We start from the raw sequence: 60,352 nt of genomic DNA, 5'->3' as shown, positions 1-60,352 counted from the left end.
TTTTTTTATATTTTTCGAAGTATCATCAATATCATATTAGTTAGAATGGAAATTGATGTTCTATGTCCTTAAAATTTTAGAAGATAATAGATTCTCAATCAAGTGTGATATAGTACATATGACTATTATCTTTTAATTTATCTAATGTTTATAATTTTTTACTAAAATTATAATTAAGTTATACTCTTTCCGCTCCAATAGAATTGTCCACTTTACCTTTATCACACAGTTTAAGGAAAGTAATTATTGTCTATGAAATTTGTAAAAAAAATTTATTTTTCTTGTCATACTCCTACTTGATATAGGGCCCACTTTTAATTTATTCATTAATGAATTTTAAATAGAGATAATATAAAAAAAATTGAGTGTAAAAATCAATGTTTTTAAAACCGGACTGGAGAGCGAATCGACTTCATTGGGGGTTCACGGTTGGACCGGTTCAATCAGGTTCGATCGGATTTTTTAATTTTAATAATTAATAATTTTTAAATTATAATAATATTAATATATATAAAAAAACCAAATAGAAAATATAAAAATTAATTTTTATATTATAATTTCATGTATATATTTTTAATTTTGTACAAATACTATATCTTTTTAAAGTAACATAATATTGAAAATCATTTTTTTAATTAATTTTATGATATAATAGCTTATTTATTAATCAAATCTTATAAATTTATGAGGTTAATTCGTATTTTATTTAACAACTACTGATTTTTAAATTAAAATATAACAATTTCAAATAAAAAAATATATATATGTTTATTATTTAATTACCATGTATATATTTTTAATTCTGTACAAGTACTATTATTTTTCTAAAAGTAAAATAATACAAAGTCAAATTTTCATTAATTTCATAGTATATTAGTTATTATATTAATGAAGAGAGATTCTTAGGTAGACTCAGTCCACCACGTCATCCGTGAACTAGCCTATAACATAATGACACGTCATTAAAATAATGGCAATCTTGTAAATTCGTCTATTACTTATTTACATATTTGGATAGTAATATTACAAAATTGCTATCATTTTAATGACGTGTCATTATGTGATAGGGTTAGTCCACGAATGACGTGGTGGATTGAATCTACGTAAGAATTTCTCATTAATGAAATCCTACAAATTTATAATGTTAATTCAGATTAATTTTAATATTATTGGATTTCATACTATTAGAACATGTTTAATTTTATGTTTATTAATTTAACAAAACATTTGCAGGTAGTGTAAATTTTATTTTAGTTTATTATTTTCTGGTTTTTCATGAGAATAGTGGACCCACTAAGTGACATTTCTTTCATTTAATTGTCATAGTAAATTTCCAAAAGTAACGGCTAAAGTTGTCAAATCTCTTCTTTTCCCCCTTTTTAATCAAAAACTGGAGTTGTCCGTTTTCCATTATTAACCGGATTTCACCGGTTTCATCCGTTTTTTTCCGATTTTCCGACTTTTAAAATTTTAGCATCTAACCGGACTGGACGACTGACCGGTTCCCGATTAATCCGGTCCGACCGTCCGGTCTGATCCGCGTTTAATAACATTGGTAAAAATTAATTATTTTTTGAAAGTTGACAAGAGTTTTGGGACAAAAAAAAAATTTCAAAGTGGACAACTCTATTAAGACGGTGGGAGTATATTATATTTGCATTTACATAAAAAAATAGTTTGTATACTTAATTTACAATGAGTTGTTTTGTTTGTACTTAAAAACGTGAGATGTCATTCGCGGTTTGTCTTATAAATCTAAATATAAGAAGATCTTTTATTCTATTATGTTTAGTCGACACTTAATACATAATTTGATAAGAGTATAAACTTGCTGTAAATGTAATTTTTGCTTTTTATTTATTTTTTTGAATTAAAAGGATATCACCTTCATATATATATATATATATATATATATATATATATCTCCGTCTATATCATTAGTAAAAGAGTTCAAATTTGTACAATTTAGAAATTGATTCAGAAAACTGTTGAATTAATATTTACGTTAATGGCTAATTAATTAGGATAAAATGTTCAAATGTATATAAAATGTAAGTTTAATGCTTTAATTAGTGACAATTTTTGAGTCTGAAATAACAATTACTAAGGTTGAGGTGCATTTTTATGACAAACAATTAAAGTAGTTATACATTAATCTCACGGGAAATTGCTGTGCATAATTTTTTTTGTACGGATGATCCTCACATGGATGGAGGATTTCTTTCCATTTAGGAGCTTGATACTGTTCCTAAAATTCATGAATTAATGTTGGGCACTTGCAATTACTGAATGCCATACGACACGTTGATTCGGACGTAAATTAAATAGAAAATGAAAAGATGGGGAATTTTGTATATTTTAGGAGAGTTGTTAGAATTCTGACATAGGTTTTGGCCAACCATTCACTTAAGAAAAGGATAGTGAAAACGGTGTCCCCAGCTTAACAGACCACATCACTCTTTATCTGATCCATTTCATGTATTTTATACTTAATTAATTAAACACCCACTAAATAATTCTCACCTAAACAAATAATTTAAGCTTATATTCATGTAACTACAAACAAAAAATTAACATTAGTATTATTATGAACCTTACTCTTCAAAACCTAATGATTAAAAGAACACATATGTATGCAGTATGGCCAAGTTATGATGAATATTAGTTGTTACATAATTAATTCATCTAAAAAAATTAAGCCATTGTGAACAAACAAACATACAAATCGATCATATCTTGTGCTTAAATAGTTAAATAGAAATTAGCAATAAATGGTTACACTACAACAAAAATGATATATTGTGACATTGTTATAGTAACATATTTTTGAAACGTCATTTAAAATAATTAAAATATCTTTAAGTAACATTTATACAAATGACACTAAAAATAAATGTCAACTCTAACAATTTTATTATTGTTTGTAACAATTTATACAAATGTTACTTTAAAAAAAATAGGGTAGTTATTTAACCACAAAAATTTAGGGAATATTTTAGAAAATTTTTACGAAAATGTTTTTTTTGTATATAAATTATTTAAAATATTGGCGTTAAACTGAATTTTGTTTCCCACCTGATTCTAACTAGGAACTTCTTTTTGCTAAATTGTTAAACCTAGCATTACCAAAGATTCTCACGTTTTCTCTGCACTAACCTTGGCAGTTTCAAAACCTCCAAATAACACTACTACCACTTAGTGATGGATTTTCGAGAGGAAGAGAGAGATTTTGTCCAGTTCTGCTTTTCGACACTGTCGTGCTGCTCCTATCCCGCAACGCTTCTCCGCTTCTTCCGCTTCTCGGCCTCTGCTGCCGTGCTAGTTTTCTGGTACTCTCGGTCATTTTTTTAGTTTCCATTCATTATTGTGTTCATAAGAATTGTATGGGTAATTTTTACTACTCAATTGTTACTGAAATCAATTTTAAATAGTGTATACTAACGACAAAATAAGTTCATTCATCTGTGTGGTAAGGCTAGAAAGGAAAAACATGCGCTTAAGGGGAGTGTGATGCGATTTAATTTATTAACGTACATTTTGCAGGTATTGGAAAATTTTATTGAAAACAATTCATTATTTTTGCAATTTCCTTTATATTTTTTTATTTTTCTACTGAAGAACCAACTTAATTCCTTGCTAGACTATTTGTAATAATTTTTGTGTTACTTTTTTCAATTAGTAGATTGTTCCTCATATAATAGATGCCATTCAAGTTTGGATATAACGCGTTGCAATGATTCCAATAGATAGATTATCCGGCTTTGTTGATGTTCGTGTCGTTGAATTGGTTGCACTGTATAAAGGTACACATTTAAGAACAATATATTCTTGATGTTGATAATATGATATCTTGTCTAAATTTATGTTTAAGTTATAAGCAAACTATTCTGCTTGCAGGGACATTGATTGCCTTTTATCGAAGCTCGTAAATAGTTACTGTATCGTGTGGCTAAGAAAATTAGCTATATAGCTCCATAAAATGTTATTTAAGTGCTCTGAATTCTATATTATTTTTTGATCACATATATATTAGATATGTTGAACTTCAATAGCCTTCTTGAAACTTGAGGACATTTTGTTGTGGCAATAGATTTCTTCCTTGATCTACTTATGCATGCCGGTAAAATGTTAAGTTCAAGGAAACGTCACGGTGTATTTTCTCCTGAAAGGCAGGCCGGTAAAATGTTAAGTTCAAGGAAACGTCACAGTGTATTTTCTCCTGAAAGGCAGCTAGATTTAGGCAAAACTCTAGGCATGATCCAATGCAGGGTAAGTGCATTCTATATAATGCTAGCAATAATCTTTTGGATTATTCTACTAATTTATTTCTATAGAGTCATATAGAGTAGTTTAATTCTTACTCGCTCTATCTACACATTTTAGTGATAATATTAATAACTATTTACTACTGTTTGGCCAGCATTGATCTTTGATTGCACATCTCCATATCTTTTTTACAGATTTCTACATGTTGGATGCATAAAGCATTATTCGTGGTTCGGACTAACTAAATGTTTGTTTCATTTATAGATTTCAGTCCATAGACTAGTTAGATATATGACATTTACTTGTGCATATTAAATCTCAACTTTGCAGTGAGATATTGGAAACATTTAGAAATATATCTGGTTTCTAAGCTCAAACTATTAAGAATTATATTGTTTAATAAATTGTTGAACATCTTTATATGCTTTGGCTCTTCTTAGTTGCTGAAGATAAAATAATTCTGTAATGTTAACTCGATGTCAGTCTAAAATGAAGCTCATGCATTGTTGTTTTCCGAGATTTTGGCTATGAGATTAGGGTAAAATAATTTTATCTTTAATTGTACGCGTTAATTTATAGTTAGATAACGTTTCCATGCGATATACTTATATTATTTTTATTTTTATTTTATTGCAGGATATATTTACATATGACGAGATTCGTGCATCGATTTTGGCTCCATTGTTCAGTATATGTAATATTAAGGCAAAAACGTTATTTTTATGATTTAGATTCTCTTTAGTTCTTTATTGTAATTATTCTAAATTATATTTACATGACTATTTCGACTTGTTAAATACTAGTATGTATTTGGATTATTGGATCAATTAGTAAATGTATTTTTTTATCTTTGTGTATTTATTATTAATTAATATTGTTATTCCAAAATGACATCTTTGTAGAGTTAAAACAATATATAAAATGTTTCAATAACATTTACTAAATGTCATATTAGTGTATTACAGTAACATGTCATAAATATTGTAATAAGTTTATTCAATAATTAATTAGTAATTATTGTAACATTTTGTAAATATTAGTACACATAGTATTATAGTAATAATTAATAAATGTCACAATAAATTTTATAAAACGTTACTGAAAAAGGCTACAAACATTTGTTACAAATGTCACTTAAACACATAACGACACCGGCAAATGTAACATTTTAGTGATATTTATGAAAAATGTTGGTATAAATTTTAAATGACGTTTTTTTGACATTAAATAACATTTGTTCAATGTCACAATAGACCAATTTTGTTGTAGTGTTAGATAATGGTCTAATAATAATTTGTGGTGATTTGATAATTAAAAGCATCCTAGTAGTCAACAGTGACGGATTCATGGATGAGGGCGTGGCCGGAGGCCGCCTTCCGTACATGAGAGATGTCTAGTTCGAAATTTATACCAAAACTGTTATTTGAGCCGCCTCTTTCTCCATAAATGTGTTTTAGGTTTAGAGTGAGAAATTTTAGAATTTAATAACAAAAAAAGATGAATTTGCTTTTTGATATCCATAAATTTAAATGTAAAAGTAAGCTATATTTGGTAGTTTTGTTGTTAAAATATACTAAAAAGTCTTTTAATTATTTAACATACAACATTGATATGATTCTTAAAATTTAAAATAAAAGAAAAATAAATATATTATTTTTATATAACAATTTTTTTGATTCTTATTATTTATATGTTTTTCATAATAAAAAAAACTAATTATAATAGAGCACATGCACAATAAAAATAATTAATTATGATATGTTATTTTACCTAAAATGAATTAGAAAATAACTTTGACAAAAGAAATTAGAAAATAGCTGAACAATTTTCGTCTCAGATAAATTTTGGCCTTCCATAAATAATTCTTTTGATTCCGTCACTAATAGTTAGTAGTCGAGCTGTAACATAATTTTCACTATATTATAAGTAGTCTTATCATCTATTAGTTGTCCTAATGTAGATTCCATGTGCAACCCAATTTTGTTGTTCTGCTATTAGTTGGATTATCACGTTCCTTGGTAAAGAAATTGCAGAATTAGTTTAATTACACTATACAAGATTCATATTATTGGCCTACCATGCATGAAATTTAGCAGCTATATATAACCATATAAAATACATGCCTACTATGCCTACATAATATTAGATATTATGGAGTAATTGATATTTATCTATACTATATATAAAAACACGGATGGGGGACAGGCAAATTTACTGAATAATCCTTTTCAGTTTACTACTAAATAAAGATTTTATTGTCATTACCTAATTAGTTATTTTATTGATCACTATTATAATTAAAATCCTAATTAGAATAGGTAGTTAAATTATCTCCAATTTAGTTTTTAGTATGTAAAAATTAACTAAATTGTCTCCAAATTAGTAGAAATACATATCTTTTAGTTTGATTAAACTACAAAATTAAAATATTGTATTTGGTCAATATAATATTATTTAAATTTCTATCTTATTATTTTTAAAGATATTATTAATAAAATTAAGTTAATTATTTAATTATGGTTATTATAAAACCAAAAGAAGAACAATTCAGTATGGAAAAAAATATAACCGAATATATTGTATTTATTTTTATCAAAAAATTTACTAATATGTTCATTGACGAGTTACGTTACAAGTCACGTGCATAGCACGTAATGCGAAACTAGTTTCTAAAATGAAAAAGTCATATTCATATTATATTTATATTACAATAACCCAGACATCCAAGTATACACATTTATAAATTATTATTACAAGTCATATCTTATTTTTAGTACTTAGGAGAATAGCATATTAGTTCAGGGACTGAATGTGACAATTATCCTAAACTTAATGAATAAACGTTGAGAGTCGTTAAATCAAAAGACGACGAAGAAGAAGAATCTAGTTCTCGTACTTTAACCATATTTGCTGCGTATTACTGAATTAACTAGTCATAATCCGCGCATTTGCGCGGAACTAATAAATATTTAACTTAAAACAAAAAATGTAAGAGAGTCATAATTTAAAAATTAATAAAAAATCTATTATAATAATTCTAATAATTAAAAGTAATAAATATTTAATATTTATTTCTTGCATCTTATATTTTTATATTGACTTAAATGCAATAAAAATCACCAATTTTCGCATGTTTTTGATATTTAACATAATCTTTTAATTTTGATATATTTAAAATGAACTTTTAAATTTTTTGCAATTAAGATCACATGTGTTCTTTGAAAAATAGTATTATTTACATCTAAAACGGCGCTGTTTTAAGCTAAAACAATGTCGTTTTACATCCAAAATGGTGCCGGTGTCTTTAATTGCAAAATTTTAAAAGTCCATGTACTTTTTTTGCCAAAATTAAAAAATTATGTAAAATACCAAAAACACGCGAAAGTTGGTGATTTTTAGTGCATTTAAGCCTTTTATATTTTTATATTTTTTCTATTTTGGAAGTTGATCTTTTTTTCTTCTGATTTTTTTTGTATATTTGCATTTAGTTCTTCTTAATTTTGTATATCCATGTTAATTAAGAATCAAATTTTATAATAAAGTTTAATGATGTTAAATATTGTGTGCAACGTGAAAATAGATCTTTAAAAAAAATTTGAAGGCTTCATCATTTATTTTCATTTTATTCAATTCAGATAATCACATAAAATATAAAGTAAAACATGATTTACAATTTCTTTTCCATCTATTACAATTATCTAGCAGTAGCATGAATTTCGTTATCTAACATATTTTGTAGAAGAAATAGCAGTGGTGGTAGTAGTAAACACAATCACATTTTATATAAATTTTCTGTTATACACATTGTGTCTAGTCTTTTTTTTAGGAATGTGTCTAGTTGTTTTAAATATGATTTTTTTTTTACTTTTATGTTCCACACGGTTCACAGTTCCATATTATTTAAAATTATCTAATTTGGATTTTGGAAATCTCAACTGATGGAGAACTTTAACTTGTAGCTATTTAATTAAATTCAAAATAATCAAACCCCGATAGGGATTAAGGATTTGAATTTCAAAATATGATATACATCAAGAAGAACAAAAAAGGAGTGTGTCTGTATGGACACTTCAATAATAAAACTTCAAGTTTGGTTTACATGGAAAAAAAAGATCTAAGGGCCTATTTAGTTCAACTGTTTCTTATAGCTGATAGCTGATAGCTGTTGCTGATAGATTTTAGCTATTGGCTGGTAATTGATAGCTGATAGACCATATGTGTTTGGTGAGATTTGATTAGTTGTTGCTGTTTATATATAAAATGACCGTAAAGGGTATACTTTTTTATTTTTATTTATTAATTTATATATATTATATTATATAATATTCAATAAAAATATTAAAAATTATTTTTTTATAAGAAGGAACATTTAGTTTAAATTTATATAAATATTTTTTTTTTGATAAATTTATGATTTATTTTTAAAAATAATTAAGTTATAATTTTGTTAATATAAATAAATAATATTAGATATTTAAAAATGATTAGAGTATTTAAAAATAATTTAAATAACTATATATATATTAAAAAAACAATATATCCTAATAGGGGTAGTTTTGTCTAAATAATTAAAAATATTGAAAAAACTATCAGCTGTTGGCAAAAACTTCCAAAATGGAAATTTTCAAAAAACAGCTGTTGGAGGTTCAAAAAGCTCCAAAAAACTTTTAGAAAATTCTCACCAAACACTTTAGTGGATCTTTTTGAAAAATAAAAGCTAAAAACTCTACTAAAAAGCTGAACCAAACATCCACTAAGAGCAATTTAGATTTACGTATTTCTACTTTAAGAGTCTAATTTTTAAGTTAAAATTCACTAAGCATCTTCGGTAATAAATTTTGATTTCTATTTTTCACTATTTTAATTCACATAAACATGTAACATATCGTTTACTGTCAATCAAAATCATCAGTCCTAGCCACCACTTCCATTGCCACAGCCAATTCAACGCACCAACTTCTACCACTATATTTCACCACAATCAAACTAAAGAGAAACATTACTCAATAGATTTAAAAGTTTAATAACACTAAAAATAATAAATTGCATATAAATAAATAAAAACCATAAAATCAATTAAGTGAAGGAGATAAACAATATGTTCATTATCGTATGAACAGTTTGGATGCTAGAAAATAGATATTGTTAACTCTATCGTGTTAATAATTTCAGCGTGTGAAAAAATGCAGCCACAAGTAATAAGATGGTGAAGGACTTCAATCACAAAGAAACCATAATTGAGAAGAGAATAATATGGACATGTTTCCAACATCAATTCAGGTGACATTTAAAATTACGAATAACAATTGGGGCATGCTTTTGCATTCCTTTCTCTGTTTCTCTGGCTGTTAATTTAACCATATTTTCTAGTAGCACTTCAATTATTTTCTGATTTGTCCATTACTTTTGCGAGAGTAAGAGTTAGTATATGTGTTCCACGGTGATACAATTACCCGATTGAATTATTTTCCAGAGAAAACCGAATTAAACATGCCTAAAAATCATATGGGTGGAAACCGCACCGTAATCAATTGTGCTTGCATAGCAGGGATCATTAACTCCATCCTTATTATTGCAGCCTCTTGCTACTTGCATGCACGATCTACAGGTTGAGAAAATGGCAATTGAATTACAAATTTCAGAACCATGGTTGCGTGAATATCAGTTTTGGGTCTATTCATCGAAAAGCAGTCTTTTATCCTTTCAATGATCCCAGAAATGGGAATTTAGATGACATGAGGTTGTAGTTTTTATGGTTTGTTCAGATTTTGGTAATATTTAAATCAATGCAGGTTCTACCTTCGAGATCTCATCCATGCATGCAGATGAGTTCATTTGGAGGTTACATTCTGAGTGGGACAAGAATATTTAGCAGCTAGTTGCAGCTTTTTGAAATAAGAAATAATCCTTTGATCCTGCAAAGAAAAGCAATGGGACACCTTGTGTACACTAGCTGTTTGGGCTGCCACGTCAGTTCATCATGTAATTCTTTTGGACCCAAATTTTGGGCCATCATTTCATAATTTAAACCTTCTAATCAATTCTGTAGTTCTCAAGATTGGTGTTGCGACTTGCTTGTTGCTTATAGGCTAAGTAGCACGGACATGGAAACGGAAAACGGACACGACACGACACGGACACGGGGAAACGCCGATTTTAAAAAATGAAGGACACGAAACGTGGGGGAAACGCGTAATTATTAAAAATATAGGGGTATTTATATAATTAATAAATTTTCATTTATTTATATATAACTATAGTTATATAATTAATAAATTTTCATTTATTTATATATAACTATAGTTATATAATTACGTATGACGGGATCCGTGCTTGGAATTGGAATTAAAGTTTTAGTCTATGTAATTACTAAGGAAATTGTATAACGACTTATCTGCATCGAGTCGCTGCCGCCGTCTGTTTCTCCAACAAGTAAGTACCTTTAGTTTAATTTGTGAGATTATGTACTGAAAATCTACATTGTAATGAAATAACCTTAAAAAACCGTTTTTATTTTCTGTGAATAAACATAAACCGTTTCCATCCTTTTTGAAATTCAATTTAATGGCCATGAATCAATTTTAAATTGTGTTTGTTCCAATAAAACTCCATAAACTCCATAAACGATTTAACCATTTATACTTTTAAAATCATATGTTCAAGGTCATTATCATAATCACACAAATTTTATCACAAACTACTTTCCCTACAAATTTATTGGATCCTTCCAATAGAACTCCATAAACAATTTAAACTCTGATACTTTTTAAATCATTTGTATTGCACAAGTGAAATCGCAAAAACCATACCGTAAAATTATGTCTTTTAAATGCACTTCTTTATTCAAGTTGGGGATGATGATGACCTTTCATGCGGATGGGTTTCACTAAATTTCCTTTTGTTTTCTTTGGATTTAAATTTCCACGGTTTTTTTGAGTAAATTTTCACATTTAATTAGTTAATAAATAATGTTGAAAATTGAAGGTTTGAAAGAAACTTGAACTCAAAAAATTTATAATTTAGAGAGAGGGTGTATCTTCTTCGCTTTCCTACAATTTACTTGGCAGTAAGATTACTACATATTTAAGAAATTTTGATTCTATCCATTTAAACTTTCCAATCATTTTCCTTTTAATTTCCACTTTTCCATTGCAAATTCGTATTTCCCTTTATAATACTGTCGATTTGTGTTGTTTAGAATTAAATTTTTATTTTTGATCGAAATAATCAATAATCCTTTTCATAAAAGGTATCAAATTTTATATAAAGATAAATTTGGCGTGATTATATATCATTTATTGGCACTTTCTCTTTAAAACATCTTAAATGGTCTACTTTATTTTAAAGAGTATTTTAAAATAATTTAAAAGTAAAAATTATTTAATACTTCTTAAATTTAAATGATTGTAATTTTTACAATTTAAAATAAATAATTAAAAAAGAAATGATAAAAATAATATTTTGTGATTTTTTAGAAACAAATAGAAACTTATTTTAACCGTTTAAACTTGGAGAATTAAATTATTTTTTATTTTTTTCAAAATAAAAAATTCATTGAAATATTAATTTATATTTTATTTTTTAATAAAGAGTATATATAAAGAGTCCACAATAGATGCTTTTAAAGAGTGAAGTTTGGCGTGATTATATATCACAATTAGTGGCGTGATGTTATATCACAACTGTTGGCGTGATTTTATATCACAAATTTTGGCGTGATCTTGTATCACAAATCTTGGCGTGATCTTAACTCACAAATTTTGGCGTTTCTTATTAATATGATATATTTAAGTATTATATTTTATATTTCTTTATAGTTGCTAAAACTTTCGAACTAAAATTTGAACTTTAATTAAAATAACTATTTCGAGTATTTTTGTCTTACAAATATATAGATTACCATGTTTAATCTGTATGGATAATTTAAATTATCTTTCTCAAATGGCATTTTTAATATTGTTAAGATGTTTAAATAAAAATCAATATCTTTATTAATTATAACAGTGGAAATGTTGGTTGATGTCTTATTAATAGAGATAATGATCCGTTTGTAATAATGGAATGTGTTATTAAATAGTTGAACGTAAATTATTGAGATAATAAGATAGGACTAAGTATATGTGCCAATATTAATTGTCTTGCAAATTCTATGCAAATTAGTACATCTATTATTATCTTCTCAAAAAAATAGTACATCTATTATTATTATTTTGTAGTATAATCATGTTAACCGCTAAAAGTAGTTATTATGTTTTTCTAATATAAATTTTTATTTATTAATTTGGCTATAATAAATTTTTTATAGTTACTTTATTGTTAAATTATTTTATCTATTTTTACCATTAGATGAATTTATTTCATCTAATGGTGAGTAATGGATAAAATAAATATATTTTATTAAAATTAATAAAGTAACTATAGAAAATATACACATGTGATGGCAGCATATATATTAAATGGCTAAAATTTGGCGTTCTTTTAAATGTGATTATTGTACTATGGCGTTAGCGATGATGGAAGAGTTGTTACTCACAAGACTATCATCATTTCACAATGCAGAAAATCATTCTCCTAGTGATGACAGAATTGTTTGTAATAATAATTTTATTTACATTGTTAACATATTTGGGTGGCCCACTGGTGGTCGAAAAAGCCCTTTTGGATGACTGCTTTATGCGGTATCATCATTTACATTTAGACTGGCTCACTCAGATTTGTTGAGGAGTCACTTATTTTTGTACATTTGATTATTCTATTAATGAATATTAGCCTTTGGTAAAAAAAAAATTATAAGAAAAATATTTTATGATGAATATTTTTCGGAACTTTCTTACAAATAGCACATTATTAAAGTACTAAAATATGAATCAATTTTATTACTCTACTAATTTTATTTCTTTAGAATAATTAAAATTATTAAAATTATAGTGGTAAATTTCCAGCTGTGCTATTTGGGACAAAATCAAATGGATTTGCAATTTTATATTCGTGATGTATAATTATTTGACAAATAAGTGGATCCAGACTTAAAATATCAAGACATAGCCTCCCTAAACTCAAGATTGTTAAGTCCAAGCCCATAAATATTTATTAGAGTGTACAGGGACTGAATTCAACAACACAAGGCATTATCTTTTTCCATCTTCTTCCTAATTTCACATGCAACCATCTCTGTTCTTATTCGTTTTTTTTTTCAACGACAGTTCTTCTAAAATTAAACACCTTTAACCAATTGAAAAAATCATCATTCATCTAATCAATTAAAATCAGTTTAAAATCAGTTTCAATTATAGCTAGCATACCTTCAAAGGAATGATTTCAAGGACGAGTCGAGCAATAAAGACGATGATTGGCGACGTCCCGGCACGGTGAATTTCAGAAGATAGGAGTATTCAGAGAAGAAATTAATCAAGAAAATTACTTGGAATGTTATTTGTAATACATAAGATGTTTATTTATACAATTCAAAACCATATTTGATTTGGAATAGGAAACTGAAATTAAGAAATTTGGGGTGAATAGGAAACAATCACTATTTTTCATTATTACAAAGTGACCCAGTACGTTCGCGTGTAACAATTTTGTGTTTGGTTGATAGATAGAATGTTATCTTGCAAAAATGTTTGGCAAAAATATTTATATTGTTTTCCTTATTTTCTACGGTTTTACAAAATTGTATTGATTGAAAATGAACAAGGATCACTTTACCCCTCGAACTTGGCACAAAGTATCAAAAACGTCCAAATTAGCAAAATAAGATCACTTTTACCCTGAACTTGTCAAATTGATACAAACCCCCCCCCCCCCCCCCCCCCCCCACTTTCACTTAAGAGAGTGAGATATACTCTCTGGTTTTAGTAGTGGTTTTTTTTCCTAAGTGGTTTTTAGTGGTAAAAAATTTAAAATAATCCTAGTTCTTTTAATATTGTATAAATTAGTTTATAATAATTAAAAAAAAACCATTTAATTTGAAAACCTTACATATCAAAATTATATTAACTAAAAATATAAAAAATCTTTTTGTTTTTTTTACTATTTTTTTTAAATTCTGATGAGCAGCTGCCGGAAATTTCCGGCAGCTGCTCATCTTCAAACGAACCCAGATCTGGGTTCGTGAGAGACGACTGAGTCTCTCATCTGAGACGAACTCAGTTCGTCTCTGAGTTTATTTTTTGGCGGGGATAGCATTTTGGGCGGTTATTGATGGGTTCGAGCGGTGGTTGATGGATTTTTTATGGTGGTTGATGGAGGAAGATAAATAGTGGTGGTGGAGGTAGAAGAAGATGGGTTTTAAATTGATTAGGGTTAAATATTTAATTAGATTAAGTTAATTAGGGTTAATTAGAATTAATTATTTTAAATTTTAAATTTCACTCTCCAATTAAAATGCCACATCAGCATAGGGGTGTTTTTGAAACGGTTTTGTCAAGTTCAGGGTAAAAGTGATACAGTTTTGCTAATTTTGATGTTTTTGATACTTTGTGCCAAGTTCGGGGGATAAAGTGATCCTTTGTTCGATTTAAAATCTATAAAGTCAACAAGAGTTTAAAAGATAACTTGACTCTAATTTTGGTTTTGTGTTGCAACTTGCAACTTGCAGGTTTAAAATTTATTCAGTTTATGCAATTAAAATTGTTTCTTTGAGACTTAACTGATAAAGTAATTGAACTTGTAAAATATTAAGTATAAACTGGATAAATTTTGCGGTTATTTTATATTAAAAAATTACTAGTAGTTATTTTATTTAAAAAATTACTTAAAACTTAATCTTTTAATTATTAGTTTTAATTTTTATTCAAAAAATTAAAGTGTGATTATTAAACTAGAAACTCGTAAATATATAAATGTTTGTTTGACAAAATAATTTTTTTATTAAATTGAAGATGCTCAAAAATAATTTTTTTCTTTTAAAAAATAAAAATAATTTTTATATTAGAATAAAAGTTATGAAAATTCTAATAACAATAAATGTAGGAGTTTTTTAGACAAATACCCCCAAAATACCTAAATAATCTCAAGAGCACTTATTGACTAAAATTAATTGAATTTTACGGTTTGAGCAATATCACTTTGCAAAAATAAACTTTCAATCAATCGAGACTGTAGTTGATTGACATCTGTTGTGCTCTCACTTTGAATTCAACAGTGGAGATTGTTTAGACGGCGGCGGCGGTGGTACTGCTGGTGTCGGATTAGTGTCTTCTTTTAAAATCAGCCGCAAACGGCGAGGAAGAGAAAGAAAACAGTGAGAAATATTGTGGATGGTCGATGAGGATGATGATGGTGAGCTTGAACGGTGTGCGTCTGCTTACGTGGAGTCGGTTGGCGCTTACGACGGAGCTGCTGATGGTTCAGTTGGAAAGGACGGTAGCTCTCTGCTTGTGGATACATACAGTTGGGAAGTCTGATGAATTTTTGATAATTATTTCAGTTTTGGCCTGGGTTTTATTGACTGGATGTTTTCTTCTTTGGCCATTTGGAGGTGAGGTTGATTTTTCAAGAACGACAACATCCCATCCTGCTAAAAATGAGAGCACGTGTGCATGATAATCCTGCTATGCTTCCTCCTACTATTATTGCCTTTGCTTTTTTCTTCTTCTCACTCATTCTGATTTTATTTCTCTATTTTTAGTACTGTATATTTGGTATTTGTGTGATTGTTTCTCTTTAAAATTTATGAGCTTTAATTTTCTTTATGCATTTGAAATATTTTTGTATATATTCTCTTTATGCATTTGATGTCCAAGTTTTTGTTTTCTATTATTGATCAATTTATGCATTAGTGGAGTAATATTGTTTAGTTGTCAGTTGCTTTTAGATTTATTTTTTGTTGTCTTCTGCTCTTTCACCAATTTATGTTTTTGTTAAACATATATGGATTACCAATTTAATCCTTTGAACATAATAATCTTAACCTCAAAAATAAAAATTATAATTTCTGCCAATTTTACTATTACTTTAACATGAATTACTTTTCTTTTATTAAAAAAAACAGATTCACCAATTAGTTTACTATTTTTATTTTTAAATTATAAAATATTAAAATAAATATTACTTAATTTACTAGCAGTATTATATAACAAGTACTAAATTAGTTTTAATTTTATTACTTCTATTTTCCTATTAGTTTTTAATATACGTTTACTAACGGTTGACTATCAGTTTACTTAAAAACAATTTACTATTGTTTATTTTTTTTTAAATTATAAAATATTAAACTTATGATTTATATCGGCTTAATAAATATAAGTTTACCAACGGTTGATTATCAGTTTACTTAAAAATTAATTTACTATTATTTATTTTTAAAAAATATAAAATATTAAACCTATGATTTATATCGGTTTACTAAATACAAGTTTACCAACGGTTGACTATCAGTTTACTTAAAAACAATTTACTATTGTTTATTTTTTTAATTATAAAATATTAAATTTATGGTTTATATCGATTTACTAAATATAAATTTACCAACGGTTGACCATCACTTTACTTAAAAAACAATTTACTATTGTTTATTTTTCAAAACTATAAAATATTAAACTTATGGTTTATATCGGTTTACTAAATATAAGTTTATCAAAAGTTGAATATCAGTTTACTTAAACACAATTTACTATTGGTTATTTTTTAAAAATTATAAAATATTAAACTTATGATTTATATCAGTTTACTAAATATAAGTTCACCAACGGTTGACCATCAGTTTACTTAAAAAATAATTTACTATTGTTTATTTTTTAAAATTATAAAATATTAAACTAATGGTTTATATCGGTTTACTAAATATAAGTTTATCAACGGTTGACTATCAGTTTACTTAAACACAATTTACTATTGTTTATTTTTTAAAAATTAAAAATTATTAAACTTATGGTTTATATCGGTTTACTAAATATAATTTACCAACGGTTGACTATCAGTTTACTTAAAAAGCAATTTACTATTGTTTATTTTTAAAAATTATAAAATATTAAACTTATGTTTTATATTAGTTTACGAAATATAAATTTACCAACAGTTGACTATCGGTTTACTTAAACACAACTTACTATTGTTTATTTTTAAAAATTATAGATTATTAAACTTACAGTTTATATCGGTTTACTAAATATAAGTTTACCAACAGTTGACTATCAGTTTACTTAAAAAACAACTTATTATTGTTTATTTTTTAAAAATTATATATTATCAAACTTACGGTTTTTATTGGTTTACTAAATATAAGTTTACTAACGGTTGACTATCAGTTTACTTAAAAAATAATTTACTATTATTTATTTTTTAAAAATTATAAATTATTAAACTTATGGTTTATATCGGTTTACTAAATACAAATTTACCAACGGTTGACTATCAGTTTACTTAAAAGGCAATTTAATATTGTTTATTTTTTAAAAATTAAAAAAAATATTAAACTTATGGTTCATATCGGTTTACTAAATATAAGTTTACCAACAGTTGACTATCAGTTTACTTAAATACAATTTACTATTGCTTTTAACAATTATAAATTATTAAACTTATGTTTTATATCGGTTTACTAAATATAATTTTACTAACGGTTGACTATCAGTTTACTTAAGAAACAATTTACTGTTGTTTAATATTAAACTTATGGTTTATATTGATTTATTAAATATAAGTTTACCAACAATTGTCTATTAGTTTGATACTCTAATTTGATAATCAAACTCGTTTAAAGACTCAATGAACCAAAAAAACAAAAATTTAGGCATCCAATGGACCAAAAAAAATTAGGGACCTAAAAAAGTCAAATAGAAATTGAGGGAGCTAATGAACCAAAACCGTATAATAGATGCAAACTTATTTTGCTTATTACTATGAACCAATTTTAATGATCAACCGGCAGTTAATAATTGATTAATTAGAAAATAATATTAGGATAAAATAATCACAGGTTGGTTTTACCCAACAAAACAATGATTTATCGATGGAAAGTTCTTAGAATGAGTAAAAATATGGGGATATGCGTGTTCTATTATGGCTCTTTTTGGTGCAAGACTTATTCCATCATACGTCATTCTACTAAGAGTAAATATTAAATAAAGGGTTAAGTGCAAATTCATACACCAACTTTGACCTGATTTGCAATTATAACATAAACTTTGAAACTTGGCAATGTCAGTAACCAACTTTACACTTTTGGCAAATCGATACACCAAACTCAAAAAACACTAACGTGGACATTGTAATAAACCGCCATTTGTTGTTTTATAATTGGTCGGTGTACCAATTTGCCAAGAAATGAAAGTTGGTTATCGACATTGTCAAGTTTAAAAGTTTATGCTGTAATTGCAAATTAGGTCAAAGTTGGTGTATGAATTTGCATTTAACCCTTAAATAAAAGAAGAGAATTCATGATTGAAAATGGGGACTAAGCTATCACGAATTCTAAAACGGTGATCGAATTGAAAAAAATAAAAAAAGTGGTGGATGTAATTATAATTTAAAGTAAAGGTTCGTGAATTTATTTATAATTAAAATCCAAATCATTAAGCAAATGCTAGATCAATTTTGTCAAATTTCACTGTTAGTTAATATTGGTTTTAATATATAGAAGACATATCCATAAGTGATTGTCATCGTCGTCTCATCCAGGTAAATAAACAACAAGACAAAAATCAACAATTCTATATCATAGCAAACTGTCAAATAGACAAATATCCTATATATTTATTTTATTTTATCATGTTTTCTATATTTTAACAAAAAAACTACAACTTCAATTCACTACCAAAATCTAGAACTACAATTTTCATTGAGCTATTTCATCAAACACTTTAGGAGCATTACTACAAAAATTGTCTCCACAAATGAAGAGTTTGATACCAAACAAACATAAAAACATAAATCTTTTTGAAATTAAGACTCAAATTCACAAACAAGAATAGAAAACTGAATAAAAGAACAATTAAATCAAAATAGAAAAAATAAGTGACCTTTATAACTACATTTCCAGAGCAAAGAAGAAATAATTTGTCGAGCAGAAATAATTAAAACAAAATACCTATCTTTTCTACAATTAAGAAGTCATCAACAACCATATATCTTACTTGTCAACTTTAACTCCAATCCAACCAAAATTTTAAACAGAAAAAGAGTAAAACATTACTACTTGGACCAAACAAGTAATCAAAAAACCAAGAAATCAAAATTCCAGAAAACATAAACAATTGAATTCCAAATTTAAAATGAAGCGTCCTCACTGTCGAAGTTGCCACTTTCAGTTCTGATGATGGCGTCATCATCACCGGAATCCCTATTTTCTTCCATTACTTTTTCACTTTATTCAACTAATGCGATGAAAACAACTAAATCACGAATCTTAGGCGGGATGTACAGACAGCAGAGAAAACAATGGTTGACGTGGCCATTTGTTAAATTTGGGTAGAGAAATAGTATCGGCGATAAAAATTAGGATTAAATTCAAGCCAAGATAGTTGAACATCTTTCTGATGTTATGACAGTGAAAATAAAAAATAAAAGTTTAAAGATGAAAGAAAATCAATTGGTTCCGTTTTTTTGCAACAAAATTAGCGGAGTCGTATGTGTGAGATTATTTAGGGCTTGGGTGGTGGTGAGAGTAATTTCCTCTAAATGTAGATTAGGAAACAAAAGCCCAAGCCCAAAGCTCAATCATAGATTCACGAGTGAATGAAACTTAAAGAGGGAATAGATTAGGAAGGGGGGAAACAGAAATAATAATAAAATAAAATGAAGTGAAGCAAAAGGCGGGGCGAGGCAGATTTCGAATCAAATACAACCGCCTGCTTCCCGGCGATTTCGCTCTTCTTCTTCATCAATCTTCTCCCGCCTCCTTGACGTATCTTTTTCACTTCCTTCTTGCAGGAAAAATAAAGTATTCTTAATCCTTATTATTTTCAAAATATTACTATTTAATCCTTTCGCCCGCGTTTTTTCACTTCCTCGCCATTCTTCTTCTTCCTCCTTTTCTTTCGTCGCAGAAATCTTTCAAATTGATCATATTTAAGTTGCTAATTAATAATTATCATTTAAACACGGAATGCCGAATCCAAACAACAGCAACAACAGTCCTTTGCCGTTTAAGATTCCATCCTCTATGCGAGTTCCATCTGATGCTGGTATTCAGTGTCGCTTCATTGATCTCGCTGTATGTTTTATATTTCTCACTTTTTTATTATTTTATTCTATTACTCACTGAATCCGCCATTATTTCTGATCGGCACTTGCTTTTCCTTTTTTTCTTGAAAGTATTGTCTAATTAGTTTTATGCGAGGCAATAATTCTTAATTTCTAGTTTTTGGAAGAGATCAGATGTTGCAATTAGGTCTTATCAGATTTGCCGCTTAACTGCACAGTGTGATTGCAAATCTGGTGAATCGGTGTTTTTGTTTCCCTGGAGATTTATAAGCCCTGTTAGTTTTCAATTTAATTGATAGCTGTTAAATTTATAATAATGGATTCGTCTTTTTAATTAGTGTTTAAGCCTTTAAGGTTTAGGAGCTCGTAAATTCATAGTGCAGTTAGAGGTAACTAGCTTAGAGCAATCAGTTTAACATGCTGTTCGTTAAGCACTTTTTTAAATAATTTTCAATCATATTGTTTTATCTTTGGGATTTATGTGCCTCTCATTAATATGCGACATCCATATTTTTTTTGGTACATTTATGAGAATGTTCAAAATAATCTTTGCAGTTGGAGCAAAGTAATGGAGATGACAATCATGTTGCTACGGCAGCCATCCTCGCAGATGGGGAAATGGTTCCTGATTGTACACTTGATCCTCAGACATCGAGTGGGAGTAAGATTAACCGTAGATCAAAGGTTAAAAAAAATCCTAAATCAGGGACTCAAAAGCCAAATATAGGTAATGTACTTTCTCATTCACTGGCGATATGGCATGTTTTTTGGTTTTTGTAAATTTACCTAGCCTAATGGGTGTACTGTAAATTTATAGTAATTGGTTTTGCTTGCAGAGTTGGTTGATGATCTGAATCCAGCCACTAGTGGTAGACAAGAGAATTCATTAGGTATGTGCAGATAAATTAACTTTTGTATCTATCTGGTCATTCTCATAAGTGTAATAAGCTGACACATTTATAATTTTATTATGTATCTATAGTTTTGGATAGCTAATACTCACGGCAAACACTATGTGTTACCAGGTTTATTAACCAAGAAATTTTTCAATTTGATCCATGATGCTGAGGATGGCGTTCTTAATCTTAACAAAGCTGCAAAACTATTGAAGGTATACAAATTAGCATGCAGGTTTTAGGAGTTCTATGAAGCTCAGTTCTCATTTGTTAGTTGTCCTTTCGCACATCACATATTTTATTGTAAAGTTACATTGACTACGTATACTATAGTATAGGCAGGTGCAGCAGCTAGTCTGTTGTATTGCTAATTTCAGTAGTCAGTATTGACTTTTCTTCATGTTGTGCTACACATTTTTTTCAGGTCAAGAAGAGGAGGATGTATGATATTACAAATGTTTTGGAAGGAATAGATTTAATGGAGAAAACTTCAAAAAACCACATGCGTTGGAAGTAATTATATTTTATCTTTTTATGAGTATATTTTAGTTTGAATTTAATAGTAACAATGGTAATTAATTAACTAGTGGTCCTTATGAGACAGGGGCTATGATGGTTGTGGCTCAAAGGAGTTGGATGATTATGTTACCGGATTGAAGGTATTTATTTGAGTTTGTCATGTATCCGAATGTCTGTTTTGGTGAATGATGGTATAACATAGTGGGTAGATAGTGTTCTTGAATGATGAGGGCCTCTGCATCTCTCAGTCATGCTTTTTGAGCATTTGTGCAAAGTCAGCAGATTCAACTGTGATAATTTATTCCTATGTTCCAAGTCATCAATTTGGCTACTGGTCCCTTGTTTTCAAACTTAGTTTAAACAGTAAGAAAAATCACGGAGGAAATTGCAGATAATATCTGCTAAAACATGGAATATTGTAATGTCTGAAAGCAGAATGTCATGGTTAACTTCTGAGTTTGAACTAGTTCAATAGCTTACATAACCTCCAATCACTAACTTAATTCATCATGTTGTGACATTGAGTGACGTTATATATTTATAATCAATGATACCTTATCTGGATCAATTTTCTTTGAACTAATGATTGACTAAATCTTCAAATACAGTATGAAGTTGAAAGTTTGCATACTGAAGATCAAAGGCTTAATGAATCTATACGGTAAGTTACTTGGTTCAGAAGGTTCATAAAATTTATATGCAATTTTAACTTATTTGATTGATTGTACACTCTTTAGGGAAAAGCAAGAGCTTTTGAGGGCCCTTGAGGAAGATGAAAATAAGAAAAGGTATCCAACGTTCATCCTTGTGCTTTTTGTGAATTTTGAATGCTTTAGTTTCTTTCTTGATAGCTCACATTCCTGGAAATGTAGATATCTTTTCATGACAGAGGAAGATTTCACAAGCCTTCCTTGCTTCCAGGTCTTTATATTTCAGAAATTTATTCAAAGCTGCATGTGTATTTTATCACTCACAAGTTCCTGATACTTACTTTTTATGTTATTATTGCCACAGAATCGAACACTTATTGTAATAAAAGCTCCTCAAGCTAGTTATCTTGAGGTTCCTGATCCTGATGAGGTAGGAAGTGTTTCTGCATGGTTGTTGAGTACGTTCTGAAATGTTTTTTCATCTGACCTACTGTTTTATATAAGCAGGAAGCAACTCCGGCCCCTCAGTATAAAATGACTGTGAGAAGCAACGCCGGCCCAGTTGATTTGTACCTCCTGAGGTATTTATCTACTTGCACACTCACAGCTTGCACTCCTATTAGGTATTCGACTTGTTCCTTAGGTAGCTATGCGAGAGATATTTTGTCTACAAAATTTACATGGGTCTTTATATCCTGGATTTGTATATATCATCGTGCATGATTTTCATTTAGTCTATATTGACATGCATACGCATGTGAACTTGTTTTTTACTTGTGCGTACTGTATTTGATAATACAAGCAGCTCTACTCATTATGTTTGTTTGTAGTAAATACAAACAACTAATGAAGACACAGCTGTTGAACAAGTTCAATGACTAATCCATCTGTTTGGTACTGCAGTCCGCACAGAATGGAAATAGAAGAGCTTTCTTGTAAGCAGAAGCAGCAAAATCTAAGCAATGACCCTGAAGCATGGGAATCACTGTATTCAGAACCATCTGGGGTTCAGAAGATTATTTATTCAGAATGCAATGTAAGTATACTGGAAGCTTCAATTTGGCCGTGGTGATTGTTTCCCCTTTTCTTTTTCTTCTAGGTAGATATGCCAATTACCAACTCACTACTCATACATGCATTTGTCAAGGTTTAGTTGGTCATGGGGGGAAGTGAACTTTGACAGATAGGGGTGTGCGAAAATGAACCAAACCAATAAATTTGGTTGAAATTACAAAAAATCTGTTTCTTGGTTTGGTTTTCGATTTTAACTGTCAAAAAAATTCAATTCAATTTTTGTATAAAGCGGACCAAACAGACCTGTTTGATTCTGTTTCAGTTTGAAATATGTTAAATCTTTGTAAATTCAGTTCTGTTTGGTATTTCAGTTTGGTTCGGCTTAGTTCAATTTGAACCAAATGCACACCCTTATTGACAGGTTTGTTTGTAATCCATTGGCTATCTTGTTGCAGATTGACGATGATTATTGGTTTCAATCAGATCCTGAAGTGAGCGTTACAGATTTGTGGGGTAACTAGCATGTAATAGGATTAAAATGGATATGATCTCTAATTTTTGAGATAGTTGAACCTTCCATACATTTCAAGGACCTGAGTTATACCTAATAATGCTTCTGGGAGAAGGAAACTCAGATAGTTGGTTGTTTAAGGTGTCCAAAATGGTTCTATAACAACCCCTTCTCTGTTAAAACTGTAAATTCCTTAAGCTAAGTGTTCTTTCCTTTTTTTTTTTAATGAGTACACCTATAACTGTTTTTTTCGTCATGGGTAGAGATATTTGCACTCCACCATTTATAAATGCACTCCAATTTTAAAGATAAATGACTTAGTTAACCTTTATTAAAAATTAATTATTTTTCAATATCTCATATATCCTTTTACATGACTTAGTTAACCTTTATTAAAAATTAATTACTCCTTTTACAATTACTATTCTGGAGATTTTTTGCCTAAAAGTTTGTAGGCCAGTATATTCGCAATAAATAATCATAAATAAAAAAATAACAATTATATTTTAATATGAAAAACTTAAATTGAAAATGTTTAAAATTTAATTTTTATTGAGTTATTTAAAACTTTCTTATTATTTAGGTATTTTATAAATATTGTGGTTTATATATAAATTTATATTTTTGGAACTGTTTTTAAAATTTATAATATATTTTTAATTATTTATAAATATGTTATATAAGTTTATAATGTAAATCTATAAGTATTTAACATATTTTTTAATTTTTAATTTTTCAATTTGAAGTTTGCACTCTTACCATCTGGATGCGACAATTTGTTCAAAGAAATATTTTTTCCGTATTTCAATTAACAAGAAATATATTATTATCTTTTATTTTATTTTTACTAATGTCCATAATTTTTTAAAAAAAAACACTCTAAAATAGACGGATAAATAAAAAAATCAAAAATAAGTAGAGTTATTGAAAAGTAAAAATTATTTATATAAAATAATTATACAAAATTAAAGAGTTAAACACAATTAGTGTAAAAACTGTAAAAAGTGAATAATTCCAGAATAATAACAAATGAATGTAAGGGCAACAAAGGCATTTACAAATTAAAAAGATGAGAGTGGAGTCCAATTATCAATTAATGATTTGCAAAAATCTCCACCCTTTGCTCATCATATCTTTAATATTTTAGGAAATGGGACTTCTATTGTTAAACGTTTATCATATATATGTTGAATATATCAGATGTTGTTGACCAAATAATAACTGCTAAAAAAACAAGGCTTAATCATAAAAAATATAGTCTAAAATTTTAAAATTGTTAATTTTAATCAATTTTTCAATGTCAGTTTCAATTTTAGACATTTATTTAAATTGAAGTGGGAAAAGGTTCAACTGGAAAGGTATTTATGGATAATAAGCTATAAAACAATAACTAATGACGCATTTTCATTTGTTGTTAGTAGGGGTGGGCAAAAAAACCGGTCAAACCGATTAATCGAACCGAAACCGCAAAACCGAACCGGAAAATGTGGTTAACCGGTTCAAGAGTTTAGGTTTAGGTTTTGATTTTTGATTTTTACGGTTAATGGTTTAGGTTTTGGAGTTTTAAAAACCGCGGTTAACCGGTTTATAAATAATACTATATATTTTTATAAATTATATATAAACATACATATATTTTTAATTATTCAAATAAAAAAAATTATAATCTACACACATAAAAATTCTTTACCTAATTGAAATATAAATATATAAAATTTATATTTTTATAATTGAATAGAATGAAAATTAAAGTTTAATTATTAGACTATATTCAAAATTTTATCTATAAATTGTATCTTTTTTATATCTAATTTTTATAATGGTTACATGGTTAAAAACCGCAACACCAAAAAAATTGAACCGTTTTAAATGATTAACCGATTTAATGGTTAACCGTTTAAAATTTTAGGTTTAGGTTTTTAGTTTTAAAAACCGAATTACTAGACCGGTTTACATATGACCCTCGTGGACTGGTTAACCGGTTCATGCACACCACTAGTTGTTAGTCAACCATCTTTTAATTTTGGGAAAAGGGTCATTTATGCCCTTAAGGTTTGTCTACAGGATCAAGTGAGCCCCTAAGGTTCGGAAAGGTTCAAATATGCCCCTAACGTCTTAAAAAGTGAACAAGCAGGCCCTGATTTTGACTTATAAGTGAGACGTTGGGGTCTTAAAGCCAACGGATTTTTTTTTCCTAACATCACCTGATACAATATACTCAAATCCAATTTTTATTTGAATTAGTTATACATTGACTAACTTCAGCTTCTATTCTCATCGTTGTTGGTGCAACGGTAATAATAATTATTTTCAATCAAGAATTGGTCACGTACCTAACGTCTCTTTTCTATACCCATTAGATTGCCAGCTATTGCTGATTCGTTAATTATATTGAGACAGCATTATTGAATGACAAATTCGAGTTTCGCAATAAAGTCCACACATTGCATCATATCACTCTGTACTTTTTTACCCACTAAAATTCACCTACGAGGTTAAACCGTTCATATATAATTACGGACATCGTTCCTATTTTTCAAGCTAGTAGTGTATATTACTCCATAATTATTTTCTTCTGGACAGTAATAATCAAATTTCCAAAAAAATATACAGACAAATTGAGTTGACCATTTATGAAACCATTAATTTGTTACTTTTTTTATCAAAATTTAAAAAATATTTTAAGGCACATCAATCACAATTTTATTGATGTTGATCAGACACACAATGAGATGTTTGTGCTTAAGAATGTGCAATATTTTTATTCAATTTATCATCATTTACCTTCTTAAAAGAGAGTGTGCCACAAGTCTTTGATAATTCTGTGATACATGCTGCTATTTATTTGTCAAATAATTTTGAGTGCATGATACTGTTATCCCAACCGATATACTCCTCGTATAGATGTAAAAGAAAATAAAAACATTAAAACAAACACGGATTTGTAACAAAAACAACAACCCTTAAATAAAACATAAAATTCACCTTAAATAAAACATAAAATTATTATAACTATAGTTAAATAATCAGCTGATGGCCAAATTAAATATTCTGATGAAATAAGAAAATGACACAGAAAGAAGGTAACGGTTAAAAATCCAGAGTAAGCGCCTTCAATAGAAGCATAAGCTGTACAATTTTTATAATTTGAGCTCATCTGAAAACAAACTTTAATCTCAGCAGCACTTAATTCATCAAGCCTAGCGGCCCCAAAATGCAACCTTCTACTAGTACTACATGCTCAACCACCGAGTTCCGACAACTTAGAACAGTATCTTATCTTTTATCATTTCTAAAATTGCATCAATTATCTCGTATCAACCTAAAGACCTTTCACCTGCCAATTCATGTTCAAAAAAATAAAGCAACAAATGAAATTAGAAAACACAAATTTACATCAACATCAACAACAATGAGCCGGTGGCCATCCCACCCACCTAATGATTAACTGCTAGCTTGTAAGCTAAAATTTGGGATATATCCGATTATTCTTTTAGCTCTTTGGGCCAGATCTGCTTTTCCTCAATCTAGCACGTGTAACCCGAATGGCCTCATCCATGTTGGTCTCTTTTGGGGGAGGATTTGCATTTTCATCTATTGACGAAGGTGCTGCTTCGATTTGCATTGCTTCTGCCTTGGTTGATGGAGGCTGACCAGAAGTTTCTGGAGTGGCATTTACTTTCTGAACAGTAGACACTACTGCAGCAATTTTTTGGACACTGGAAACTCCTGCAGGTGCCTTAAGTGCTTTTGCAGCCGCAGCAGCCATTGCTTCTTGTACTTCTTCTGTCGCATCTGTTTGCTGCTGACTGGAAGATGTACTAGAAGTGGGAGATGGAGGTTCTTCAATCTCTGGTTGAGCAGAAGCTGGTTGGCGATTGGAAGGTTGACGGTTTGGTGCTGTGGCAGGCTGTCGAGCCCCACCACCCTGTTGCTGTGTCTGTAGTTTTATTTGTCAAAAGTTAATGAGTATTCATAATAAATTTCACTTTTTAATTGGTTGCAAATTATAACATACAGCAAAATAATGAATTAAATGGCACTAGAGGAAAGCAAGGCACAATAAGAATTATATAAACATCAGATATGATCATGTAAAGTTGTGAGCAAGAAGTATATCCCATATAAATGGACTATAGTCATAGCTTAATGCAAGACTACATTCACATAACTTATTTATTTCTTGAGAATTTGACTATTTGAGCTGAGAAATAATTACCAGAAACTCTAATGCGGACCATCAAACTCTAAATAAGAATGAGATTTGCAATAAAGGACTAAATTTACAAAATCACCAATTTTTAATTAAAAAAATGCTAAAGAAAAAAGCAGGAAAAATGTACTTCCATTTTCCCCCAGACTAAGACTTAAAGGAAAAATAATGACATATAGATGTTTGATAATACTACCTGAGCAGGGCGAGGCCTTGGCGTTGATTGTGCAGCAATGTACTGCAAAATCTCCAAAACTCTGGTCTGACTATAGCTTGCAGCTCTTTGCCAGTATAAAACTGCCATATCTCCAGCCCTAGTTCTTAGTTCTAACAAGTTACGATCAATTTCATTCTCATGCTTTGAGACATATGGTCTGAAGAAGGAATCGTACACATAGGTAGTTCCCTGGTACAAGTGAGAAATATGAGGGACGATCAGAAAGGAAATCGTTTAACTTCATAACATGCCAGTGAATTTTCTTATCCAACGCCCAAAAGAAACATACCATAGTTTTAGGGTACCACAGATATATAAAAAATGCCAGCTTTGCTTCACTGTACATAGGAACCCTTCATGAAAGCAAAAAAGAAAAGAATGAGACCGCAAATTTTTACAAAGAAGAAAGAAAAGAATGAGACCACAAGTTTTTACAAAGAAGAAAGAAAATTGCTTCGGCAAATCAAAGTATAAGATTACAAACCATGAAATAAAAGCATCTCCCACTCTCTCGCAAACTGTCAAAACAGCCACCAAAATCCTGCAATCCAGAATCATATAATAAGCGACTAAGCACGTCTAAAATAAAGGCAATTGAACACACAAAATGAGTTCATATAATAGCTCACCAATACTGACACCAAAACCGGAGTTGCTCGATTTCAGGCTTATTCCTTTCAACAGTTTTATAGCACTCATAAGCAGGATAAGCATATCCAAAAACCATCCTGCCGCCAATTAAATTAAACAATAATTCAATTAGGATCGCAACCATATAAATTGCTCAAATTCAAGAAAGAAAAGAGTATCAATCCATTATTAACGTACACAAGTCCTCTTGTAAGAAATGATCCAATCATATTGTATGCCTAGCTTTGCACCAACGAATAGCAATGTCGATGATGACGAATCAGCAAGTCTTGCAAAACTCACTCCAGCTGAAACCAAGAAAATTACAATGTTAGATCCAGACTGCATAACATATAAGCAAATTTACAAGATGTATGCCTAACTTCATAATTTCTCCTATTCAAAGCAAATACTCAAATTTCATGCGGCGACAATGGAAACCGCTAAATTACTTCGCCGTTCCAAGAATAAGGCCAAACGCAATTCAAACAAGCAAACATAAATGAATAATAATCTTTACAAAAACAACAAGCATCTCAGATTACAGTTCATCATCCTCGCATTTAGTCAACATAAAATCAAAATGCCTCCAAACATTCAGATTAGTATATCAAAACCTCAGAATTAGGTTAAAAATGAACAAAGTAGAAAATTACAATGCCATTGCCTATCTAATGATATAAATTCAAGAATAAAATCAAAAACTAAGCAGCAATCCATTAAATATCGCAACAATCCATTAAAAACACTAGTGAAAAAACTAACAGAAATTAAATAAACGACTACTATCAATACCTCTTGATTATTAGTATTTTTCACTATACCAAACAAAAAACAGAAAAAGAAATAAGATCAAGAAATCGGAAAAGATCTCCGGCCGATGGATAATACGAAGTCGCCGAAATGAAACGGCGGACCGTTGCGAAGTCGGCGTTGAGATAGAGACTGAGTGAGGTGTGTGATAGCAATAAACAGTCTTTTTCTGTCGTTTTATTTTTAATTCCGTTTTCTCTCTATTAATTTTGCTTCGGATTTGTGCTGATACTGGTTTTTGAATTCTCTGAATTTGATTTAGAAGGAGCTATCTAGTAATACCAGAGGCAAGTGGATATTATATTTATCGGGTATTTAATAACCGTTTGATTAAATTCTGATGGCTCACGTGTTCCTCGAAAGTTAAAGATTTCGACAGGTGTAAAGTATAACCGCTGTAGCGGATCTTTTCCTTTTCAAGAGATTCAAATCAAAGCTCTTCTGAAGTTGACGGTTTTGCCCTTCTTAATAGTAAATTTCTGTGGGCATTTTGTCAAATTACAATAATAGGTGAGTCACAAGCAAGTAATCTTAGCATTGTGATTTATACAGCGGAAGCAAGAATCAGTTGACGATTAAACAGCAAAGTATCCAATCGTTATGGATAACGAGCAAAGGCAAAGCATAATAAAAAATGAAATAAATTACAAGAATAACGTTAACCTCCCTGAAAAGTATAAAAATACTATTACAGGCCCATCAATTTTTATAATGGTTCTTTTTAAGCTAAAATCCTGTTGATGCTTCTTTGCTTTTGCTTTACTCTAACACATGGATAATGCTTAAGAAAATGACGTAGTAGAGAATAATTTAATTATTTATGATGTATCAGCTTTAGCTAAACATGCATAATCTTTTTTAGTTTCCCCTTTTCTTTATTGGCTGCACTCTCTGTATTTAATTATGTATATGTATACAATATGGTCCATGTTCTTGAATTGGATAAGGCTTAAAGATAACATCAAATATGGAAGTGATAGGGAAATTTTAGGGGTTGCTTAGTTTAAAATTAGGAGTCTAATGAAAAATGAGAATCCAAATTGTTAAACTATGTGTATTGAATTCAGTTCGGAGCATATAGTGGGGTTATGTGCGGAAATGAGTGATCTTTTTTTTGTGCCGATGGAAAGTTTCTTTGAAATAGTTAGGTTTCTTGAGCCGCTCCTAGAAAGACAAGTCGCACTTGCCTAATATTGGCTCATATCAATCAATCAAATAGTAAAAATAAAATTGTATTTATTTAGTCGGTATTTATAATTCTATATAAATTTCCCTTTTTTAATAAATATCTAACTCCACCATTTAGTTGGATTGAAAATATGAATAAAAAATAAAATTATTCTGGTGTAGTAAACTAAACAATAGTCTCATCGATTTCGCCTTGCTTTAGTCAATTCTGCAAGGGAACCAAAATGCTCAATTTTTTGTTTGTATGTAAAATTGTAAATTAAAACTGAAGATGCGATGTGCATTGATGAATGAATGAAGCAAATTAATAATCATATAAAATAGGTAGCATGCTTTGAAATGCATAATCTTCACTTTTGCACCACTCAATGTGAATGGATAAAGCACATTTACGAAATTTGTTGGGTCATCATTCATCCACTACTCGATTTCAGCTTGGGTTTAGTCCTCACCAATTAAAGGAATAGGAATTGGGTAGATTGACTTGAACCATGTTTTAGGGAGCATTGTGAATAGTAGTAGTAGCTAATAGGGGTATAATCTTTCCTTGGACAATTTTTCTATTTTTTTTTAGAGAAAATCGTAGAATAATTAAACTCGCAATTTTAGCAGAATGTTGCTCAGCTTTTATGCAATTTAAACTATAAATTATTATAAAACATTGAACCTCAACGTATCATACGTATGGTGGGAAAGGCAGCATAAAAATGTGCAACGGAAAGATTTGAAACCTTGGATGCTGTATTTAATTAAAAGTAATGGTCCAAATTCAACAACACATCTATTTCAACATTTGGTGATTCAATCATGTGCATGCCCTCCTATGAGTTAGTTGGTATGTCACATCCCCTCGCGCTAATCACCACTGTTCATGAAGTGGTCTGCACTGGGCTGTATTGTTCATAATCGGGCAAAACGGTAGCATTTTACATGTTTCTTTTTGACCTTTTCTTTTACCAGACATTTTACTCATAACATGTCAGTATATATCATTGACTTCGCCGCCGTTTGTTTAACCTTCGCAGGAAGATGAGAAGTAACCTTTTTCTTTCATTTAAGTATTTGAAAATACACAAAATAGAAGACATCACATGGAGAATTTGTAGCTATTTTTATCATCTAAAAGCACTTATACTGCTACTACTTAGATTTCAAACCTAGAAAAATGTTAAGTGATTCAGATGTAAACAAACCGAGTCGCTCAGGAGCAGTTCGATATTCGATTTGAAAAGAATCTGATTCCAATTCATTCGTTAGTTTAAATAAACGAGATTTATCATTCATTTATATTATTAGTTCAAACGAGCTGATTTAGTATACAGTAATATTCCTTTTATTTATATTTACGAACAATTCATATGTGAGCTCGCGAACTAACTTGTATATAAGCTCGATTATGAGCTTGCCGGCATATTTGTACATGAGCTTGATTATTACCTTATGAAGTAGCTCATGTATAAATTTGCGAGTTACCTTTTTAATTATTAATAAATTATTCTAAATTGATATACATTGTTTCTCCATAATTTCAATTAACATTTATTGATTTTTTTTTTAATTAAAAACATATTATGCTCTCAAATATTAAATATATTAATGAATGAGTTTGAATTTGACTTATGAAACAATTAAACGAATGAGCTCAAACTCGGCTTGTATAGCATTTAAATGAACAACCTCGAACTCGGTTCGTTTAACATCTAAACGAATAAGCACAAATCGATCCCAATCGAATATGAACAATCTAAAACTTAAATAAATTGTGGTCGAGCTTAATATTTAAAACTCGAATAAATCTCGAGCTGAACATAGACAACTCATGAATTTAACCAGCTAAACATAAAACTTCTAAAGCTCGATTTAATTCAATTCATTTACAGCTTTATAACAAATATTACTAGTTTATTTAAGATTTTGAGTTTAGTTCTAACAACGTAGGTATTTTTTTTTCAAATATTTATATAAATATCAAAAGAATCATAGTGTCAGGATTTGTTTTTCTACAAGATAGATTGCAGTTAAGATAAATTAAAGTACTACCATATAAATTAAAATAAAATATAGAATTTGATATATTTGAGAGGAAATTAAAAAATAAAATAAAATATAGAACTTGATATATTTGAGAGGAAGTGAAAAAATATAATAGAAATATAGAAATGGAATTTTAATACTATAAAATTGACTAAAAAATACAATTGTCATGTCTTGTTATTCGTGCAACAAATAATAATATATTAGCCATATGATTTTTTTAATGATAAAATAAATAAATAATAATTAAAAAAAATTATCGTAAATACCCATTTATTTGTTATAAAATATGACAAGCTGTAATTATTATATGAGATAAACACTCATTTTTAGAGCATTATCATCATCATTGGGAGATATATGGAGTATTGTGTAATTTTTTTTGTCAAAGAGTATTGTGTAAATTTGTTATTTTATTAATATAGAAAATAACAAATCCAATAATGCTGAAATGTTCCAACCTATTAGATTTTTAAAAAAAGTTTTGTTACAACAAAAAATAAATTAAACCAAATAATTAAGAAAGAATACACCAAACCTATATTTGTATTACAATTCGATCCGAATTGATTTATCAATTTGGCTCGACTTTTGCACATCCTAATATATGTTTATATACTATTTGTCAATTATTAATTATCTCTAGTTTTTTAATTGAAATGTTGAATTTGCAAAATCAAAAAACGCATCCGAACATCTCAATTAGGTTGACACTTTCTTTACGTATGTATCATTTTTCCATCTATTTATGTTTTATTTTTTTAATTGCTTTATTCTGTTTTATGTTCATCACTAAACTAAATAAACTATATAAAAAATACTTATTTAATTATGATAATTAAGTAAATAAATAAGTCAATTAATACGGTCAATTGAAACATAAAAAATTTAATCACGTTAGGAAAAAATAGGTAATTTTGTAAAACTGAAACAATAATGCTCCAATTTTCTGGTGGCTGTAGTGTGAAGCTACGCCACATATCCAGAACGCTTGGCTTGGATTTCTCCCTCTCAGTCTCAGCAATGTTTACTTCAATTGCTATCCGAAAAAAATAAAAGAGTTATTAAATAATAAAATATTTCCGTTCACCGACTCCATTAGAGAAGAACAGAGATGCCGCTGGCACTTTCAGTACCCGGTCTTCTTCACTCGCCATTTCTTTTATCTCCTCTTAAAACCTGCAGCAACGCTACTTCATTCAAGAATTTGAGACATCAACAGTTGTCTCCATTTTATCCACGCATTAGAGCTGTTGAGCTCGATCAAAACACGGTAAATTGGCTCATTGATGCTTTTTTGTAATTTTTTTTAAGTAGCTTAAATTGCCTTAAATCAAGTGTAATTTTGATATCAGATAATTGCAATATCTGTTGGGGTTGCTAGCGTTGCTATGGGTATAGGTATTCCAGCCTTCTACGAATCCCAAATTGATAATGCTGTGAGTTAGTTAGTTTCTTTAATTTTTTAATTTTTGTCATTATATCCTCTTGTGTAATTTTAATCTGTAATGATATAATGCGGCAGGCAAAGCGAGAAAATACTCAGCCATGCTTCCCTTGCAGTGGCTCCGGTGCTCGTAAGTCACTCTGATATTTAATTGCTTTTTAATTTAAGTTCTCATTTAGTTGTGGATGCTGAAAAGTGTTGTACAAGTTTTAACATTAAGAATTAAGAAACAATTGCCTCTTGAGCTAAGTTATATTTGGTCTTCTACATTTTGGTATTTCGTTTCCGAGACTCTACTAGAGTAACCTATTCTTGTAGAATGATATAATTTCCTTGGTTTTAGCATTTCGTTCTTTTCCGTGCTACATAGCTCTCGAGTAGATTTATATTATAAGTTGCATATGGGAGTCGATGGTTAGCTGTTGAATGGTTACATGTCATTTGCTTGGTGTTGTTTTTGTTTAAATTGTGTGGATCAAAGAGATATCCTATAACATAGCAACTTTCTTGAACCAACTCAACCAAGGTTGTGTCATAACTTGGCATACCCTCCTTGTTGCTCTCCTTTTTCTGCTATGTGCTTGCATAAATACACTTAATTAACTTGTTCATAATTACTTGGTTTAAAAATTACCCTTAAAAGTATGTTTTTATTAGTATTTTATATGTATTAAATTAAGATTTTTTCCCCTTCATTTTACATTGTACATTGCCCTCCATTAGAAAAAAAACCATGCCTCAGTTGCTGCTTTTGTGCTTGATTTTAGACTGGCTTGCTGTGTAGAAAATTCCTGTCACTAATGTTGGTTTTTATTATATAAGTTTCCGAATGAGTTTTTCCTCTCGCAACGCTGCTTTCTGTCTGAAGATTTGTGATGTTAGTTCTATTACTTGGCTATCTTTTGCAGTGCATTGTAGTGAGCAACATGATTGCTGATTCATGATTTCTTTTCCCTCTTCTATATACTCACAAATACACATATACACACGTCTCTTATGCTTCTTAGATTTTTTCTTCAGAAAAATGCAGATTCTGTTTGGGAACAGGATCAGTGACAGTAGAGCTTGGTGGTGAGGAGAAAGAAGTTTCTAAGTGCATCAATTGTGATGGTGCAGGTTCCTCGACATGCACAACATGCCAAGGAAGCGGAATACAACCGCGATATCTTGATCGCAGGTACATATTTGTAAATTAACTTTTTCTTCTTCCTTGAAGACTAGCTGTGATTGAACTATTGGCTCCCTAATCATTCCAATTAGCTGATTGTGATTCTTGTGAAAACAAAATCAAGACAGGAGGACTAGGCATGCTTATATCTACTAAAACTCATGTTTTAGTAAACGCGTTAATAGTTTTAAGAACTTGCAAATGGCTATGTTGCACCGAAATGTTAGAAATGCAAAATGCTGATTCCGAAAATGATGAAATGATATTTTTTATAATAATAAGTTTTAAATAGTGAACTTCTGAATAGCCTTGTGAATAACCTAATGCAAGCATATTTGATTGGCATCAGAGAATTCAAGGATGACGATTAAAACTGTTGAGAAGTATTAGCAATGATTTTGGCCTTCATCCAACGGCGCATCAATTGTACAATGGGAACTTTAAGAGATCAACCTTGTTCTAATTACACCTTTTTCTTGTTTCATCAAGTTATTTCTTATGTTATGTTTGCATATAGCTTTCTCCATGATACTTGTAATGTACTCGGTTTATTTATTTTTCTTTTTATACATTTTATTTCTTTTTATTTGTGAGCAAAGACATATAATGCACGAGACAAATTGGGTAGGTTAGTGCGCAATAGAGATGGTTCACCCGTTGTTCAAAATGTCAAATATTGCCGTTAGGAAGAAGGATTGTAGGCTAACTTTCATTTGAAGTCCCTGAGTTTTCTTCTCTCTCTCACTATAGTTCTTAATTTTAATTCTTAAACTTAGACTCCTGATTCAATTTTATGCTAACATGTTACACTGTATGGACACGGAAGTTAACATGTTACAAAAAAATAAAAAATAGAACCCATGGCATACAAAAATTCGCCAGCTGTATAGCACGAATACAGTTATGTGAAAACATGACATAGCACACACACGACAAAAAATATTATTTTAAAATTTTTCATATTAAAAATAAAGTTTTATTTATTTCCGTAATGTTAAATTTCCGACATATTTCCGTAATAAAAATAATTGTCCAAATGAAGTGCCTGTACTCCATAATTTTCGGGTGCCTGTGTTACTCCATCAAGAAAGAAAGAATCCCAAAAATCAATGGCAATTTGTAAAAAAAAAAAAAAGTAATCTAATGGCAATTATGTTATATTGCAAACTTCTGTATTTGCTTAATGGCCCAGCCCACCGGTTTAAGTTAAAGTTAGGTTATGCGGGCTAGGCTTTCGTTCTTTTCGGAGACTAGTTTTCCAAGAAAATTTGGAGCAGCTGCTGGTTTCTACTTTCTCCTATAAACACTGGAATGGTACAACTCCTGTAGAACACATAAACGGCGGCGTGCTCCAGCAGCCAAGCGAAACCACTGCAGCAGCAGTAAGATTTGATCGAAAAATTGAAGTGAAACTCTCGCAGAGCTTAAAACAGCGATTTAGGATTTATCAGAGACAAGAGATGCTGTACATAATTGGACTAGGATTAGGCAATGAGAAGGACATAACTCTACGAGGTTTAGAAGCAGTTCAGAAGTGTGACCATGTTTACATGGAAGCTTATACTTCTCTTCTCTCCTTTGGCCTCTCTACTGGCGGTCTTTCTACTCTGGTAACTTCTTTTTTCCTTTATATTTTGCATTTGCTTATATTTCAATGATTATAATTATAATTTTTCTTTGTTTTTTTAAAGGAAAAATTGTACGGAAAACCTATCATAATTGCTGACAGAGAAATGGTAGAGGAAAAAGCTGATGATATATTATTACCAGCTCTCACATCTGACGTGGCTTTTCTCGTTGTTGGAGATCCTTTTGGGTATTCATCCTCTATTCTTTAATTTGATTTTGAATGTAATGTAAATGTGAACATAATCAAATATAATTGCAGAGCTACAACACATACTGATCTTGTTGTTCGAGCCAAGACTTTAGGAATCGATGTCGAAGTAGTGCACAATGCGTCGGTTATGAATGCTGTTGGTGTTTGTGGTTTGCAATTGTATCGATATGGAGAGACTGTTTCGATTCCCTTTTTCACTGATACGTGGAGACCTGATAGCTTTTACGAGAGGATTAAGAAAAATCGCGATCTTGGATTGCATACACTTTGTTTATTGGGTGAGTTTATCATTTTTGCATATCTACTTTTGTTTCATACTTGATACATTTACACTTATTTACAGTAAAATTATAATACTAGTGCAACCGCCCCTAGACTTGAACCTCTATATCGTGTTGTGCTCTTCTGGATTAAGTTTTTAGTGTGTTGAATTTAGGAAAGGTTATCTACCCCTTAGATCTTCGTCATTACAAAATGTTGTATGTGCATAGATGAAATTCTTTTTCTTCATCTCCCACGAGATCTATGAAGTTCTGCTTTATTTGTTCTCATATGATGTTTTGATGTCGCTTGAGATTTGGCTGGCAGTGACTTAGTTTTAAGTAATTAGCAGAAGTTTTAGAAGCTCATTTCAGTCATGTATTTTAAAAACTTTAATCTTATGGAAATGGAACGCCGTAATAAGCAAAATGTGGCCCTCTTTTCCTGGATTGAAATTCTTAGAGTTAAACGTTCTGCAATATCTTTACTCGCTTACCTTGCAGATGTGGATTTGATGATAGAATAATGCATCTTTTGTGCTTATAAAATGTATATTAAGGTTCTAGATAAATATGTTAAAACCCCATAAACAAAAGACAATTTCTTTTCACTTTTATGGGATGTTGAGTGTATCAGCAATTTCTTGTTGGTGATATCTGATGTGGAATTCTGATCAAATTACTGCTTTTGGCCTCTATAGATATAAAAGTGAAGGAACCTTCATTGGAATCCTTGTCCAGGTATGTGTCAAGAGATCTTCCTGTTGTCCTTTGTGCAGTTCCACATGTTCAAAATTTGTGGCTTATTTATCTCTTAATCATTTACTTGTTAATTGTTTCAGAGGAAAGAAAAATTATGAACCTCCAAGATATATGACAATAAATACCGCAATTGAGCAGCTTTTGGAGATTGAGCAAAACCGCGGAGAATCTGGTGGGAGTATTAATTGCTTTTGATATTATTAGGCTTCACCTTTTACAAAATAATTGCATCTTTGCTTCTTTTTTTTCAAGCTACAGATGGCTGTTATATATCGGTTGATTGTTGACATACACAATTGGGATTTTAATTCTAGCCTATTACATTATAATTAAATTTGACGTGATAGAGATAGACCCTGCTAAAATCTGAACTTCTCTATTGTTCCATTACATTGTTTCATTGCTTTTGGCATTGATCTGAAGCTGTCCTTTGCTAGTTATAATAAGTTAGCAATCTATGATTGTCTTACAGCATATGATGAAGACACTAGCTGTGTTGGATTTGCTCGGCTGGGAAGTGCAGATCAGATGATAGTTGCTGGAACAATGCGACAACTGCTTGCAGTTGATTTTGGAACACCATTACATTGCCTTGTAATTGTAGGTGATACCCATCCTCTAGAAGATGAAATGCTGGATCTTTACAAACTTGAAAGGGATAGCCTAGACAAAAAAGACAACCGAAGTGCTTGACAGTTTTGAAGAAAAACATACAAAGCTAGCAAGTAAAATTGGTCGTGTCAATTTCTCATATCGCATTGACATGAAAAAGTTGCAAATTGCTTACCGTCATTCAGTTTAACTTTATGCTTACTGCTTATTTATGGTTTTGTAGCCTTTTTCTGGATACATGGGATTCCGACATCAAATGCATTTCTACAGGCCTCTACTGCTCTTTTAAGTTGCTAGAGAAGAGATTTGTACTTTAGCTGACTAGAGCAGATATTTTGTGTGTACACTTGTTTTTCTTTAAAAATAACTTCAAGTCAAAATTTTGAATGAGAGTGAACTGTATATTTGTATAGTCAATTGAATCATGCCATACAGTGGAAAATATGGTTTCTTGTCCTAGATTCTTTACTAGTGATCTCAGTGAATGACTAGAAGAACAAATGAGTACTTTCGTTCCATGGATTAGCAATGCTTTGAATTAATCTGTCCTTTTTTTTCTACATGAAAGTATACAAGTAAGATGTATTGCCCATCTTTATGACCGTTAAGCCAAGGTATTAGCCAAGTTGAAACAGGCACAACCTTTACAAAACACATCATAGTAAGCCAATGACAGACAAAACCATTTGCTTGCAAACATTAAGAAAAATTAAATCAACAAGGAACATGTTTATACATCCTAGAGGAGAAGGTTAAACTTCCATATCCTATTAGTAAATGGCTGATCTACTGCATTTCCATTGCAACCAATTCAGTCGTATTGGATTACCTTTCAAAGAGAGAAATGTCTTCCGCAAGTTAAGGTCTTCAAAAAGGTCCAAAGCTGCAAAATATAGTTCTTGGTCAATGTCTTCTATGTCATCTAAAGCTTTAATGCAGTTAGTTATGGTAAATTTCTCATCCTTTTTTGTAGCTGAAACCTTTCTCCAACTTGAAGAACCTATCATTTCTAACAAGGCTTCTGCCATAGCTTCATTTATTTCTTGATCCTTCTTACTCTGCTCTGAAGAAAATTGTGTCTCTGACTGCCTTTTCCTTTTTCTCTCCGCTATATTCTTAGCTATCTTATCTGGCAATAAAGAGTTTCGATTTTCACAATGAGATGATCCACCAACCACAGGGGAAGCTAAGCCTGCATAATCATTTCCATCATTTTTTTCCGACCCTTCAAAGTGACTAGATTGAGCGTACTTTCCATCTGCCGATGAATCTGTGAATATAGTGCATAGTTGCTCGTATATGGGACAATCCCGGACTTTGATCGTCTCTGTCCGAGGCTGAGCCTGTAAATTCAAGCTATCAGGATCCACAGTGTGACAGTAACAAAAGAACGCCCTGTAAATTTCAGTAAAAGTAAAAGAATAAAAGAAACAAACAAACCCCGATATCCTCCCATAAGTCAAACCCAATGCAGGAAGAATCTTCCATCATAAAGTCATTTTGAACAAAAGCTGACTTTAAATTATGGTAGCGTATCCTCAGCACATCCAAGTGTTTTCTCAACTGATTGTTGTTGAAATTTAGATCCGTGTGCTTGTTGAACTCATCGCGTATGAGATTCCAAGTTTTCTTATCAAATACATTGTTTGGTCTGTTATCAAGTTGTATATGCTTTACAACCAAATCTGCAAATATCTTATCAAGAGACGGCGTCCACCTTGTCCTTGAACGTTCGTGTTTAAAATTTCCATTTTCACCATCCATCTATAAAAGAGAGTACTCGTTACTCAGTTACATAACCATCAACGAAACCAAAATCAAGAGCTTAAATGTCAAAAGAACGATAAATCCGTTTGCAGAACTCTTTCACATGATTAAAACCCTAAAAAAGAGACAGTGATAAGAAAACTACTTTTGATAGCCATTCAACCAATACAAAATGACATGCATAAACGAAATAATATATTAATTAGGGTTTTTCACCTCTACCATACATGGATACGAAAACAAACACAAAAAATCACTAAATTAATTAAATTAAAATAGGATAATATAACAAGGATAATTAACTGCAGACGATGCGGGGACGTTACCTGATCAGAGATCGCCGGGTAGACACGACGGTGGCTAAGCTCCGAAAATTTGGTAGTAATGGAACTAGTTGGATAGTTGCTCAACTAATAAATTAATCGGATCAGCTTGTATACTATGTGAAACGACGATGCTCACATGTTTTGCAGTCAGATTTCCCAAATTGGCGCCTTATCAGGCATTGAAGTGAAATAGCATTATAGATTTAGTTGAAACGGCAGCGTTTCAGGGACGAGAAGTGCAAGAACAACCAGGCTTACAATTCGGTGCCGTTTCTTTTGAGCTTTATGAATTTGTCATGGGCTGCAAAGTAGAGATGGGTAAGAGCCCATGATTCTTTTATGAGGGACCAAATTGGGGTTGGATATTACATATGTTCTTTAAATAAAAAAAAGAAATTCATTAAACCAAATCAAAAACATTTACAAAAGTTAATATTGTGAAAAGAAAATGAAAATAATTTTTATTGATATGAGAGAGAACAATATTTACAATCTTATTCACATTTCACTTAGTAAAATTTAAAATTAACTATAAAACTAGTATAAACAAATTGAACCGAACTCGAATTATGTCAAGTTTGAACTCATTTGAATTCAAAATTAAACCTTACATTTTTAAATTTGAACTAAATCTCAAACAATATAATAGCTATTTGAGTTTGAAAGGTGAAATTCAAGTAGCTCGAACTTGAGATAGATTCAAGTTTTACACAATTAATGATTAAAATGATTAACTTTTAATTAATTTATCATTTAACTTATTCGGTAAAATAATATATCAAAGTACATTTTTTCAATTCATTTGAATTTATTATATTCAGTTTTAGAATGAAGAATTAGTTTATAACTTTTTTTTAATAGGCCAAATGTTGTAAAAAGACCAAACCTTTTACAAAAGTTTCACAAAAGTCCTGACCTTTGAATTTTATCGATTTTGGCCAAAAACTGATTATTTGGTTTCATAAAAGTCCCGACCTTTCAATTTTACCGTTTTTGGCCAAAAGTGGATTATTTGGTTTCACAAAAGTTATGACCTTTTAATATATGTGCATGCCACATAGGCAAATTGAAATCAAATTGAGAGTTGGCCACAATTGAAACCAAACAATCTGTTTGTGGCCAAAATCGAAAAAATTGAAAGGTCATGACTTTTGTGAAATTTTTATAAAAGATTTGACCTTTTTACGATATTTGACCTTTTTAATATAGATCATTCTTTCATTGATATATGAACAATATTAAAAATATTTATCATCTAATTGTTGCATTATATGCAATAAACAAAATTTATTTTTGATTGGTTTAAAACAATAAAAGCAAGGTTCAAATCTGGTCATAAACCCATAAGATTAGTACTATCATATCGAATTTAATCATTAATCTACCAAAAAAAAAGGGGTCTACTTACCAAATTCAATTAAAACAAGTGGGTCCAAATAATGAAATGGACATCTAAACTGCAATACTGGACCATAAAGCTTCACCCAGAGGCGGTTGCTACTGCTCAGTTACTGTCTCATCGGCGTAACAACCACCAGTCGTGTATGTTAAACGGCTGCCTGAAAAACACATGTAAATCACCAAAGATCAACGGTCCTCGTCACACGCTAACCGCCATTTATCGATAGTTTGCGCAGATGAGCTGTCCAGCTTTTCAGCGAGAACACGGATGTTGACCGGTGTGTTTGGACTTTGGGCTATAAGACCCAAATTCATCGGGACAGGCCCAATAATTGTAATTTAAGGGGCATATCTGTCATTTTAACTTCAAAAAAAAAACCGGGAAAATAGTATGAAAAACACTGATAATTTTGTCGGTGCAGTAAAATATCCAGCAATTATATACTAACCAAAAAAAGGTCAGATTCCTTATGAATCCGACCGGGGACTTATGTCATCTGGGTTGACCCAAATCCAACTGAACAAGGCTATTCCTTAATTAGAATTGTTTAGTTGCTAAAGCAATCATTTACCCGCTGCTTTTTCTTCTAATTCTAAAAACTAAACGTTCATCTCCAAACAACAAATTTCTTCTCAGGAAGTCAAATTTATTCAAATCTGAATATAAAACAAAAATACTCTTATCGCATTGCTTAATGCAAGCAATTGGAGATTATATTTCAATCTCTAATTTTATTTTCCAATCAATAATTTATTTCTTGCGCATTTGGATATGTACAATTATTAGATCTAGACAATATAGAGTGCTGGTTATAGTATTTTGAACGATTTAAAAGCTCACATTGGCCGGAAATGGGAGAAAAATCGAGGTCAAGAGGCTGTTGCGGTTGGTTTATAGTGGCAGTGGTATTAGCAGTGGTGGTTGTCGCCGTAGTTTACACAGTTAGAAAGAAAATCAATGATAAATCCGACGGTGGTGGGCCTAGTCCGGTTCCAGGCCCTCCCGGCGCTATAGAAAAGAAATACGCCGACGCTCTTAAAGTCGCTATGAAATTCTTCGACGTCCAAAAATGTAATTTACTTTTAACCATTTGAATTGTTTTCTGTACTGGTTTTTATTGAAATTAATGTCTAATTTTTGAATATAATTATTTTGTTAAAATGCAGCTGGTAAGTTGGGGGATGATAGTATATCATGGAGAGGCGATTCGGGTCTTAATGACGGGAGTCAAGCAAAAATCGACCTGTCCAAAGGAATGTATGACGCTGGAGACCATATGAAGTTTGGTTTGCCCATGGCTTTTACTGCTACAGTGTTGTCCTGGGCTATTCTTGAATATGGTGATCAAATGGATGCTGTTAATCAGTTAAAACCAGCTCAAGATTCGCTTAAATGGACCACTGATTATCTCGTCAATGCTCATGTTTCGGATAATGTGCTTTACGTTCAGGTCAAATATAGTCTTTCAAGCATTTCATTATTCAATTATTGTAGCTTTGTTTCATAGTTTGATCATTAATGAATGTAACTCGAAGCCTATGAAATGCATAGCAGGTTGGTGATCCGAAGGTGGACCATGGCTGTTGGGACAGACCTGAGGTGATGACTGAGAAAAGGCCTCTTACCCAGGTGAATGAATCGGCTCCAGGATCTGATGTTGCAGCTGAAACTGCTGCAGCTTTGGCGTCTGCGTCTCTGGTCTTTAAGAAAACTGATCCAACTTATTCGAGCACCTTGCTTAAGCATGCTGTACAGCTGTTTAGTTTTGCTGATAAGTATAGAGGTTCTTATAGCGAGAGCATCCCTGACGTACAAAACTATTATAATTCAACCGGATATGGGGATGAGCTCTTATGGGCAGCTAGTTGGCTTTACCATGCAACAAAGGATAAATCATATATCCAATATGTGACTGGAAGTAATGGAAAATATTTTGCAAATTGGGGAAGTCCAACCTGGTTTAGCTGGGACAATAAGCTAGCTGGAACACAGGTATATATCATATCTCAGAAAAAACATAGAAACTAATGCCAATGTACAGTAGATGCCTTTTCTAAACGCTCTAGATTCAGTTTTCCAACGTTTGAAATGGATTTACTTCGTGAATCCATCAATTCATTTGAAATACTGCATTTATTTCTTTTAGCATTTGATGTGTTCGATTCTTGTGAGCATGAAATTTTTTAAATGACATTTTGTTATGTGATGTCTGCAATGATGTATTATATTTCTACGTTGTTCATTTTTATGCTGTTATGGCATAGCCAATGAACAACGCGGGTCTGTCAATGCATGTGGAAGAAGTTACTTTTTAAAAACTGCAATTAGTTATCTTCTATTTTTTTTCCAATTTTAAGAACAATGTCGATTGATACTTTAGTAAAGAATAGAATAAAATCTGCAAGTAGTTGAGTTTTATCATACAATGCTGCAAATCATGAAACTTGTAAACAAAACGATTGGAAAACTCAGACATGCCAAAGCAACTACAAGATTAAGAATTAAGATAGGAAAGCAACAGACAAAATTGTGCAATTTCAACAAAGATGTTACAATTATTTGAGAAAACCAACAAGTTTCCTTCTTTTCTTGCCTAAAGTTATCTTTAATACAATGGGAGAAAACCTATTGTTCGGATGTTACTTGCTTTTGGGGTGTGACAGAAGGCCATGCTCTGTACACACATAGATGCATGACATCTGAGCTAACATCTGTATAAAAAGCTCTGATTTTTCTTGTGCTCAAGGCATCAACTGTGAATTCAATGTGTTCTCTCATAAAATAGTACGTTAATACAGTTCTCTGGATTCCAGCTCTGTACATACTGAAACTTTGTCTTAAAATGCTCCTTTCCACTACAATGTGGCTTCTTGAGAGAATAACGAATTGATTCTGATGCAGGTTTTATTGTCCAGATTGATGTTTTTTGATGAGAAAGACACCTCAAACTCAGACCTTCAAATGTATAGGCAAACAGCTGAAGCTGTGATGTGTGGCCTTTTACCAAAATCTCCAACAGTCACAACCAGCAAAAATGACGGTATGTTTTTCCCTGATGACGAAAAGTAGGTTCTTAAGCATGCATCAATTAGATATAATTGTTTTTCTCTCAAAAAAAAAAAAAAATTAGATATAATTTTTTTGAAGTTGGTATTTTGATCAAGTCCATCTTACCTTTTATAGTTTCAAATAAACTGTTTTTTTATGTTTTGCATAATCGGTGCATGTCTGAACTTGATACATCGGACATTTTTAAAATCTGTCGGTCTGGACTAGGTGAATGCTTTTTGAAGGAAAATGTATTTCTCCAATTTTGGACAATGGTGGCTTTGCTTCTCCGGTTCTTTAACCATGTTCTTCTATATATTTTTGTGTTTGTGGCACAATACTGTAAATTTATCTCTTATTCCCCCTGAGCGCTGCTTGCTTTAACTCACTTCATTTACGAAGTGTTTTCAGAACTAATTAGTAAAAAGATCAGATAAATGAATTTGGAGAAACTTATTCTTGAGGCGGGTGAGTAATTGGTCATCTATGTAATCAATTTAGTAAAGAATGCCGTGCTCTGCTTTATAGGAAATTGGTCATTAGTAATGCCTTGTAGTTTTGGTCAAAAATAACGAACTTTAGTCTCTGTCAAGATATTCTAAAAACTTTACTAGACTGTGATAAAAGATGCAGAAATTAAAGAGCATCTTGATATACTGCATATTTTTAAAAGATCAAAATCATGCTCAGATGATAAAGTGTTGATGTTTGCATCTTTACATTGTTAAATTCTTGTTTGATTCAGGTGGCCTTATATGGGTCAGTGAATGGAATGCTCTGCAACATCCTGTTGCTTCTGCATTTTTAGCTGCTCTTTATAGTGATTATATGCTTACATCAAGGACCGCAAAGTTATCTTGTGATGGAACTTCATTCAGACCGGCAGATCTTCGTAAATTTGCCAAATCCCAGGTAAACAAGTCACATTCTATTGGCTGGCTTTAACTTATCAGAATTCACTAGGTTACTTTATCTTGAAGCCTTATGCCTTCCAAATCTGATAATACTGAGTATCATGATCCAGGCTGATTATGTCTTGGGCAACAATCCAATGAAAATGAGCTATCTCGTCGGATACGGCGATAATTACCCACAATTTGTGCACCATAGGGGAGCTTCAATCCCAGCCGATGCAACCACTGGCTGCAAAGATGGGTGGGAATGGCTCGATTCAAAGGACCCCAACCCTAACATAGCTTATGGAGCACTTGTCGGTGGGCCCTACCTAAATCAATCGTATGTTGATTCTCGGAACAACTCAATGCAAGGCGAACCAAGCACTTATAACAGTGCAGTCATTGTCGGCCTTCTGTCGAGCCTAGTCACTACCTCGTCAGCAGTTCAATCCTTCACATAAAATTACGGTGTGTTTATATAAATCTAGTAGAATATTGTTTGTACTATATGCTACATTGTACGGAAATGAAAACGCTGAAACAAAAAATGTTGAAATGGAAAATGATCAGATGATATTTTTTTATAAGAATAGGTTACTAACTTAAAGTTTGAAAGTTTCAAAATGTCGAAATATAAGACTTGATCAATTTCCGTGCAATATAGATTATGTGTAGCAGTAAGCATTGCTTGTGTGTCCGCAAAATTTGAATCGCTGGCTGTGTTGGGGTGTCTAGGCTGATTCTTTTGTTTGTACTTAGTTGGATATTGTAAAATGCAAATCATTCTTCTGCGTGTAATTCTTTTGTTTAAGCTGAGTTCAATTTGAAGTACCTGAAGTCATTGATGCTGTGTGTGTTGACCGAAACCATGGGAGCTGAATATAGTGCAGAGACATATATTCTACAGACAATATGACTGCAATAACTCAGCACATGGTTCTTCTCAATCTCATGCTTATCCAGAACCAGAAATCACGTGGACCAATAAGGTCCAGCATTTTAAATGACCAGTAGTAATCTACTACTTACTGCAGTCAAATTATGAATTGACTTGACGAGGAAGCTGATAACAACGTAGCACACGGTAGAACAACTTAGCCGCCTGAAAAATCATTAGGTTTAATAATCTCAAAGCCTGTCCGAACAGATCAATCATTCTCCTATAATGAATGTTTAAACCAGCACATTAATCTTCAACCAAGGAAGCTGAGACAAGTTAAAATCGGATTAGGCGTGGCTCTGATATTACTTGGCCAGGAAAATTATAAGGATCATAACCATATTCTGACACATCAGACATAATTTTTCAAAACGACTAATAATATTGCACAACTAATCAATCTTTGTGGGAATTAGTAAAACGCATTTTATGAAATAGACTTTGTTTTACACGTAATTTATCTTTTTTTCTTTTTCTATCTGTACCAATTTGAATATAAAAAAAGAAACCGGAAATCTCTTTTTACTTTCTTTCTAATCTCTTATTCCTTCTATTTCAGGTTATTGACACTCGTTAGATCACCTCGATAGTTCAGTTGTCAGTGATTTGTTAGAAACTATATAGAACTTTTTACTGAATTACCCATAATTATTGAAATTTCACTAGTGCATGATGTTACAGGTTCACCAAATCGCTAGTGATTGCATGAAAAATATGAAAAATGATGCTTAGAAATAATGATGTTATTAGAGTTAAAACTTAAAACCCACGCAAACTGCAATTTCCACGAAGGAGATTATTACTAATATTCAACAAAATACTTCTTCCATACTTTAACTGTCAGTTTAGACATATATATTTAAGAGGTTATTAAACTCTATAAATTAAAAGAAAGAAAAATGTGATTTAATAAGGTATTGATTTTTTCTTATAATAATTTTTTTGGTGGGATAGAATAGAATAGTCACAATATAGCAAATTTATAAATCACACATGTAATATTACATCGTTATAAATTCCATCAATACTATGGATTATATTTACTAACGATATTATAAATTATATTACAATAGCCTTCAATTTTTCAAATAGTCTTTCTAATAATAGCCTTCATCTTCAAATACTACTTTTTATGAATTGAATCTAAAACTTTCCTTATGGCGATAGATAATTAGAAATAAAGAAATTAAAAGATAACATTAGTCGTAGATAGACGATGGAGCCTCACGTGTGAGCATCAAGTACATGGCCCCTGGACCAGACTAATCAACAACTGATTAACACAAACAGCTAGCCACCCACCTACCAAAAGCACAACACAACACAACACGAACCAAAAGCTAAATTTGACCCTTCCTTTTGCACACGACTCACTTGTTTCCGTATGGGTCATTCAATTTGGGTACGGTGTCGAGGACAAGCGTCCTTACCTTTTTTTTTGGATTTAATACGGTATTGAGATATTATTATAAAAATTATAAAAACTGAATAAAATTACAATAATCTACAAAAAGTTTAATTTATTAAAGTGCTTTTGGGCGGAATCGAATCCACAATTTAACATAATGATACCCGGCGTTTATACCATAAAAGAATGCTGTGAGGATATATAATAATGGATGGTGGTTTTGTAGTACAATTTTTCTTGCACAAAATACCATTATTGGATTATATTTTGTTTTTCATTCAACACACGAAAATAGGTTATTTTTCACCTGTACTCCCTTACAATTCACTTATTTTTTGCCAATGTCTTTCTATTTCATTTTATTGCCATAAATTTATGACATCTATATAGACATAAAAACAAAATTATTAATGTCAATTTTGCACATTATTTTTGAAAAAAATGCTGACACAGACACTACGTGTCTTGCACAAAATACTATAAATATAATTTGTATACATTTATTTGTGCAAAATACTACAGACACACATGACGTTCACGTCAATATATTTAAACAAAAAATATGTAAAGTTCATGGAATGATATTTTCATTGCACTCGTTTAAATGTAATAATTTATCTTATTACAAAATGAAACAAAAGGACTTTGATGGAAAATATGTGTATTGTTAGAGTCTATTGGTGAAAATAACTCAAAATTGTCAAACAAAATTGCATATTAATCATCTATATGCAACACTTCATACTCGTACGAAAGAATTAATTAGAATGTTAGGTTAATAATTATGAGATATGATGGAAAATGTTGTTTTCATAAATAAAACATTGGTGGCCCCTTCTCATGGCTATTTTTTTCATACAAATCATAATCAACATGAATTCTTATGAAAAGAAAGCAACACATCCATTCAAGATCATAGCAAGCAAATTAAAATAGAATTACATAACTGGTAATTAATCACCGACAAGTACGGATAATGAACTACCAACAAACTCACTCTTCAATATTACTGTTAATCCACGTCAGACTCTAATGAAATCAGAAAAAAAAAAATCAAAGCCACAGCTGAATAAAAAGAACAACTGTGGTGGCACTCTTAATTTTTTTTTTTGGTGGGGGTGGAACTCACATCTAAAATATACATATATAATAGTAATAGTAGTAATAATAATAATTGTTTTGTGTGATGGTTATTATATAATAATGTTTTGAAACAAATAATTGAACATGTCAACGCGCAATATCTGATTTTAATGTATATCCCAATTGTTGCTCCATCTCCCAACTTAGTTTTGGGGCCACTCCTGAGTGCATTGCTTCATACTCCTGTTCAACAATTCATTATTATTTCATCATCAAACACAACATAATCATCTACAATTGCACGTGTGCCACTAGGTGAGCAAACCGTAGGTTCGGTTAATAACCGACCGATTAAAACTAAATAAAATTAATTATATTCTCTTTTTAATTGAATAGACCGACTAAATTGTTAACTGGACATATTAAAATTTTAAAATATAGAATAAAACCAAACTAATGAGTCAATGCATTTGATTAAATCGAAATTTTATTCAATAATTCATCATCAACAACACCATATAAAATATCATGATCTACTAAAGCACGTGCTACATTCACATTATTATTATCATTCCTAATTGAAAGTCATTTTATCACTAATTATAGAATTGCCAAATTGCTACTATCACTTTATGAGAATTTGTAGAAGTTTTGAATCAATGGCGTAACTTACTTAATAATTAGAAGTAATTGCCCTATTTAATTTAATTTTTCTTTAAGTTGTTGACCCCTTAATAATGTTTTTTCTATTAATTTGTATAATTAATAAATTTGTATTTTTCTGTCCTTTTTAATTTAAATTTCTGACTACTTGTGTCTCATAAGTTGTTTTATTTTACCTCAAGCTTGGACATGAGTTCATGGGCAGTTTGGGCAGAAACAATAATGTGACGGGCAGCTGGGGTAACAAAGCCTTCATCAACTGCTTTGTCTATGAATGATAGAAGTGAGTTGTAGTAGCCATCAACGTTCAATAGCCCAACCTGAATCCATTTACCAAACAAAAACATAAAGTTTTTATTTCTTTAACTATTTTTAGTATATTCCTAAAAAGGAAAAAAATTGATCCTATCTTTTTTAGTGTAATTAGCTTTAACCTGTACTACAAGTTACCAATTACAGTAAATAAAAATAATAGTTACCGGTTTATCATGAATTCCAAGCTGTGCCCATGTGATCACCTCCAATAATTCTTCCAAGGTTCCATAACCACCTGTAATTATAGTTCCAATTTTTCTACAGTATAAGTTTGTGCAAAAATGAAACAGAATCGAGTTCAATTCGGTAGGTAAATCTCAATGCAATTCAAATCGAATAGTTTGATCTGGTTAATATTTTTTTATCTTTGTAATTTTGGTTTGATTTTAATAAAAATAATTAAATTTGAAACTGAATGTATACCTGGCAAAGCAATAAAAGCATCAGCTTGACGAGCCATTTCAGCCTTGCGTTGGTGCATGCCTGAAACTGCTCTTACTTCACCCACAGGCTCTCCTGTAATCTGATGACCCATGCATACAATTAATTAATCCATTAAAATTATATTAATCACTAAACATTTCCTGAAATAGAATTAGTACCTCTCTTGGCATGAGAGTCTTAGGTATCACTCTGCAACATATCAGTAACGACAAGTGAAGTTAGAATTTAAAAATGAAACATAAATATAAATAAAATCATCAACCAAAATTCTACGGTTACTTTGTTTTTAATGGACTTTGTTCACTAAAGAAAAAGTGCGAAGGATACCCTAACACGTGGCGGCCACCGTCGTAAACGGCCTGAGAAACCAGACCCATCAGGCCAATGCTGCCCCCTCCATAAACCAAGTCAATGTTCCTTTCTACCTGCATTAATTAATCAGGTTTTATTTTTAAATTATAGAGACGTGTTTGATTTATCTTCATTAATTTTAATTAGTGGATGAACAGTGATGCAATTTGCTAATTAATTACTACCAACTTATAAAACTCTATGATTTGAAATAACATTGTAATAAACTGTAGGCTGTAGCAGTAGAACAAATACAGAATTATAAAGCTCTGTTTTAGCTTTACCAGAGATATGTTAAACATTCATTTGTGTAATTAAGCTAGATTAAAGAAGTTAAATAGCTAATTAAATAAAATTATAAAGAAGAGAAAATTCCGTACGAGTTGATTGCCGAGTTGAATAGCAGCAAGCTGGTAACTCGGATTCTTGCCGGAGCTGCTACCACAAAAAACACAGATACGTCGGAATCTTGATTCCATGGAAGGTGGTGGTTGTTGCTGAATTTCCATATTAGGAAAATAAGGTTTGAAGATTAATGTCCTAATTTGTATTTGATATAATTGAGGGAGAGAGAGACAGAGAGGACGAAATTGAAAATTTAAATTAAGGCTAAAGTATGGGAATGAAAAATTTGGAGTGCCTTTGCTCCCTTTTTTATAATATCGATATCCTTGACCCTACTAAATTTATAATCACCTGAACTTACTTTATCCTCCATTATTTAAATTTTAATTTGTACCTATATTACGGATGAGTTTTAGCTCAATTGGCATATGCCATGGGTAAATAATTTTTTAAAAATTTAGTCTGTTTAGAAACCTAAAAATCTCTTATCCCTAGTTATAATAGAGGAACTCTAAAAAAAAAGTTGTAACTACAATAATACCTTAATTATAATTCTCTAATTTAAGTAATAGGTATAGGAAAAATTATCAAATAGCTAGGTTAAAAGGTGATTAAAATTTATAAAATAGTTTCCTTTTAAAATTCATTTTATATCTAACAATTTTCAATTTGAATGCTCCGTATTAAAAATTATTTTAAAAATGTATTGGAAATGTATCAACGATGTACTTTGAAGTATTTAATATATATCTACGATAAATGTTTATAGGTAAAAATGATTTAAAATCAAGATGAAATTTTTAGGTTTGAAGTATATTTTTATAAATTAAATGATTTTTTTGATTAATTTTGTGATTTTTCTATATTATATTAACAATTTTTTAGTTTTATCAAATGTGTTTTCTTCACTTTGAACTGTTTTCTTCCTCAAAATTTTCCTTTTCTCCCTTTTGTGTGTGTTGTGTATCTAATAAAATTAAAAAAAAATCATATATTAAATAAACATATACTGTCATATAAATTAATTTTAACAAAAATGAAATTTATTAATAGAAATTTATTAATAGTTGACCGCATTAGAAGAAAGCAAAAACTTCATATGCGTTGAGTAAAATTTTATCTGAAACGTCGAGTTTCACATTCAATGTTTTTTATTTATTCCATTTCTTTTAAATTTCTTTTTCTTTTCAAAAAAAAACCGTCTAAACAATTTTTGAGAGTTCGTATTCATAAAAATGTATGCATTTCACATTTATAAACTATGAGTACTATTTAAATAAAATTTCAATTAATTAGGATTATGTAAAACAATATTTTCAATTACCTTCTATTTATTTATGTTTATTCACTTTCCTATCAAGTACCATCGTAAGAGTTGGACCTACCAAATAATAACAGTTCTATATAACAGCTGTAACGGTGGTTGTGATTGTCCAATGCTGGTCTACACATAAATTTTCTTTAAATTAATTTTGGCCTTCATTTTTAATATATCACTTTCCAGCTTTCCTTATAAATTTTGTTGACATAATTAGTATATTATGATAATTATCTTAAGAAAATAAAACAAGGGAGGGATGTTTATTTTCCATTAATGAAAACTGAACAAAAAAATTCTACTTGATTAGTGCTAGATTGGCTAATATGCAACAATGATTATCAACTAACAACTTGATTAATTATATTCCAGTGATCTGAATTAAGCCATTTTCTTGGGGATAATGATTAAGATAGCACATTCGTACAAAAACCATCAGAAAGCACTTTTAATTTTGAATTTACATTAAACTTTTAATTAGCAAAAAAAATAATAGAAACGGAAACATACGGAGCATGCACTAATATAATTTTTTTTCAACATTGATTTCTGAAGATTTTCACATTTTTCATTTTAGCGTGTGCACTAAAAAAAAATACTAGAATTAGTGTTTCAACATTTTTAAAAGGTACCAAATAAAGTGCTTTTAGTCGTCTTTTAGTCACCTTAAATTAAAAGCAAAAAGTATTTTTACTTAATTTTTAGGTTATTTACATATCAAATTTCAACATTTCATCTAGTGATTTAATCTAATTTTTCTAAAAATAGCATCACACATCTTAATATTTCAAGAGTAAGAGCAATCCCAATAAACTCTCTAAAATTGTCAAACTCTTTAAATTAAAGAGTTTGACAATAAATTAGGAATCCAATGAACTCTCTATTCTTTATATTTAGAGTATAGAGTGAAAATGACTCTCCACATGCAGAGAGCCATTTTCACTCTTTACTTCATTTTTCAAATAGTAAAATTTTAAATTTTAAAAAATAAGGTGGTTATTTTTCTTTTAAATATTATATTTTTACTTTTAATCAAAAAAATTGAATAAATAAATAAATAAATAATTAATTAAATAAAAATTATTTTATTAATATTTAATATTTTATTAATATTTTATATGAAAATAAAATAAAAATTTAATATTAGAGAGACAATTAATTTATTATTATTATTATTTAATACTTTTATTTTATTATTAATTATTAAAATTATATACAATAAAAAACTGATATTAAAGAGTCCATTAAAGTAAAATTTTAAATATCACTCTTTATCTTTAAGATGCTCTTTATTTTACAAAAAATGCTCTTTATTTTAAAGAATACCATTGGAGATACTCTAATACTATATAACCCAACACTTTTAACCCACCTTTTTGTACCGCCTGACGTGGCAATCAAAGAGTGGATTGATTAAATTCTTTTTTTTGAGATATACACTTTTGGGTGAGGATTAGACGAATGAAACTTTGCCACGTAAGGTGGATTAAAATAGTTGGTACAAAGTGTTGGGTTATAAAACATTTTCCATATTTCAATGTTTGACATTATGGATCTCGTATTTAAAATTAAAATATGTACTCCATCTTATTGTCATTGCTTTAAACGCTTGCAAGAATCTGAATTAAGTTGTTATAATAATAGTTGAAGTAGTACATCATCAATAAACTTATAACAAAACTGATCTTGGCTAATAAATTATTTGCCAGATAGATATTTGAGGACCATCTTCCAAAATATTCTCTTCTCCACGAACTTTGGCAATTTAATTTACATTTCTGATACACTAGTTTGAAGCAACTGAAATTTTCATTATATCTAATTAATAATGATAATGTGATCTAAATTGATAATTCTACAGAAGCTTCCAAAATGTGCTCAACATTTTTCCCCCTAATTTAGTGGTAGACTACTAATATTTAAATGAGTTGGGTTGATGGTCCATCTAAAAATGGAATCATAATTTATGAGGGTGGGCTATATATGCAAGCTTTTGGGGGTCAGTCTTAATCAAACATATACTTAGATTTTGATAGATGAACTGTAGGTTGTAAATGCTATCACTCCAATTCAGAATCATGATTTTGATTGTAGTACATATGATGAACATTAGGAATTATGGTACTTGAAACTTCACTTGTTCATGGGCTGATTTGGATGTGTTTGGCTCAAATTCAATCCGGATTTGACTCTTTCGAATGTGATTCTAAAATCGATCAGATTCATTTCGGATTTAATACCAATAAAATCCAAACCCAATCCGAATTATATAAAAGAATGGGAATAATATGGGATTGACTCGTGTTGAACTTGATGAAGGAAAAACTCAAATCATTTACTAAAGAACAGACTTGTAATCAATAATAAAATGTTTGAGAGTTTAATATCAGTATACTAATGATAACTTTTGTGATTAATATTTAAGTATTTCATAGATGATTTATAAAGTGTTAATTAAAATTTGAAAACGAACAGATGAAGTATTTGTTAAGAGTTTTTATAATTAATATTTAAAAGAAGAAATCAAAATCACTTGATATATTATGGATCAAAATTCATATAAATATTTCTGGGTGATCTCATAGTTCTATATAGGGATTACAGTCATGAATAAGTTGTTTAATCAGTTAAGTTTCATTGATCCATAGATTAATATATAGTTGCGGTCAAATTAAATTTGATTAAAAAAAATTACAAAGCGGAAAACCGACCGAATGCATTAATCCACCAATCTTTCTTTGCTAATTGTTCTATATAAACTAAACCCAATTTGACACACCATTTCAATCGTGGAACATATCTTATTTTATTTTTAGTTTAATTACTTTTGGAAAATCTTTGTTAATTAACAAAACTTTATGTCTTTTCATTTGTTAATTAATCTAATGTTTGTATGCTATGACCATAAAAGTCACCACAGCATATCACAATTTTACACCCTTGTCTCCATTCATTGTCTCGAAATTTAGAATTATTTACTGATCATAAAGTATAAATGTTTATTATTTTTATTAATTATTTATACTAATATAATATTAATAATGCTACTATAGTATAATTTAGAGATTTTAGCAATAGTTAAATTCATTCGATTGAATTTGTTTTCACTCATGTGGTAAATCATCATAGAAAAAGTAATCCAGTGAAATATCAAGTGAGCAAAATAAAATTTAATTAACTTTTTAAAAGAGTTTTATCTATAATTAATATGATATTTTAAGATTAGTTATGATTAATATGATTATAAAAATTGATTAAATTTTTTAAAAAATTAAATATTTTTTTGTTAAACTGAAACTAGAAATCATATAAGCTATATCAATTTGATCATATTTTTTTATTTTTGAGCAAATTATGAATTTTCTTGGTATTATTTTGTGTGCGATATTTTAAGGAACATGGTCAGTACCGAGTATCATTAAATAACAATAAAATGTCACCATTTAATGTTTTTAATTAAAGGATTTGCATTCATTTACTAATTAGAGAATTAATGTAGATAGAAATTAAATATAAGTAGTACAAAAACAACAACAAATAATTTATAAACTCAACAACTCTTATCCAAATTCCTATCAAAGGGTTTCCCATACAGAGTTATGCATGTGTAGTTGGTTGGTCGCTGCCTCGTGTTTCGGTTCCGGTCCTATTTTATGTTATTGTACTCCACCAGATATCATTATTTATCATTTCATTTCGAATATTATATTAAATTTCTGATTTTTATAAATATCTAATTTTAAAATTTAAAATGCTATATATTAAATTTTTATATTTTATAATTTAAGTGTCTTTTTTGGTAACTATTTTACATATGTGACATATTGGAGACGACTGTACGATCAACTAGCTGTATGCCACATATGAAAAATTGTAGGAAAAATATTTGTGATACAAAATATAAAATAATAATAAGTATAACGTATTAAACTTTAAAATTAAATTGCTATAAATATAATATTTTAAAATTAAGTATGCCAATGCCCCTCTTACTTTTTACATATAACTCGATAGTAGAATTGCGTTTAAAATTGAAATACTAAGTTGAAATTTCATCATTTCATTGTAATTTAAGAATGTGAATTGTTATATTAATAAGTTTAAATGGATTTGGTCTGATTTTTTATATTGATTCGTTTAAAATATTCGAAACAACAAACAATTCACACCAATAATTTTATTAAAATTATATAAATCTTTTTATAAATATATAATATTAATAATAAAATTTAAAACCATATTATAAAATTCGAATAAAATAAAGTATAATAATATCAAATGTAAAAAAAACGTATTATTGGGAAAAATTATATCATTGGTGTTTGAACTTCTTTATATATGCTATTCTAATGGTTAATTTTTTTTAATTTCATGTTCCAATTTTAAAAAAATAAACAAGTAGTTTTAATCATTTTTCGATCACCTAAAAGGCCAACAATAAAATTTTAATTTTCTAGTATAATTTATATTTTAATACCATACAGAAAATATATCATTTGCACACTAATTTTTTTGTTAACATGATAGAAAAGTTTAAGAAGCCCTTTTATCCTTTTTAGCACACCGATGATCGAAAAATCGGTTAAAATCACTGTTTAATATATATTTTAAAAAATTAAAAATAAAATAAAATTCAGGCATTAACATAGTAAATTCAAAAAAAAATTGACATCACTGATTTTTTACTATAAAAATAGCTACAAGATTGGATGTTAACATTTGAAGGGTAGCATGCATACACAAAGTAAGGTTACAAATTTCCGATTAGTAATAATTTGTATAAATCTTTCAGTAAAATATATATAGAATTTGTTTCTCAACCTGACTTAGCCTCTTGTGGCTTGTAGCCATGCACACAATGATATCACCTCCTAGCTACCTGTCTCTACATCTACAACACATCTTACTCAATTTTTTTATTTTATTTATTTTAATACATTCCACTAAAAGTGGGCTTTCAATGGTTTTGACCACTATTATTTTATAATACAATGTTTATTAATTACAATCTTCTAGTGTTTGAAAATGTGGTTTAGGAAAGTACACATCTTAAAAAAATAAAAAAGGGCTTGATCTTTTGGAAGGTTGAAGAAGAAAAAACCTAATCTCTTTTTTTCTTTCAAATTTAAAAAAATTAAGGGCTTTAATATTCATTTGGATTGTTTTGGGTCATTTAAATAGCTGGAGCAGGACCTGAATGACAAATATTTATAGATTCTTTATGACCTTTTCTATGAGTTTATTGATTTATTTTGAACCGGCCTTTTTGATAACTCTAAAATTAGATTCATATAGCTTTGATGGGTTGGCAGGCAAGATCTCTTCCAATTATTAAATATTACACAAAAAATACCTATATTTCATATATAAAATGTACAACGTGTCAAAGTCTAAAGAGTGGCATGTAATTTCATTTCATCTATTTTGGTCCTTTTAATTTTTTATTGAACAGTTTAGTCCATCTATGATAAACAATTGAAATTCTACTTGGTGACTATAATCGAGGGTTATAGGGTTGCTGTAGAATATGTAATGAGCCCCACCTCTGTCAAAAAATATCCCTTGCACGTAGTATAACTAACCCATTGGCAGGCATAAATATCCTAACATTATTTTAATTTAATTATTGGAAGTATTGGCAGATAAACATATGAATAAAAATAAAAGTTTGAGAGTAATGGAGTAATTTTCATTGACAGTTCCTCCATGTTTACTTTATCTCCCATTATAGTCTCTAAATTTTAATTTATCACTATATTCTTTCTTAATACTATTTTATACTTCTTCTGCCCCGTTTAAGAAGAGGTATATTTTATTTTCACATGTCCCATCTAAAAATTCGTATTGTATTTTATATGCTAATTTATATAAATTTATTTATTTTACTCTCCCTTTTCTCTTTCTAAAATTAATGACTACTACTCTATACGCGAATTATAAAATCATCATTAATAGAAGTAAAATAAAAAAAAAACTATAGTAATTAATGTCTTTTTAATTTATGCGTAAAAGTCATTTGCCCATTTTTAAACGGGATAGAAGAAATATCGATTTTATTACAGACGTTATAACAACTCAATTTCTATCAAAATTTAATAATTTAAAACAAGTTATGATTTTATTATTTATTTTTTCACATAAAGTCGTGTCAGCATCCTTCTCCATTTTGCGCGGTTCGAGGGGCACTTGAGTCAACCGCCGGCGCCCGACTGCGTCTTGACCCCTATCCAATTTTTAGGCCAATTCCCCCTTTGTACTAACAAAAAATGAGATTTTTGCCGAATCCGAGTTTGCTATATTACCAATTCAAATAGAACTTCACAAATAAAGTTAAAGATATTATTCATATGAAATAAAAGTTGAGTGAGAATATAATTAATAAATTAAAGTTTATAGATCATAGTGAGAAAAAGACGAAAAATTGAAGGACTGTCAATGAAAATTATCCAAATATTCGAGCAAGCAACTGTATGAAACTATGCGTACTCTAATCCAAACTCATATAATTATAATATAAACTGTTTGCTATATTATATAGCCCTATTTGTCCCAATGTTATGCCGCTAAATTTGTTTTCCTAATGCAAGCAATCTAAGATATCTTATTAGCTTTAATAAATTATAATAAGCAAAAGTTGATGGGATTGTAATCCAATTTTAAAACTATTGGCTAAGAAACCAAATCTTCAACAGATAATTTGACATAATCTTAAGACAAAAGGTAGTATAATCTGAGGCCATGAGGATTGCCTTTACTCTTTAATTATTAGAATTTTTGATTCATAATGAATTATTATAGCCGAAAAATAGTTCCACTTTCACACTTTGTAGGAGACTATAGGCATTGGAAATTAGTTAATT

The 60,352-nt window shown here is 29.9% G+C and overlaps 7 protein-coding genes and 1 long non-coding RNA gene across 9 annotated transcripts; 5 read left to right on the top strand and 3 right to left on the bottom strand.

The window, feature by feature from the left end:
- Window positions 1–3,057: 3,057 nt before the first annotated feature.
- Window positions 3,058–5,113, top strand: LOC126656721 (uncharacterized). Its single transcript, XR_007633281.2, has 2 exons — window positions 3,058–4,269; window positions 4,903–5,113. It is a non-coding gene; the product is annotated as an uncharacterized LOC126656721 (long non-coding RNA).
- Window positions 5,114–19,974: 14,861 nt separating this feature from the next.
- LOC126656663 (transcription factor E2FC) lies at window positions 19,975–24,258 on the top strand. 2 transcript variants are annotated; one of them, XM_050351283.2, is made up of 14 exons: window positions 19,976–20,149; window positions 20,335–20,422; window positions 20,968–21,139; window positions 21,249–21,302; window positions 21,438–21,523; window positions 21,733–21,821; window positions 21,913–21,967; window positions 22,436–22,488; window positions 22,565–22,615; window positions 22,700–22,748; window positions 22,842–22,907; window positions 22,985–23,058; window positions 23,381–23,513; window positions 23,947–24,258. In XM_050351283.2, exons 2-14 carry the CDS (start codon window positions 20,372–20,374, stop codon window positions 24,010–24,012), a joined length of 999 nt encoding a protein of 332 aa, XP_050207240.1. In that variant the 5' UTR covers window positions 19,976–20,149; window positions 20,335–20,371; the 3' UTR covers window positions 24,013–24,258. The 2 variants fall into 2 exon arrangements, with proteins under 2 accessions (XP_050207233.1, XP_050207240.1); XM_050351276.2 differs by having other exon boundaries at window positions 19,975–20,422.
- Window positions 24,259–27,086: 2,828 nt separating this feature from the next.
- On the bottom strand, window positions 27,087–30,154 carry LOC126656678 (putative HVA22-like protein g). Its single transcript, XM_050351290.2, has 7 exons — window positions 29,858–30,154; window positions 29,261–29,370; window positions 29,062–29,160; window positions 28,917–28,973; window positions 28,722–28,785; window positions 28,412–28,621; window positions 27,087–27,942 (listed from the first exon to the last, which is right to left on the bottom strand). Exons 2-7 carry the CDS (start codon window positions 29,290–29,292, stop codon window positions 27,496–27,498), a joined length of 909 nt encoding a protein of 302 aa, XP_050207247.1. The 5' UTR covers window positions 29,293–29,370; window positions 29,858–30,154; the 3' UTR covers window positions 27,087–27,495.
- A 3,910-nt stretch (window positions 30,155–34,064) lies between these two features.
- LOC126656701 (protein disulfide-isomerase LQY1, chloroplastic) lies at window positions 34,065–36,298 on the top strand. The gene is made up of 5 exons (XM_050351311.2): window positions 34,065–34,370; window positions 34,453–34,536; window positions 34,623–34,674; window positions 35,565–35,721; window positions 36,062–36,298. Exons 1-5 carry the CDS (start codon window positions 34,212–34,214, stop codon window positions 36,081–36,083), a joined length of 474 nt encoding a protein of 157 aa, XP_050207268.1. The 5' UTR covers window positions 34,065–34,211; the 3' UTR covers window positions 36,084–36,298.
- Window positions 36,299–36,941: 643 nt separating this feature from the next.
- On the top strand, window positions 36,942–39,603 carry LOC126656692 (probable diphthine methyl ester synthase). The gene is made up of 7 exons (XM_050351303.2): window positions 36,942–37,322; window positions 37,404–37,528; window positions 37,601–37,830; window positions 38,514–38,553; window positions 38,655–38,746; window positions 39,047–39,299; window positions 39,410–39,603. The coding sequence occupies exons 1-6, from the start codon at window positions 37,173–37,175 to the stop codon at window positions 39,265–39,267; spliced, it is 858 nt and encodes a 285-aa protein (XP_050207260.1). The 5' UTR covers window positions 36,942–37,172; the 3' UTR covers window positions 39,268–39,299; window positions 39,410–39,603.
- A 72-nt stretch (window positions 39,604–39,675) lies between these two features.
- LOC126656684 (L10-interacting MYB domain-containing protein-like) lies at window positions 39,676–41,477 on the bottom strand. The gene is made up of 3 exons (XM_050351295.2): window positions 41,280–41,477; window positions 40,627–40,950; window positions 39,676–40,529 (listed from the first exon to the last, which is right to left on the bottom strand). Exons 2-3 carry the CDS (start codon window positions 40,948–40,950, stop codon window positions 39,957–39,959), a joined length of 897 nt encoding a protein of 298 aa, XP_050207252.1. The 5' UTR covers window positions 41,280–41,477; the 3' UTR covers window positions 39,676–39,956.
- A 1,646-nt stretch (window positions 41,478–43,123) lies between these two features.
- On the top strand, window positions 43,124–47,436 carry LOC126656646 (endoglucanase 10). The gene is made up of 6 exons (XM_050351259.2): window positions 43,124–43,752; window positions 43,848–44,131; window positions 44,236–44,673; window positions 45,583–45,721; window positions 46,475–46,641; window positions 46,754–47,436. Exons 1-6 carry the CDS (start codon window positions 43,533–43,535, stop codon window positions 47,084–47,086), a joined length of 1,581 nt encoding a protein of 526 aa, XP_050207216.1. The 5' UTR covers window positions 43,124–43,532; the 3' UTR covers window positions 47,087–47,436.
- Window positions 47,437–49,889: 2,453 nt separating this feature from the next.
- On the bottom strand, window positions 49,890–52,468 carry LOC126669766 (cytokinin riboside 5'-monophosphate phosphoribohydrolase LOG3-like). The gene is made up of 7 exons (XM_050363351.2): window positions 52,210–52,468; window positions 51,806–51,903; window positions 51,637–51,667; window positions 51,458–51,557; window positions 51,199–51,269; window positions 50,896–51,039; window positions 49,890–50,299 (listed from the first exon to the last, which is right to left on the bottom strand). The coding sequence occupies exons 1-7, from the start codon at window positions 52,336–52,338 to the stop codon at window positions 50,204–50,206; spliced, it is 669 nt and encodes a 222-aa protein (XP_050219308.1). The 5' UTR covers window positions 52,339–52,468; the 3' UTR covers window positions 49,890–50,203.
- Between the last annotated feature and the right edge of the window lie 7,884 nt (window positions 52,469–60,352).

Source organism: Mercurialis annua, linkage group LG1-X (assembly GCF_937616625.2).
Source record: "Mercurialis annua linkage group LG1-X, ddMerAnnu1.2, whole genome shotgun sequence".
In the NCBI taxonomy this organism is placed as follows: Eukaryota; Viridiplantae; Streptophyta; class Magnoliopsida; order Malpighiales; family Euphorbiaceae; genus Mercurialis; species Mercurialis annua.
The sequence above is the reverse complement of the archived record's forward strand: the minus strand, read 5'-3'. Positions and strand labels throughout refer to the sequence as shown.

What these genes read in the sequence shown, in the direction of transcription:
- LOC126656663 (XM_050351276.2), top strand. Translation starts at nt 20,315, where the DNA reads ATGCCGAATCCAAACAACAGCAACAACAGTCCTTTGCCGTTTAAGATT. An exon ending in AAGCTGCAAAACTATTGAAG is followed by an intron (nt 21,524 to 21,732) that starts GTATACAAATTA and finishes CATTTTTTTCAG; the next exon opens with GTCAAGAAGAGGAGGATGTA. An exon ending in AAAAACCACATGCGTTGGAA is followed by an intron (nt 21,822 to 21,912) that starts GTAATTATATTT and finishes CTTATGAGACAG; the next exon opens with GGGCTATGATGGTTGTGGCT.
- LOC126656684 (XM_050351295.2), bottom strand. Translation starts at nt 40,950, where the DNA reads ATGGATGGTGAAAATGGAAATTTTAAACACGAACGTTCAAGGACAAGG. An exon ending in ACTTATGGGAGGATATCGGG is followed by an intron (nt 40,530 to 40,626) that starts GTTTGTTTGTTT and finishes TTGAATTTACAG; the next exon opens with GCTCAGCCTCGGACAGAGAC.
- LOC126656646 (XM_050351259.2), top strand. Translation starts at nt 43,533, where the DNA reads ATGGGAGAAAAATCGAGGTCAAGAGGCTGTTGCGGTTGGTTTATAGTG. An exon ending in ATTCTTCGACGTCCAAAAAT is followed by an intron (nt 43,753 to 43,847) that starts GTAATTTACTTT and finishes GTTAAAATGCAG; the next exon opens with CTGGTAAGTTGGGGGATGAT. An exon ending in ATAAGCTAGCTGGAACACAG is followed by an intron (nt 44,674 to 45,582) that starts GTATATATCATA and finishes ATTCTGATGCAG; the next exon opens with GTTTTATTGTCCAGATTGAT.
- LOC126656701 (XM_050351311.2), top strand. Translation starts at nt 34,212, where the DNA reads ATGCCGCTGGCACTTTCAGTACCCGGTCTTCTTCACTCGCCATTTCTT. An exon ending in AATCCCAAATTGATAATGCT is followed by an intron (nt 34,537 to 34,622) that starts GTGAGTTAGTTA and finishes ATAATGCGGCAG; the next exon opens with GCAAAGCGAGAAAATACTCA. An exon ending in TTGCAGTGGCTCCGGTGCTC is followed by an intron (nt 34,675 to 35,564) that starts GTAAGTCACTCT and finishes TTTTTTCTTCAG; the next exon opens with AAAAATGCAGATTCTGTTTG.
- LOC126656692 (XM_050351303.2), top strand. Translation starts at nt 37,173, where the DNA reads ATGCTGTACATAATTGGACTAGGATTAGGCAATGAGAAGGACATAACT. An exon ending in GCATACACTTTGTTTATTGG is followed by an intron (nt 37,831 to 38,513) that starts GTGAGTTTATCA and finishes TGGCCTCTATAG; the next exon opens with ATATAAAAGTGAAGGAACCT. An exon ending in GCAAAACCGCGGAGAATCTG is followed by an intron (nt 38,747 to 39,046) that starts GTGGGAGTATTA and finishes ATTGTCTTACAG; the next exon opens with CATATGATGAAGACACTAGC.
- LOC126656678 (XM_050351290.2), bottom strand. Translation starts at nt 29,292, where the DNA reads ATGATTGGATCATTTCTTACAAGAGGACTTGT. An exon ending in TGTGGTACCCTAAAACTATG is followed by an intron (nt 28,622 to 28,721) that starts GTATGTTTCTTT and finishes CACTTGTACCAG; the next exon opens with GGAACTACCTATGTGTACGA. An exon ending in CAAGGCCTCGCCCTGCTCAG is followed by an intron (nt 27,943 to 28,411) that starts GTAGTATTATCA and finishes ATAAAACTACAG; the next exon opens with ACACAGCAACAGGGTGGTGG.
- LOC126669766 (XM_050363351.2), bottom strand. Translation starts at nt 52,338, where the DNA reads ATGGAAATTCAGCAACAACCACCACCTTCCATGGAATCAAGATTCCGA. An exon ending in TTCAACTCGGCAATCAACTC is followed by an intron (nt 51,904 to 52,209) that starts GTACGGAATTTT and finishes TAATTAATGCAG; the next exon opens with GTAGAAAGGAACATTGACTT. An exon ending in GGTGGCCGCCACGTGTTAGG is followed by an intron (nt 51,668 to 51,805) that starts GTATCCTTCGCA and finishes GATATGTTGCAG; the next exon opens with AGTGATACCTAAGACTCTCA.